The following is a 71,203-nucleotide window of genomic DNA, read 5'->3' as shown; positions in this document are numbered from 1 at the left end:
GCCATGCACACAGGGTGGCGAACGGCCATCATCCAACCCTGCCAGGGCCTCAGTGGGAGGGTGGCTTGGAGCTCTCATGAAGATTACAGGCTAGACCCTCTGGGACAGGTCTTCCCTGTCACTCAGGCTCACTAGGGGTTGAAATAAACTTGGCACCCAGTAACAATACCAACAACAAACCAGGTTTACTCACGCATCTTGGTTCAACAGAGCTGGGAGGAGCAATCATGAAGCATTACGGAGGGGTGATTACAGGACCAAGGACTGGCATCACCACACTGACAGAAGTCACTGGTTTTCTGTTATTTACTTTTTATTTTTATGTGGGTGAAAGCTGCAGAGCAAACTTGTTTTCCATCGAGCAGTTCATGCACATTTTGTTTCACAAACATTGCCGTCCCCACCAAGTGGCAGCACTCTTCCCACTTCACCATGTGTTTCCTGTTGCCATTTAGCCTTCCCTCCTGTCTCTTCCTGCTTCTGCGCTTTACCCCGGGGTGTAGCTGTCCTTGTGATCCAGTATGGAGAATGGCCTGAGAAGTGTGTGTCTCCCACCCTGTGTTTCTGTTCACTTTTTAGGCCTGTGGTTTACCTGAGAGTTGAACCATGACAGTGAATTCAGTTGCAATGAGTAAGGGCCACCGGCATTCCTGCTGTCTGCCCGCCCAGTAAGCCTGTGGGTTGGTGTGGTTGTGAGTCTGATGCACGTTTTTCTCCCCCTCTTTCCAGGACCTTGTGCTGTGAGTCTTTCAGAGCCGTGGCTAAAGGTGGCGCGCCACCTCCCGTTCATCTACTCTCGGTCCTGGAGGCTGAGAGTCACAGCTGTGCTGGTCCTTTGGACTAATTAGCCCTTGAATCTTTGCTTTCAATCACTCTTATTTGCTTCAGACAGGGAGAGACCAATGCCGTAATGCCCTCATGCCCCTTTGTAATCAGCTAGCAACACTGATCTATTTCCTGTCTCCACACTCTTGCTGCTTTCAGGATGTCACAACCCTAAAGTCACATGTGGCTTTTTTAGCCCATTTTTTACATTGAGCACAGTGCCTTTGAGATTCATCCGTGCTCTGGGAATTGACAGTTCATTCTTTCTTATTGCTCCTGAGTCCTCTATGTGTGGCTGTGTGGCAATTTGTACATCTGTTCACCAGTTGCAGGACATTTGAGATTCTCTAGGCGGGGGTGATTGCGAATAAAGTAATTCTAAACATTCATATATAGATGTTCTTTGAGTGAAGGCATTCATTTCCCTTGGGTAAATATCTAAGGAATAAGAGTTCTAAGGTGTATGGAAACCCTACTGATACAGTGAATAAAGCATTCGACTGCTAATTGAAAGGTCAGTGGTTCAGGTCCACCAGGCACACTGTGGAGAAGGATAAGGCAGTCTGTTTCTGTAAAGATCTGCAGCCTTGAAAGCCATGAAAGGCAGTTGTATGCTGTCTTCTAGGGTCCCTGTGTACAGTAACTGAGTCCATGGCAGGAAGCAGTTTGGTTTGGGCTACTGGGTTTCTGTTTTTCTTTATCAGAAACTACTGAAGGTTTTCCAAAAATGCCATTTTTAGTTGCACAGCTATGTATGAGAGTTCCAGTTGCTCCATAGGCTTGCGAACATTTGGTGCGATATCATTGCTTTGCTCTTCGCCATTCTGACAGGTGTGGAGCAGCATCAGCGAGGGTATTCGCTTTGTGGTTTTAGTAGTTGGCTTTTACTAAATCAGATCACCTCGTTATGGAACCTTTGCATTGCACTTTAATGGTGCCAAACGCAACTGTGATAGTCAGACATTTAAGTGTTAATGTTCCATTTAATAGATCGTTATTAAATGAAGAAAGAATCGCTTTTTCTGTGGTAAAGAAACCTGCAGAATGGGACTAGTGTTGTTTCTCAGAGCCTCTGAGCATCGCTGCTCCTTCCTCTCCTCCCCCAGCTTCCGTTTCTGAGATTCTCTGCTGTAAACTTGTTTTCTTCTGTGATCTCAGGACCTGCAGGTAGTTCCTCTTTTGTTGACCCTTACTGACAGCCAGAAGTGGGTTGCCCAAGAACAAGGTTTGCCGGAGTTTATTGTTGTTGTTGTTGGGTACCATCGAGTAGGCTGTGACTCCTAGCAACTCTGAACAGCAGAGCTGAGCCCTGGCCTGTTTGGCATCATCCTCACAATTTCTGATGTGCTCCAGGCTACTGTTACCCTCACTGTGCCCATCTGGCTGAGGGTCTTGCTATCTTTCTCTAGCTCTCCACCGTTCCCGGCCTGATGTACCTCTCCAAGGACTGCCCCCTCCTTCTGACATGCCCAAAGAGCATGAGATGAAGTTCCACCATCCTTGTGTCTAAGGCGCAACCCTGGTTGCACTTCCAAGACAGACTTCCTGGTTCTCTTGACAGTCCATGGGTTACTCAGTGCTATTCTCCAACACCACAACTCATAGGCATCAATTCTTGTTATCCTGATTGTCCAACATCCTCATGTAGAGAAGGTCATTGAAAAGACCATGGCTTGGATCAGGTGCACCATAGTCTTTGAACTGATATCCTTGCTCTTTTGCATTTTGGAGAGGTTCTTGACGGCAGATATCCCCAGTGCAACACGTCCTTTTAGGCTATTGGTATTAAGTGTGTTTCCAAGTAAAATGAAATCGTTGACAACTTCAATCTCTCCTTCTATCATGATGTTGCCTGTTGTCCAGGGGTGAGGATTTCCATTTTCTTGAAGGCTGTAGTCTTTGACGTTGTGCCACAAGTGTTTCACGTCCTCTTCACTTTCAGTCCACGAGCAAGGTTGTGTCATCTGTATAATGCAGGTTGTTGATGAGTCTCTCTCTCCAGTCCTGATGCTATATTCTTCATACAGTCCAGCTTCTGGAATGCTTTGCTCAGCACACAAACTGAGTACGTCTGGTGAAAGGATACAGCCCTGACACAGGGCTGTCTTGATGTTAGATCATGCCGTATTCCCTTGTTCTATTTGGACAAAAGCTTCTCGGTCTATGTGTGGGTTTCACCTGAGGACAATTAAGTGTTCTGGGATCCCATTCTTCTCAATGTTATTCATAATTTGTTAGGATCCACACAGAAACCTTTGCATAGTTAATAAAACATAACCACCTTTCTGGTACTGGATGCTCTTAGCTGAAACCTATACTTGTGTTTACTAATCTGTAGTCAAGAGTCTTATGTGTATTTCACCCTAAACAGCTTCAAGTGGGTTCTGGAAGCCGAGATCATTAAATAAACACACACAAACCCATGCTTACTGGATACTCCATCCCTGTCAGAGATTGTAAATTTGCAGAGGCTCTGATTCTGCAGGAAGGTGCAGTGGGCTTGGGAGAGAAGAGAGATACCAGGCATAGCTGGAAGCAGAATCATACGTGGTGAAAATGGGAGGTTAATCACTCCAGATTAGTCCGTAAACACACCCTGCTTGGTGGGTAATCCTCCCCTGCTGCTAGCCTGCCAATGCATTCTCCTCGAGGCCTGAACCTGCCTCCTTTGCTCTGCTGTGGAGGTAGGCAGCCTTGCAGCAGCTTGTTTGGAAGTGTCTACCTTTTGTTAACTCCGATTTGTTGGAAAGAATGTGGAGACCAGAAAAAGGCAAACACAATGCTGAGTGGCCCTGTGCCCAGAGTGGCAAACTCACAGCATTAGGCGTGGCTTTCCTGCCCAGAACCAAGAGCTATGGTGTGGCAGGTACGAATGTGTTTATACTCTCAGAACTTTAACTGATATTTGTACTAGGGAGGGAAACTTTGGAATGTTCTAGAAAGATCAGAGTTGTTATAGCCAGAGTCATGGATGGAACAAATACTACTTCCAAACTGCAGAGCTGCCCAAATCTCTACATTCTTGTGCATTTCTTAAAACCTCACTCCCATCCAGTCGTTCCAGCTCCTAGGAGCCCTCTGTGAGACTTTGAGGCCAAAAATGCCAGCGGAGGCTGTAAACTGCCCATCTTACTCCTGAGGAGCCCGTGGGGGCTTGAACACCACTCAGATCTCTGCGGCCCACCCGGCCAACCCCAAGAACAGGTTGAGGAAGAAAGACAGTGCCATTGTTAAAAACACACACTCTGGAGGCTGTGGTCAAATTCCCAGTTGTGCCTCTTACTGCCTGGGCACGTTTTCTGTGTTCGGATTCCTCCTCTGACAGTTCCTCATGGAATAACAAAAAGGTTGGCGGTTCAGGCCCACAGGTCTCTCCTAAGGAGAAAGGTGCAGTCTGCTTCTATAGAGATTGGGAGCCGCGTGAGGCCGCTGGACTCTGCCCTGTGAGGTCTCTGAGAACTGGAATCTCCTTTGAGGCAGTGGGGATGTTTGTAGTTTTTGCCCCCATCTCCCTCCTAAACTTGCAGCTCTTTACTTTACCATACAGGTGGCAGCCTACATTGTAAAAACTCGGTTATTCTCCTAGGACTGATCTTAAGAAAAGCAGCCTCTTTCGAGTCTTGGGTTGGCTGAGCACCTGCTGTGTGATCAGGCACACGGTGCCATCACTACTGCCCTGTGTGTCACGTGGGACCCACTCAGCTCGCCGCCCAGCGGGTTTCAGGAGGCAGTGAACGGTGTGGGGCGAGGCTGCCCATCCCTGTCGCTGAGCAGCTGGTGAACTCCCATTGCCTTTGGGCTGACAGCACACGTCCCCTTACCTCTAGGTCACCAGAGCTGCTGTCACTGGCTAGGAAGGTGCCAGGGGTGTGCACAGCTCCGGTGACAGTGCCAGAGGGAGTGGCACCCGAATGAATGTCTGTATAATGGTGTGCCGTCTCTCTGCAGAAACAAATAATTGGTTAGGAGCTGCGCTACTAACCCAAAGGCAGATGGTTCGAATCCACCAGCGGCTCTGTGGGACAAAGGTGGACAGGCTCCTTCCTTGTGACACGTTATTGTTGTTAAGTGTCGTGGGGTCGTAGACGACTCATAGTGACCCTATGAATGAAAGACCTGAACACTTGTATAACTTTCATAATTTTTCCAGGTTCATAGAGTTTCCAGAGGCAAGCTATTTCGGAAGTGGATGCCACTCCTGCTTCCAAGCTTGTTTTAATCAGGGAGCTTTACCAAACACTGTCCACCAGGGGTAACCATTATCACATTTGACACATCAGTGTCACAGTGTTCTGCTTCACAGCAACCACGAGTTACCTCTGTACAGCAATGCACAGACCAGTGCTGTATGATTAGGTGTTATATACATGACAGCGATCTGAACACAGATGAGGGGCACTGGAGAGTGGACTGAGGGAGGGAGGAAAAATGTGCAACAATGAGTGAAAACCCAACGTGTTGTAAACTTTTTTTTAGACTACAATAAAATACACATGTAAAGATATATTACTGATGCTATCATTTCTTACCTCAGTATTCTAAATTTTCTTATAAAAGTGTGAAAGATTTGATTATAAGCTGTAACTTGTTCTTATGTGCAATGTGAGTGGCTTCGAAGGAGCACTCCGGTTGCAAATAACTTCAAGACGGATTTCTTTGTTCTTCTGACAGTCTGTGATGTATGCAGGACTCTTCATCAGCATTATGACTCATAGGCACCAATTCTTCTTTGTTCGTCCTTAGTCCAACTTTCAGATGCCTACAAAGCGGTTGAAAAGACCATGGTTTGGATGAGGTGCACCTTAGTCTCTAAAGTGGCATCCTTACTCCTTAGTGCGTTAAAGACGTCCTTCACCGCACATTTCCTCAATGCAGCACATGTTTTGATTTCTCTTGGAGGAAGTGCAGTTAGGGTGCTCTGTAGGGGCGAGGTGGTGGAAGTTCACATCATATGCTTTGGGCATGTTGTCAGGCGGGGTAGTCCTTGGAAAGAGATATCATGCTGGAAAAGGTTGATGAGTCACGGACAGAGAGGCAGCCCCTCAGTGAGGTGGACTGGCAGTGTCTGTCTCCGTGGGCCTGAGCAGGGCACACTGCTGGGTGAAGTTTCCATCTGCTGTTCATATGGTAGCTGTGAGTCCTAGGCAACTTGATGAAACCTATAGCAAACAGCAGGCGTTTGGGGTCACTTTTCTCCCTCCAACAGCTATGGAAAGTCCTTGCCCCTCCCCCCCTTCTCGTCTGTTGACCTGCAGCACACATTTCCCACCTAGGTGTAGTTTCAACGTAAGGGGAGGTCTATCTCCCTTTTACTGTCTGTCAAGCTTAATCTTCAAAACCCCATCTTTCTTTAAGACCTGCTTGGTCTGTCACCCTGTATTTAAAAATCACTGTTTTCTAAAGATGCTATATTTAAACAACAACAAGTCCGCCTTCCTCCTGTTAAATCAGCCCGAGGCTCTCTTCTCTTGTTTTTCAGGACAACTAATTCTGTTCTGAGAGCACCACAGAAGTGGATTTATTGTATTTACTATTTCTTGCTCCTTTTTTGTTTGTTTGTTTTAATTTGTTGTATGCCATCAAATCAGATCCAATCGGCACAGGAGGAGGTTGCCCCTTCTCCAGTGGAGTCTGGCGGAGTCAAACTCTTATTCCTTTTTTATTTCACGAGCAAATTCATTTCCCACAGACATCCAGGCCTCGGTCTCATTAACAGCCTACCAAGTTGTGGAGTTCCCCTTAGCTTCCTGTACCGCAGTTCACAGTGAAGCCCATCTTCTTAGTGTGTAATAAGGGGACTGCTCTTTTCTTTAAGCAGCCCTGGTGGTGCGATTATCAAAGCATCCAGCTGCTAACCAAAAAGTGGGCAGTCTGAACCCGGCAGGTGCTCTGAGAGGCCGTCCGCCTCCCTGAGATTTTCAGTCTTGGGGGCCCTTTGGGACAGATGTGCTTGGCCTGCGAGGCTGCATCAGTCACACACCGCTCCACAGCACTGCCCTGGGTTCTTCACCTCTGTTATAATTAAGAAATATCATGCTCTAAGTTAGGGCGCTCTGATGGCCTGTCTGCAGGGAGCTGTGCTGCTGTCCCCAAGGGTATGCCTCTCCGGCGGTTCAAATCCACCAGTGGCTCCTTGAGTGAAAGCGAGACCGTTCCCTCCGGCATGATCACAGCCTCAGAAACTCGCTGGAGGGTGAGCCATGTGTCCATTCCAGCATCATGGCCTGGAGAAGCGAAGATACAGGCAAGGCTAGAGGGCTTGGGTGGAATAGTTAACACACTAGGCTGCTGACCCAAAGGCTGCCAGTTTGAATCCACCCAGAGGTGTCTGAGGTGCAAGGCCTGGTGTCCTGCTTCTGAAAAATCATCCGCTGGACACCCCACTGGAGCACAGTCCTATTCTGATACACACAGGGTGCCCAGGGTCAGACTCAATCTGATGGAAACTGGTGTATGGATGATGCCAGAGCGTGGGCACCTCAAATCCAAGGCCATCATCAAAGCTTCTGCAACTAACCAGAGTGACGTCAGCCCTGCTGGTGAAATATCAAGTGGCCTCCAGAGATCAGCCCTCCCCAGGGCTTAGACTAACCCAGTGAGGACAGATGGGGAAGCCCGCCTCCCTTCCCCGTGTGTTCACTGGGTAAAAAGCTCAGGATCATATATGCCCAGGAGCTCTGTGGATCCTGCAGAAGTTACCTGATTAAAGTTCCAGCTAGAGGAGATACTTCCTAAGAAGCAACAAATATTCTGCCCTCCAGAACTTCACCACGTGTAAGTGAAAATTGCCTGCTGTAGGGGAAGCCCTCCCAGGCCCTTCTCCTAATCACCTCATCCCTGTCCCACGGCCTGCTGAGGCCAGAACTGTGCTCACAGTCAGGTCAAGGCCTACCCCGGAGGGCCTTGGACTCGCGCCCCTGCCAGGGAAATCTTGCTGAGCAACTGTAGCTGTCACAAACCACTCAAGTCAAAAACCCAACTCGACCCACAGTTACCTTGAAGCCTAGAGCCCTGGCTGCACCAGAAACTCAATCACCTCTTGCTATTTTAGTTCCCAAATGTCAGTCTTTGGCCTGTGCCTGAAGGTCATCTCAACAGAAAATTTCAGGGTTGGAGACATGGGGTAGGAATTCATTCTACCCTTCTCAGCCTTTCCAAATTTCAAACCCACTTGGAAGCAGATATGTACATCGGGCAGCAAGTGTTTGCTTTTAAAGCACCTTTATTCATAAAGCAGATTACTCTACAGGCAGCCCCCTTCAGGTTAAATTTATTTCCCCTTAGTCAGGGGTGGAGGGGCGGGCTGCCCTGGGCAGGGACGGGGCCTGGGCCTTGTTGTTAGGGTCCACCTTGGCGTCTGTTATGACAGGAGAGCCTGCCGGGCCTGTTACGTCGCCACCATCTCTGCTGTGCTGGGCCTGTTGCTGCAGTAACCGTGTGTCGAGCCTCCTTGTAATGAGCTTCCTCTCCTTCACTCATCCTCGACTTTTCAAAGCCTCAAGTCCTTCTCCCAGGGCTGCCTTCTGCTGATAACATGCCAGTATGTGTGCCTCTGAGAAGAAGCACTTTGGATTCACCAATCCAGGTTTGTTTGATCGTTCGGCATCTGGGGCCCAGTGTATTCAGTGTTCTTTGCCAATACCAATTCAAGCGTGTCAATCCTTCCCCCTTCCTTATGGACCCCAGCAAAAGAGAAAAGACTGAGTGGCATCCTCAGTGTGGCCCCCAGACTCACCAGTCAGACAGACAAACCACTCATCTCAGGTAGGAGGGAACAAGGCATGAGATCACTCCGCTTTATCCCGAGGGGCAGAGGATCCACTTCCTTTGAACAGATGCCTTTGGTTTGGGGACTTCCGTCCAATCATTGTGGCCATGGCACCTGGATCTTATGATGTGCTTGTCTGGATTTGTAACATTGCAAGATAAAGCCAGTTTCAGGCGGAGCTGGATTCAGGGGTTCGGTCTCTCACCAAGCCCTCTCTCGTCACTCTATAGGCTCTGTTGCCTCTGCCTCAGCTTCATTCTCCTTCACTGACTTTTCCCCAGGTAGCTGCCTGCGTCCTACTCGCTCAGTGACACTAATGAGAATTTCTCCTTAATATTCCCTGCCTCTCCAAAGTGCCAAAGAGCGAAGATGTCAGTGTGAAGACTGAGGGGTGCCTGATCCAAGCCATGGTCCTCTCAGCTACTTTTCATGCTTCTGAACGTTGGACAGTGATTAAGGCTGACAGAAGAACTGATGCCTCTGAGCTGTGGTGTTGGAGAAGAGTACCGACTATCCCATGGACGGGCCAGGAGAACAAGCAAGTCTGTTTTAGAGGAAGGGCAGGCAAGGTGTTCTTTAGAGGCAAGGATGAGGAAACACCCCTCGCAGGCTTTGTGCTTTGCTGTCATGCTTGGAAAGGTGGAGAGCCACTGAAAGGAGGAAGACCTTCAACAAGAAGGATTCTTGACACAGTGGCTATCAATAATGACCTTGAGCCTACCAGAGATGGTGAGCACGGAACAGGACAGGTCAGGTTCAGATTGCTTGTTCAAGGGTGGCTGTGAATCATAGGCAGCTTGATGGTGCCCACCACCACCACCACCACCACCACCACTGCTTTCAGCGGGGAGCTTCGGTGGTGCTGCACTTAAGGCCGTCAGCTGCTATCCAAGAGGTGAGCAGTTCAAACCCAGGAGACCGCTGAAGGCAGTCAGCTTCTGTAAAGCATTGGAACTAACTCCCTCAGAAACCCCAAGGTGAGGGCGAGTTCTGCTCTGTTCTGCGCACAGACATACACACACCTTTATAGTCACTCCTCAGTCCCCTCCCTGTCGCTCCCCTGCCAACCACCCGTCCACTTACTGCCTCTGTGGATTTGCCAGCTGCAGGTATTTCCCATAAATGAAGCCTTTGGTGACTAGCCTCTCACCTGATATGTTTTCCAGGTTCCATGTGGTCTGGCCCTGAGCACTTCTTCCCTTCGTATGCTGTATGCGTCTAGCCCCTAACCCATTCTCCCCATCCCTCATCCAAACCCCGAGAGGGACTGCACTGGATGACCCTGCTTCCCCTCACACACTGCACCGTCGAGCTTCCGCTTGTGATGGGGTGGTCAGGCTTCCTCCTCACTCCCGCTGTCTGTCCACTCAGCGCTCTCACAAATGTCCCATTTCCTCAGGGGTTCACTCACCTCAGTGAGCTCCACGTCTCCTGCCCAGAACCTCCTTTATTTGAGCTGATGGTGACTGTGTTCTCTTCTAGAACCTAACAGGGCTCTGGTGGTGTAGTATGTTACACGTTGGATAGCAAGGTCATCGGTTCGAAGCCACCAGCTTTTCTGTGGACGATAGATGGGTGGCTTCCTTTGGAAAAGATTTACGACCTCGGAAGCCGACGGCAGTGGGGTTTTTAGGGATTTTTAAATTAGATGGAGCTGCGAAATGAAGATGTGACAGCCTGTTCCTAAAAAGATTACAGCCTTGGAAAGTCCGGCAGCCCTGTTTTGTGCTGTAGGGTGGCTGTGAGCAGAAGTCCCCTTGGTGGTAAATCTGGATTCTGTTTGTCCAGATAGTGGCTGCTGCGAAGGCACTGCCTGGTTTGTGTGGGTGTTTGTGTGTGTCCTTAACCTAGTTCCTCGCCAAATATTTGTTTATTTGCATGAAGCTTGTGTTCCTAAAAGAACAGTGGTTTTATTTACCCCCTGGGCACACCTAGGGAGTATTTTTGGTGTCCCAAGGGGGGAGGTGGGTTCCATGACATCTAGTGGGTAGAAGGCGAGAATTATAACCCGTTATGTCCACCACAGTCCCCCACAGCCAAAACTTACTCCACTCAAAACATCAGTGGGGAAACCCTGTCATAAGCTAGTCAGTGACCCTTTGGAATCGGCTGGCCGGGAAGAATCAGGGGCAATCAATGTCCTGTCTGGCAGGATAGTTTCTCTGGAGAATTCATGTTTTTGTTGATTTCCCCCCCTTTTCTTTTTTTAGGAGTTGGGGGTGACACCTCTGCCAAGCTCTTTGCTAACGTCCCTGAGGTGCCCAAGGAGCACAGGGTGGTAGTATTTTTACCTCTGATTCTCCTCTGAGAGTGACAAGTGACCGCCCAGGAATCCGTGAAGTGCTAGGAATGTTGACTGTGTTAAGGAAGAAAAGCTCGGTCTGTTAAAGGCTAGCGACTTGGAGGGGATTCAGGGGGGTTGGGTGGGCAGGGAAGGTGGCTTTCAGAGTTCCCCCCCACCTGGCTTCCCCACTAGGTGACACTCTTTGGAGGTGGCCTCAGAGTAAATGATCCAGGGCAACCTGAGGACCCGTCTCTTCTTTCCAAAAGGGCACGAGAGCTTTGAGACGATGCTGTTCACCCTGTGCTCCACCGAGCAACTGCTTTCAGGAGGTGTTTTGCTGGAATCGTGAGGCACCGACCATATCGTTCAATGTGAGAGTCGCAGCCTCCTCTGAGCAGAGGGAGCCCTGGTGGCCCAGCGGTTAAAACACCTGGCTGCCAACCACAATGTCAGTGATTCAAGTTCACCAGCCGCCTCCAGGGAGAGAGGTACAACAACCCGCTCTCTGACCAAAGATCCACAGCCCTGGATGCTCCCACTGGGAAGGTCTGCTCCGCCCCTGGGGTCAATCAGAGTTGGAGCTGATTCCTGGCCACTGACTTCAGTTTTTTCTGAGATTATGAGCTGTAGAGTCGCAGTTTCTGTTCCTACTCACCCATCCAACCGGTTCTTGCGTTTGACACGGAAGTTAGATAGATAATGTATACCCTTATGCTGAAAGGTTGGCAGTCTGGAGGAGTCGGATGAGACAAGGAATAGGGGTTGACGTGCTGTCTTAAAAAAGTCTGTCCTTGGGGTAGAATTACCTGACAGCCTGGCTTGGTTTGGTGGTGGTGTGTGTACTTGAAGGAATGACCTTTCACACAGTTGGCACACATTTAAATGCCAGGGCAGAGGGCTCCTCAAGGCTCCAGGCTTCTGGCTGCTCCCCAGTTCTTGTGGGCTGCGAGAGACCGCAAGTGGTAACTGCATTATCTGTATTCAGTTATGATTTAGAACCTTCTCAATGGCAACTTTGTACTGTGTAGGGGCCCTGGTAGTACAGTGGGTTGAGTGGTGGGCGGCCAACTCAAAGGGCCAGCTAGCTGCTCCGGTCTGCTGCTGTGAAGATTTCTCATTTTGGCAGTTCTAGTGGGCACTTCTCTCTGTCCTGGAGTATCTTCATGGGTGGGAACTCACTCAGGGGCAGGGAGTTTGGTTTTCTGTTACATTTGACATACCTACGACTCAACAGCACTTAACAACAACAACACCAACAACGAGAGAGCTGAGTTGGCCTAGTGGACAGAAAGTGATGCTACTAAGCCAAAGGTGGGTGACTTTAATCCGTGGCCCTCAGGCCTGGTTTTGGTTGTTTTTGGTCAATCATTCTTCTAGGTGACGTAGCACTGGTGTATCCACTTGCTGTACAGAGGTAACTGTTGCTGTGATGCTAAACTCTGTAACACTGATGTGTCAAATGCGATAATGGTCGCCCATCGTGTACAGTATTTGGTGGAGCTCTCCGATTAAAACAAGCTTGGAAGCAGGAGTGGTATCCACTTCCAAAATAGCTTGCCTCCGGAAACTCTATGAACTTGGAGAAAGGATGAAAGTTATACAAGTGTTCAGGTCTTTCGTTCATAGGGTCACTATGAGTCGTCTATGACTCGACATCACCTAACAATAACAACAACAACAACATATTTGACAAAAATGCATTCACTCTGTGAAACGACTTACTGAGTCCACTTCTAATGAGAACACATGAGGCGTGGAATACAGAGAGTACCTGGTCCACCACGAGCTTCGAGCATGCTTGCTGAGGACAACAATCAGGTAAATGGACTTTGAGTAAATGGCTGCACGACTTTGAAGAATCATTTAAAGAATGAGACAGGAATCCCTAAAATACCCCCTCACCGGTCCAGTGCTTGAGTCCGTGTGACTCCAGCGTCCCTGTGGGATGGAGAACTGCCCCATAGGGTTTCCACGTCTGCACATCTTTGTGGGAACACATTGCACAGCCTTCTCCAGTAGAGCACCCAGCCTGAGCTGAGCTGCCTGGTGCCGCCAGAGTGCCTAAAGTCAGTAGAGTCCTGCCAGAAGCAAATGAAAACAGGACCAATGCTTCGTGGTGACTCATAGTCATGTTTCAATAAAAGCAGGAATTATTCTAAATTGCATTATTTGCTCCAAATTTCAGTTTTGCACACACCATTCATTCAGTTATTATTTGACAAACATACACGTGGTTTGAATTCCCCAACTGCTCCGCAAGAGAAGGACGGGTGATCTCCTGCCACGTGATTTACTGCCTCTGAAAACATGCTGGAGTGTCGACTATGGGTTGGTTCTCTCTCGTAGGCACACACAAGGTATCTCATGAATTAGCCCTTCCTTTGTTCAATAGACCTTCACAGTCAACCTCCCTACCTGTGTCAGGCATTGCATTTTAGTAATAAATGACAAACAGACCTGGCCCTTTGAGAATTTAGAATCTAGTGCAATACTCATTCATTCACTTCAGTGTTTATCTTTTTCATAGGTTTGGGAGTACAGCAATGGAGAATACAAATGAGGACCCAACGATAATGGAATTATGTTTCAGCAGCCTGTTAGGAGCAGAGCAAGAGCAAATTCCCTGAGGCCATCAGCTCTGAGTTTGGGTTCATTGAGGAATGTAGGAAGGGGACATGGTACCAAAGAGGGGGGAATGACACTAAATGAGGTCTGAACTCAGAAGGCATAATAAACAGCTGGAATGTTGGCGTTCATTGCCACCCACTGCCTTCAAGTCAAATCTGGCTCCTAGTGCCTGAAGAGGATGCAGCAGGCCTGCCCCAGAGTTTCCAAGACTGTGTCTTTCCTGAATACAGTGTGGGTGGTGGGTTTACACCACTGACCTTTCTTTCACATAGCAGCTCAATATTTAAGCATTGTGCCACTAGGTTCCTTTACACCTACAGTCATATACATATATATATATGCATATGTGAGATAATTCCCCCATAAGATTATATACTTCTCATTTCATTTAGATAATAGCTTCAGAAGAAAGCTATTCATAATAATAGAAATAATCTGGGGAAAGCCACCTGATGTCTTTGTTAGCCTGAGATGAGAGCTGAAAAAGAAAACACTATCTTTTTTGCCATACCAGTGACTGCCCCTTTGACTAGAAATGGCAGCTGAGGAAGAAGGGAGGGGATCTCATCTTTGTAAATCTGGCCCCTCATGACCTCTTGGACTGGCTGGCCAGTCTAGTGGCAAGGATCTACACTGCGGTCCCAGAGGTGTGAGGTTCAAATTCACCAGATCCTTTGCTGGAGAAGAAGGAACAATTTCCTCCTGTACCAGTCAGTACACCCACAACAAATAATAAAATAAAATAAAAACAAAGATTGGAGAGAAAGAAATTTGGGGCCTATAACTCCTCTCCCCACACACCCCAATAGGGCAGAATCATCTTGCAAACGCTTTTGGGTGGTATGTTTGCAGGACAGTGTGGCTACCTCCATCACTTTCCTGAAGGATGATGAAACAATATAACTTATGGAGATATCACCAGATTGAAGAACCTACTTCAGCTTCTCAATCTACATGACCCATTGCTGTTCAGGATTCCAACTCACAGGGACCCTATGGATGGGGTAGAACCACCCTAACGGGTTTCCAAGGCTGTGAATCTTAATGGTCTCTTCTTTCTGTCATCTCAGTTTCAGGATTAGCAGTCGGGTGCTGAATGAACCACCAGACCTTTTGTACCTGATGTTCTGCACCACCTGACCTCCTTTTTTCTGTACATATACTGCTAGTGCTGTGTTTAAATAATAAATGTGGAATTATTTAAAACGACATCCTTCTGCATACCCATGTTTATTGCTGCTTTGTTCACAATAGCAAAGGGTTGAAACAACTCAAGTGCCCCTCACAAAAGAATGGATAGAGAACTGTGGTATAGTCACACAATGGAATACTATGCTGCATTGAAAAACAAAGAACTCATGAAATATTATTAAAAATGGGTGACCCTGGAGGACATTATGCTGAGTGAAGTATCTCATCACAAAAGGACAAATACTGCATGTTGCCACTGTTGTCAAACAGGACTGACATCAGGGTTGGGGGGAACCTAAGGAAAGAGGGGATAAATAATGTATACTGCATTGAAAGGGGTGAGGGAGAGAACTGTTTAAAAGGGACATATGATTAGGTATTATTTTCATGACAAGATTCTAGAAAAAGAAATGCATAGTAAAGTGGGCTGTGGACTTGGGGGCGGATCGTATAACAATGAAAGAATTTTTTTTTTATTTTCAAAGAGAAAAGCGAATTGTGGGAAGGAGTGGGCGGGGAGGAAACTGCAATAATGAATGAGTGGGCAGGGAGGAAAACGTGCAACAATGAATGAATGGGGGGGGAAATGGGAAAGGATATGCTGTAAAAAAATTGTTGCATTAAAAAAATATTTTAAAAGAACACTGCAATCCCAGAGGTGCGCTGTTCAAGTCCACCAGATGCTCAACTGGAGAATGAGCGACAATCTCCTCCTGTACCAGTCAGATCTGACTTGACAGTACACAGACAAAAATAATAAAATAAAAATAAAATAAAATTAAAAACAAACAAGCAAAAACTCAACACGATATCCATTACAAGAAACAGTTAAAACCAAGGGGGAGCCATCAAACAGCCCACCTGTTCTTCTCAGTAATGGAACCCAGGTCTCTACGGGAAATTTTCCTATAGCTCTGGGTCCCAGGAAGGGAATACAAAAGCGACTCCAACGCGCGGACTACAACTCCCAGAGAGCAGTGCGCGCCCGCACTCTGCGCACGCGCGGCCCCAGTCACGGCATAGGGCGGTGAGCCCGGGGGCGGGGCCGGGGGCGGGGCCCGGAACACGCTAGTGGGGCGGAAGATGGCGGCGGCGGCTGCGGCTGCAGTCGGGACTCCGGAGTGGCAGAGGCGGCGGGTCTGCAGGCTCTGACCTCGCTCTGGCTCCGGTGCGCGCGGCGGAACGTGTGCGAGGCCCCGCGCGGCGGGTAGGGGCTGCGGCGGCGACAGCGCGCCGCCCTGAAGAGCACGCGGGCGGCGGCGGCGCGGCTGCGGCAGAGGAGAGAGCCGGCTCCGGGCCTCCGCGTCCTCCTGCGCTCCCGGCCCCCCGCCTGCTCGGGGCGGCGGCGATGTTCTCGGTCCTGTCGTACGGGCGGCTGGTGGCCCGCGCCGTGCTCGGCGGCCTCTCGCAGACCGACCCGCGGGCCGGCGGCGGCGGCGGCGGCGACTACGGGCTGGTGACGGCCGGCTGCGGCTTCGGCAAGGACTTCCGTAAGGGCCTCCTCAAGAAGGGCGCGTGCTACGGGGACGACGCGTGCTTCGTGGCCCGCCACCGCTCGGCCGACGTGCTCGGTGAGTGATGTCCGCGCGGACCCGGGCCGGGACAGCCTGCGCGCGGGGGGCGATGTCGGCGAGGACGGGCTGGGGGGGAAACTGAGGCACGAGGGGACCCGCGCCCGGACAGCCTGCGCGCGGGGGGCGATGTCCGCGGGGGAAACTGAGGCACGAGGGGACCCGGGCCCGGACAGCTTGCGCGCGGGGGGCGATGTCCGCGGGGACGGGCTGGGGGGGAAACTGAGGCACGAGGGGACCCGGGCCGGGACAGCCTGCGCGCGGGGGCGATGTCCGCGGGGGAAACTGAGGCACGAGGAGACCCGGGCCCGGACAGCCTGCGCGCGGGGACTGGGGGGTAAACGGAGGCATTGCGCGCGCGCGGGGTGGGGGCCGCCGCGGGGCTCCGGGCACGAGCCACGTGCTCATCAAGGTCACACTGGCCGAGAATGACCAGTCGGCCTGGTCCCCGAGCCCCGCCCGCGGGGACACCTGCGGCCTCCTGGGCTGGCTGCTCGGGCCTCGCGGCTCCCGTGTCCTCGCGGCCTCTGCCACCCGGTTGGGCTCCTGCCACCTGGTCACGGGCGCCCGGGCGCGCATTCCTCCGCCGCCCCGGTCCTGGCCGCCGCCTCCCTATCCGATCAGGTCCACCTGCGCTCCCTTGGGGTGCAGAGGTCGCCTCGACCCTACGTGGGCCGGTTCAGAGGTGCTGCAGGCCACAGGTGCTGGGCGCTGTCAGGCCATCGGGGTGGGACACTGGGGCCCCTGAGAAACGAGCGTGGTCCCTGCCGGCTGTGTGCCCACGTGGGCGCGCACCCGAGGACCCCAGGACAGCAGGGGTTTCCAAGCTGTCATCTCCGTGTCTGAGTCTCCTGTTAACAACAGTAAAAGCGCCTCCTTCAAAATTGAAGGGCATGCTGACATTGAACTTGACTTTGATGGCACTTTGGTTTCACTTCCCAGGTGAGACTGACTTGTCAGGGACTCCTGTGCCCAGCACGACTTGGCCTGGGAACAGAAAATCCTGTAACTTTTTTCTGGGGAGGGGTTTTATGACAGTCATTATTTTTTAATTAGGTCTCAGAACAACTAGCTAATTTCCTTGCTGGGGCCACGTGTAGTGTTTGTGAACATGCTGTGGGAAAGGTTGTTCTCAGTTAATTTATGATTGACCCTATTACTTGGGTTGGAAAAAGTCCTTTAGTGTTTAGTCAATACTATTGTAAGTTAGCTTTTAAGAGAAGCAGCAGCCCTTTAGAAGGTCAGGGGCTTTTGACTGAAAATTGTATGTATTTGGTCTGAACTCTTGTGTCTTTTTCAGAGGACTGTCAGTAGCTAGCTTTTCCATTCCATGTAGAAGGGTCGCGCACTGAGCTTATAACCTGCGCTGCTTTTTCCTTTTTTTTTTTTTTTTTTTAAAGTTACTTATTTGTGCTGCCTTTTGGAGTAGCCATCATGCTGCAGGCCAGGGAGGGGTACCAGATTACTAATGTGCAGTAAGTGTGCATTCTGCCGACATCTTTGTAAGATTTGTGACTTGATTGATGATTTTGAAGGACATTTAGTGTCAAAATCCAGTACTGAAACAATTTTAACCATATAGAAAGCTTGCTCCTAAAAAAAAAAAAGAAAGCAAGCTTGCTCCTTAGTGGAACGGGATATGTGTGAGGGAATTTTATCAAATTCATTGTGGAAAAACAAACAAACAAACCCATAATAGTTTGAGTTTCTTGCATCCTGGCAGAAACTCACCTGGTTTGATGTTCAGCCTTGCCACTGGCAGGTTAGGTCGGTGAGCTGTTGTCTTGAGCAAGAACCTCTCTGGTCTCGGTCTCACTCAGCTCCTGAGTTGGTTCCTCTGTCAAGTGTCCAAGGCTGTAAATCATAAAGGGGAAAGTGCCTATTTCTCTTCTAGGAGGTGGTGGGTGAATTTGAACCTTGGGAGACATGGCCTTTGGGTTAGCAGCACTCTGGACTATGCCACCAGAGCTCTTTTTGTGCTGGTTATCCCTATCACCTGGAGAATCAAGAGTGGGGACCACCTGATTATCAAGGGCTGCCCATCAGAGCTCATTTTTTGTTTTCAAAAGCACTTTTTGTTATGTGGCATCTACAGTGACAGGCAGTATTTGAAATCGTATTCACATAAGGCAAATAAGGTTTCATGTTTCGCATGTAGTGTTAAACCCGTGGGTCTGGTTCACAGTCTTTTGATAATCTGAAAACATTTTCTCCAGAAAAAGGCACACAGAGGTATTCTGACTAGACTTACAGGGACCTCGGTGACCCATGAAGTCCACTAGTGAACCACATAGAAGCCCATGCATGGACACTAGCTGAAGGACACAGCACTGGCCCTAACTGAAAGGAATACCACCGGGCAGTACCTGACATCTGGTTGCTTGTGGAGCCAGGACCAGTCTTGACCCATATTTGACCAAGAGCCATTTTTAAGATTTTTAACATTATTAGTGTTTGTTATGTGTATGTGTGTATGTAGAGTTGATACTTCAAAGCCAGATTTCTGTGAACTGCTTTTTGTCTCGAGGTTAAACTGGAGAGCAGGTTGTCTAGGCCTTTCTGTTGTGGAGGACTCTTCTGGAGCCACCTGAAACAGCTTGATGAGCTGGCCTTGTTTGATTCTTGCCTGCCGTGTGGCAGTTCATGTGATGGTGACTGGTATTTCATTGACACTGTCCTGTCGTAAGCTGGTCTGATTATCTCACTGACACAGGCGAGTCTCCCTGTTTGCTGCCCTAGAAGTCAGGGTTATAAAGTGACTTGTGTTGAATAATAAAGTGACTTGAGCCTCTGTGCTGTGGGTCTTCTGCCGCTTATTCCATTTCCTTGGTTTTACCACCGTGTTGATTCCCAGTATTTGCACCTCCGATTAGTCACCTGGTCATCTAGGCTCTTGACTGGGGTGAGAGCCGCCACTTTCTTTTTGGAAGAGAAAATGGTTTTGTTTCTTTAATTTGGAATTGATCTGCCCTATTAGTCATGCAGTGACTAACTGTACTTAAAGCTTTGTTTTTGAGGAGTCCCCATTGGATTTCTAGTAGGAAAAACCAACTGTGGCGGGTGTGGTTCGGCAATAGGAACTACTTGTCTCCCTTGCAGAATTCACAGTGGGGCTTGATTTTTATTGCCTCTAACAGGAGTAAACCAGCACCAGCAGAGACTGACTTCCTGGGGCTAATCCTGGGCTCTCTTATTTCTCTTTATGGCTTGCTGTCCAAACCAGAAAGCCCATTGCTATCTGGTTGACTCCAGGTGATAGTGACCCTGCAGGCCAGAGTAGAACTGTCCTCATGGAGCTTTAAGCTGTGGACCCTGACAGAAGTGAACTGCCATGTCTTTACCACTGTGCCACCAGGGCTCCTGTCTGACTTCTCAGGGACACAGCAGTGTGGGCACTGCCCAGGGTACAGTGGAGGAGCCTCCCACAGCTCCGAACCACAGAAAGATGGTTAAGTGTTAAGACTGAGACGTCTGGAACTCAGTTCTTTTATTTGCTGATGAGAAAACGCCTCCAAAGGGTCATCCGCCTTCCCCAGGTTCCTGCACTAACAAACCAAAATGAGCTGAGTCTCCAGCGCGGTAGGGTAACTGGCTTTCTTGCTGGTATATGTGAATGCCAGATCCTCCTGTCTTCTCATGCTTTCCCTCTTTGGAGGTAGGGCACACGCACGTGTGTGTGTGTGTTGCTTTGTGCTTACGACTGTTTTATTCTTGCTGTGACTCATACTTGAAGTAAGTGAGGCAGTCGCTCCTGCATACTCAGCCACAAAGAGCTCATCGGGGAGCTCTGGTGGCCTAGTGGCAAGAAGCTGCACTGCAATCCCAGAGGATCATGGTTCGAATCCACCAGATGCTCTGCCGGAGAAGGAGGCGCAATCTCCTCCTGTACCAGTCAGATCTGATTTGACGGTACACGCACACAAAATAATAATAAAGGAAAAAAAAAGAGCTCATCATGTCTTTTTAAAATGACATTATGGTCTTTGCCATGTAAGTGATGACTTTGGACACTGTTGTAAAGTACTTCTTATAAAACTGTTGGGTGTTTATTTTAAGCCTGATTTAACTTGAAACCCCAAAAAGAAATGAACAGAGTTTCCGATTTTAGCCTCTGGACCTGGCTTCAATTGTGGTCAGGGTTTTGGAGTGCTTTGTGAGTAATGCCAATGTTAAAACATCATCTTAAACTGTAGGGACTCGTGGGCGCAACATAAAAATATAGATTTTCGTTAGAAGGTAAATGAATTAGGTAGTATGTGGTGGTGCTGCACAGAGCTGCTGGGTGGTACGAATGTAGACTTCACTGCTGATCAGAAGAGCTACCTCAAAGGGAAGGACTTGGGCTCTGCTTCCACACCAGCCACCAATATGTCTGTGGCGCGCATGCCACTCTGACAAGCTCACAGGAGTGGGCATCCACAGGGCGATAGGGGGCCTTATCTGAAAGGGAGATGTGCTTGGGGAGAGTGTATGTGCTAATTTCAGCCTCTGCATAAGTCCCTCAGTTAGATTTCAGGCTGTTCACAAAACCAGTCTCATCATTATATCGTCATATTTCTTTTTTCTGAAAGGAAACATTCCAGCTTGACTTGCCTTGATGTCAGCACACCTGATCTCCCTCAGTGATGTTTTAAAAATTGGTATCTTTAGTCCGCATACCTTTTAAAGGTTACAGTTGAATATTTAGTGTATTTGCAAGGTTGTACAACCATGATCACTGTCTAATTCCAGAACATTTTCACTGTTCCAAAAATAAACCTCCTACCTCTTAGCAGACAGTCCCTGCCTCCATATTCCGCGTCCCTAGTGACCACTATTCTACTTACTATCCTTCTGAATTTTTCCACTGTGGACATTTCCTAGAAATAGGATACATTATATATATTTATTCACAGTTATAGTATTATACAGTGCGTGGCTGTCCGTGTTTGGCTTTTTTGATGGAGCATCATTTTCAGGGTTCATGTTGTAGCATGCATCAGAACTTCATCCTCTCTGGGGCTGAATAAGAGGCCATTGTGTGGGTATAGCTTTTGTTTATCTGCTCATCAGTTGATGGGCACTGGGCTGGTCCCACCTTGAGGCTGTTAGGAATCACACTTCTGTGAACTTCTTTCAAGGGCTGAATAATAGGCCATTGTGTGGTCTATCAGGTTTTGTTTATCTGCTCTTCAGTTGATGGGCATTGGACAGATCCACCTTGAAGCTGTTAGGAATCACACTTCTGTGAACTGCCATGGACAAGCTTGTATGTGAGCATATTTTTTAGTTTTGGAAGTTGCTGTACCTGGGAGTAGATGCTCTGGCTCAAATGGCCAGAGTGCTCTTAGAGACAAGGATGTGAGAGTTTGTCATGTTGTCTGGAGGGAGCCAGGCCTTGAAAAAACCCTGAGTCTGGAAAGGTAGTCATCAGGTCAGTGAAGGAGAGGGACTCTCAATGAGGTGGACTGACAGTGAGGGTAGCAGTGGGCATTGAGATGGGCTGGGATTGGTACAGTTACTTACTGTTGCTGATTGCTCCCAGGTCGAGCATGACTCACAGTGACCCTGTGCATAGAAGGCCTGAGCCTTTTCCTAACTATTGTCATTTATAGTTCATAGTTTCCAGAGGCATGTGGTTTAGGAAGTGGACGCCACTCCTGCTTCCAACTTACTGTTGTACATAGGGCCACTATGACTTGAAGTCAGCTCAGGGCATCTAACAAAAACACAGTTAATCTGGGTTTAATTTTTTGAAGAATTTAGTTGGGTGTTTGTGTTTGTTTTTTTAATACCATTTTACTATTATATGGGGAGAATTTGTTTAGTGGCAAGAATCATTTGTAAATTCTGAGCTCAATTGTTAGTTCATGCATGTTGCTAGGAGAGGGACATGATGCTGAAAAGGGTGGAGTGTCGCGAAGGAGAGTGAAGGCCTTCAGCAGGTACCTGCTGCAGTGGGCTCTAGTGTCAGGAAGTGTGAGGCTGGTACAGGATAGAACAGGGTGTTCTGATGTTTCACAATAATCTATATGCCATTGAGATGAAATTGTAGGGTGTTAAAGAAGTCTAACACTTGTGGGTTTAGTAAAAGAGATGTTTACAACTAATAAGCTCTGGTGTCCTGGTGGTGAGGAGTTGTGCTGCTGGCCCAAAGTCACCAGGTTCAACTCTGCCAAGCTGCTCTGAGGGAGAAACAGTCCCTTTCCTTGAGATTTGTTGCCTCTGAAAACCTATTGGAGGGTCAGCATGGGTCAGTTCTGACTCAACAGAACACGACAGCAGCTAATGAGAGGGCAGTGTGTAGGAAGCTATGGAGAAGTTGCTGTCTGACTTTCGGTTGGGTTTGTGAGGTGGCTCTTGACTCACAGCAGCCCTCTTGGGACAGACATGCCTCTTCCCTCCCAGCGCCCTGCTTAGAACCACAGCTTTGTTCTGCTGTCAGAAGAGACAGCAGGGATGCAAAGAGAAAGTTTGCTGCTTGTTTTTGAACACCTGGCCCTCAATGTTTCTCATTTTGCTATCATAGGTGTGTGTACTTTTTATTATCTTAAAGTTATTTCCTCACTTTTTGTGTTTTGAGATGCCTTTTCCTTTGTTCAGTCTTTAGAGAGGAGGGTCCAGGTGAGTTGTAAATGTTGAAAACTTACAGTTTCTCAGTTTATTAATAATCACTTTTAAAAGATTCTGAATGAATCCTTTCTGTGGAGCAAATACTTGAATTTTTTTTTAGCCTTTGAGATGCATGAAGAAAGGTTTCATGTTTATTCAGTCACGTCTTCTTTTTTTTAATAATTGAATTTTTAAAAGCACAACTGTTTATTTTCTTTTAGAAGATAATATTTTTGCAAAATGGTTTTAAATTGTAACAGAAAGTAGAACACAGGGCCGGAAGGTAGAACACAAGGCTAGCTGGAGTGGTTTTTGGTGGGGCGGAGGGAGTTTAAGGAGGAGGGTGTTCCTGAACTTTAGCACAGCTTTATGAAATCAGACAGTACATAACCTGAGTGGCTGCAGCAGTGTCCAAGTGGAGTTTGTACTAGTGCTTGACTCAGAAAGTGCTGTGTCAGGTCAAATGTTTGACCTACAGCCATGTTCTTCAAGTATGTCAAGGTCAAGCAAAATGTCAAGTTTATCTAATATGATCTGTTAAAGAAGCCTTGCAGGGAGCTAGTGTGTTAGCTGTAGGGGAATTTTACTTCCATGAAATTAGATGTTTAGATAGCTTTAGGTTCAAAATTTCAGGAAAATGTTGGGAAAATAAATTAGTAGTACTTTATTCACATTTTAGTCTTTGCCTTTCAAGAAGGTACAGTCAGTTAGAAAATAGACATGGTTTATGGGTTTGCCTTTTCAAAATTAGTTAACTTTTGGTCTGTTTTTTGTTTTTGTTTTTTTTTAATGAAGTGTTATCCTAGATCCAGATTTTTGTTGTTGGTAATAAAATATATTGCTGTCTTTGGAAAATGCGTAATGTATTTTTTTTTTAATGTAAGGTAAATCTTTTTTTATCTCTCTGAGCTCTAAAATGGTTTCACATTAAAACAGTTTTAAAAATTATATCTATAAATCAAGAGTTCAGGGAAAACTGTCCCACTGCAGAGGGCACTGGGCTCAGCACCCAGCTGACTTCATGTTCATTTAAATTGAATTGACAGTAGCAAGACTCTCATCTTTTCATTTAGCTTTAAAAATGACAAAATAAAAAGGGAGATGCTTAATGCTTTTGAATAAGATCATACTAAATAAGACTTCACGGAGAATTTGTGGGAGAGAGACAGATAAATACCTTTAAAGAGTGAATATATTTTATTTTCCCTAAGCATTTATTTAATAGCAAACACAAAATAAGATCTTACAAATACTTCATATGTTTTTGTTGTTGTTGTGTGCTGTCGAGCTGGAACTGACCAATAGCTGACCCTGCGCAGACTTTCAGAGGTACTAAATCTTAGAGGATTTAATAAATCACATGGGATTAATAAATCGCTCATCCTCCCAGGAGCAGCTGGTAGATTTGAACTGCATGCCTTTGGGATTGCAGTGCAGCTTCTTACCATTAGGCTACCAGAGCTCCCTTGTACTGCAGATAGTACTTTGGATTTTACAAAAAATGGACTGTCAAAAAAACCAAGAAATCTGTCTTGAAAGAAGTACCTCCAGAGTGCTCCTTAGAAAGGAGCTTTGTATGTCGTGCTTTGGACATGTTACAGGAGAGATCAGTCCCTGGAGGAAGATAGCATGCTTGGAAGAGTAGGAAAAACTTCCTTCTGTCAAGTCAGAACCGACCCCAGCTGACCTGCCATTGAGTTTCTGAGGTTGGAAATCCTAGGAGCTTGTCCGTCATTTTCCCGCAGGGCAGCAGGTGGATTGGAACTGCACAGAGACATGGCTTTTGTGTCACAGTGCAACTCAGAGCTGGTGTGATAGTGCCGTGGTGGTGGGTGTGTATTGTCGAGTCAGAACAGACCTCCAGCCTACCCTCCAGTGGGTTTTCAGGGCCAGGAATCGCACTGAGGAGATTGCCCAGCATTGTCCCAGATAGCACCTGACATATGTTTAATTCTTTTACTTTAGAAATCGCAATTCTTATTTCCACTTAACCTATGTCATATTTCTTCATCTATAAAGTTGATTTATCAGTAAGGTCTGTATGGCTGATAGGGTTGGAATTTGAACCTGGGTCTCCTAATTGGTATCCAGTGCTTTTATAGAAATGGTCTTGTTTAGTGTGATGTAAGACTGATTTGTACTTATAAAAGTAACATATGTTCAGAAATACACAGTATAGAACATCCTTACCCCATAACTCAGCTACAGTATATCAGTGTGATTTTCTTTCCCCCCCTTTGTTTTTGTATGTATACAGTTGCGTGTATACCTATTATAAGCAGTCGCCAACTTGTGATATATTCGAATTACAGTTAGCATCTATCGCTGGGGGACAGTTAGTAATACGGACTACATAGAGTATGGCAACATATAGTTTGCGTATGTTATCATTCTCATGCCAGTTTCTCAAGGCAAAGACCAAATTTATAGAGGCTAGAAATTAAAAGACAAAAATTCTGAGTTAGTCAGAACTGATGTACAGCAGAATTGTCAGACTGGAACCCTTGTCCCAAGTTAAGGACTGTACTAAATGAAACTGAGTTAATGTAGATTCTGCTCTGTAACGTTTTATTTCATGTAATTGAACATGTATCCATATTAGTAAGCATAAAGGCATCATCATCTACTGCATGGACAGTCCAGCACTTTTTTAGCCAGTCCTCTACTGTAAAGTACTTAGATTGTTTCCGGTATTCCATTATAAATAACAACTAGCATTGGAAGAATCTGGTCTGAAAACCAGTGCATTCAAATTTTGTAAATAAACTAGTATAATAATAATTAAAAAAAATAACTAACTTCAATTTCTCTTTATATCTGAGTGCTTCCTTAGAATAAATTCCTTGAAGAGCAGTTGCCAAGTCAGTGGTTATGAACAATTGCTAGAACTCTGCTATACAATCACCACCATGCTCTCAGGAAACATCATAACTGCTTTATGCTTTTCCAGTTCCTTTAAGATTGCTCTTGTCAGTAAGTTCATTATTGATATGGAATCTGTCTGGGTTCGTAGCAGTTGCTTTTGATGTGAATAAATTTGTAGCTGGTGAATAGTTCAAGAATTGATTGCACTGTTGGTATGAATCCCAAGGACTACAAAATGAACGCAAAGCCTTTGCCAGAGGCTACAAAGACTGCTTTCTGTTGAAGGGTCCAGTACTGATTCCACTCATGCTAATTCCAGGACAGTTTTGCACAGATTTTTCCTTTTGACTCATTCATAGAAGCTTAGAAAGATCTTTCTCTTTCTGGACTAGGAAGACAGGTACATCATCAGATAAGCTGACTTCAGATTGCCTTGAACTGCCGTTTGAGGTAGATGGAGAAGGTTTGCTGTGCTGAGGGAGGCGAACAAAACATGCTTCAGTTTTTGCAGTAGTGGCTGTGTAGGAGTTAAAGATAACGGGTTTGAGCTAGTTCCATGAGAGCTCGAAAACGGCTCGGGGCCTCCAAGTTTACTGCTAGTTGGTAATGTGGTTACCAGTGTGTCTGTAGGCTGAGAAAGTGGCAGCGGGATGGTGAAGGCATGTGCTGTTTTTAAAAGTCCAGTTCATTTGGTTGTTCACCAGCAGCTCTGGACTTTTCATGATTTTCCTTCTCACTGTACACTGAGTTCTGTGCACAGTTTTTGCATAGGAAGGAGGTTAATATAGACATCCCTTTTTACATCTGTATACATCTCTTTTTTATTTCTGTGGCTATCTCTTTCTTTCTTAGAATTTCAGACTCTTGGTCTGAACTTTAGTACAACTTTGTTGTTGTTAGGTGCCATCTATTCGGGCATCACTCACAGTGACCCTGGGAACAGCCGACCTGAGTGAGCCCTGGCCTGTGCCATCCTCATCTCTGACACATTAGAGCCCAGTGCTGAAGTCACCATGTCGGTCCATCTCATTGAGGTCTTCCTCAGAGAAAAACTTTTCAACATTTTAGTTAAAAGGTTAAAACCAAGTACAAAGGACATCATTACTAAAGCATCTTCTAAAATTTACATGTGTGTGTGCAACAATAAAAGACTCTTTTTGTTTTTTAATAAAAGATTCTTGTTAAAGAGAAAAGCAAACTGAGGGCTGTAAGGGAGGACAGTGTGCAACAACACATAAATGGAAATCCAAGTTTTCTGTAAACTTTCATTAAAAATTTTTAAAAGGTACATGTGTCAGTGTGATAAGGAAACAGGGATAAATGAGGACCCTTGTAATAGAGTCTGCTTGAAAATCAACTTCTACAGGAACTCTAAATATTGTATATGACTTGTGAAATACAGCCACATGGTCTTTCTAGGTTCTGAAGCAGTCCACTGTTTCTCACAGTATGGTTTAGAATCCCAGATTCCTGACTCTGCCAGAGGACCTAACTTGCCCTCCTCCTTATTTTACAGATGAGAAAACTAAAGCTTAGAGCTGCTGTTTGCGTAGCGTCTTGTAGTCAGCGGTGATGGCAGGGAGACTGGGGTAGCTCTGTGCAGACTTCCCTTCCTCCATCTCATTGTGTGTGAGAGGCCAGAGGAGAGGTGAGGCGAGTGTGAGAGCTATCAGGACGGTCACCCGAACTGTTTCTTGGCCACCTGCTGTTGAGAGGCCCTGACCAGGATGAAATAGTGACCTCCTTGGTCCAGGCAAGGCAGACGTGCACAGGAGCAGGACGCAGAACACACGCAGGTGCTGAGAGACACAGCTGGGCCTCAGGAGAGGGCTCTCTCATTAGCTAGAAGCAAGTGGGGAAAGGATGATAACAAATCTCCATATCCAAGGCACAGACGGAGAGTCCCCGAAGTACAACTGATTTGTGGCTAGATGGCTTTGCACTGTGGCGGAGAAGGTGGTGGTGTGGACCGGGTGAAGCTCATGCTTGACATGGTAAGGAGTTGGAGGTTTGGTTTGGGGAGTGAGCTATACTAGATGTTTTTGCTTTGCTTGGTTTGGCTGTTTTTGAAGAGGGAGCACGTTTTAGGTGGTTGAGAAATCTAAAGCCCATCTTTCACCTTAGTTTCTTGGCTACTCAGCACCTCTCCCAATAGATGGCCGGTCTTAGGAATGAATCAGGTATCCTTCTGGAAGATCTGTTTACGTGTACCAGAATAGGTGCATATATGCAGAGAAGATAGTTAACAAGAGGAGTAACACGAACATAGGAAAACTGGTCAGAAGCTCAGATGGGAGAGTAGGAGGCAAACGACCAGTGAGAAAGCCGCTGAAATAGCCTGGAAGCCACAGGGCTTTGTATAGGCTTTAGACATACTGCAGAATGGAATCAACTGGACAAGAGAGAGAGAGAGAGAGAGAGAGCGAGCCATTGAAGTTTTGTACCAATGGAAGGTTCCTTAAGGAAGATTCTACATCTGTAGCCTATAAGATTGGGTTGCCATTAGGAAATGCAGGAACAGGGTCCAGTTTGGGTAGGAAAAATGGAAGATTGATCGGTGTCAGAGACATTTGCTAGGCAGGATCATACTGGGCTGCTTGCACCCAGCAGGTCTAACGTGTCCTTGGCCATGATTTTCACACCATGCGTGGCTGGCTCCCCTGTGCAGTTTCCCACGGCTCCAGAAGGCCCAGGCTCACTGCAGGCTCCGGAGTCAGAGGATGCGGCCTGGCTGCCACCAGGAAGCTCGAGATGCCCCAGAGACCAAGCACTGTTGTGCTGGACCTCATGACACAGTGTGAAGGGAAGATTCTAGTAGAGGCACTGGGGTTCTTGCTGTAACTAAGAAAATTGTTGGGCCTATTTCTGTATTTCTAATTATTATTGTAAGAGCCTTTTAGAGAGAACATGAGTCTGAACCCTAGCACATAGTGGGACAACTAGAGAAACAAAACCCACTGCAGTCAATTCTGTTCTAACCGAGTAGAGCTGCTTTGTAGAGTTTCCAAGCCTGTAAACCTTTATGGAAGCAGATTTACATCTCCAAGAGATGGTCAGTTTAAAGCTCTGGCCTTGCGGTTTGCTGCTGTGCACATTAGCGACTGACTGTGTCACCTTTCACTCCTCCAGTGAGCTCTTCAGTAGGCTTAAATAAGGTCATTCCAGTCACTTCTGGGGAACAGAGTAGTTCCTGGAAAGGGAAGAACTTTGTCCTTTGCGTATTTTGGGAGAGAAATATGTATATATTCCTTAGTATTTGTAAACACTTCGTTAAGTATTAATGGTATATTGAATTGAATGATAGTGGATTTTATGGAAAAGCTGAATGGACACTCAGCTTTTGTCCATTATTGATAAGTAGAAATTGTCCTTTGGTCATGACCACAGGCTAGTGTTTGTAGAGCTTACATTCTACCACACTGAGCAAAGACTTCTTTTTCCTGATTGTTAGAAGCAAGACCAGTCCAGTTGCTTCTCTTTGGTTGTCTTCAAGATAGACATCAAAACCTCACCAAAAGTACTGCATTTGGTTGATCTCAGCTCTAGTGACCCTCTGCCAGTAAACCTTTACACGGGAGAGTGACTGATGGATTTGAACTGCTGATCTTTTGGTTAGCAGCCCAACATGTCATCCTTTGTGCCACTGGGTTCCTTAAAGATAGACACAGCTCTTACATACTGACCTGTGAACACTGTGGCAGGCACTTTGGAAAAAAATAGCCCTCCTTCAGTGGACCCCTCATAGTAGAGGCTGTGTCATTCCTCATTAGATTTGAATCCCTGAACTGAAGCTCAGAGAGCTTCCAAGGACCCTCCCATACGTTTCCTTCTAGTCCAGGACCTGGAGTTGGCCCAGCTATGATTTTGAAACCTTGCCATCCTGCCTTTCAGCTTAAATGTGAATTTAAAACTTGTTTTATGAAGGCCATTTTGGCCGGGTCAGAACACTGCTACGAGCTGTACTCTGTGTAACAGCCCTTCCATTGGTACAGATGTCAGTGTGCCCCAAGGGACTGCAGGAGCCTCAAGCAGACCTGCCCCTTGTAGGGGACCTCCTGCTGTGTGTTGTTGAAGTGGTTGATGGGGAGTGCTTCCAGGCATGTGTGTAATAGGATTGACCTGAAGGTCAGGTTTCTGGACTGTTAGACGCTGATCTGCCTTTTGTGACTTGTACTTTATGCTTGGAAAGGTGGAGGGTCTGAAAAGAAAGGAAGAGGAAGACCCTTGAGAGACAGATTGAATGACTCGTGACTCGTGCTGTGGGTTCCAGTGAGTGTCAGAGTTGAGGCATAAGACAGGATAGAATTCAGGTCTGTTGTTCATAGCGCCATGTGAGCTGCGCTCAGCTTGATGGCACCTAACAATAACAACTTTATCCAGAGAAAGAAAAACTCCAAACCAGCTGTGAGGCAATACCCTAGCCTCCTCCCCACAATCCATTTTTTCCTCTTTCAAGGCTCCTTTCAGACCCTGTCTTCGCCAGCAATCCTTTCTTGATACTTTGAGCTAGATGTAATGATCACCTTACTTTGGGGTTTTTTCTGCGGGAGAAGGATGGGCACTCTCCTATGCGATTTACTGTCTCTGAAAACCTGCTGGAAGGTCAGCTGTGAGTCAGTTGGATGATACACACCACCACCACCATCACCGTTTCTCTTAAACATTTCTAAGCCCCTCCTCAGCTAGCATCGCTACCATTTGGTTTTAAGCTCCCACAAGCAGGAAACTTTTTCTGTTTAAATCTCTTTAGCGTCCCCTCAAGGATCTCTAGTGGTGCAGTGGTTAAGTGCTGGCAGCGGCTAACCCAAGACTGGCAGTTACAACCCAAGAGAGAGAGGTGCAACAGTCTGCTTTAAATATTTGTTGTTGCTGCTGCGTGCCATCAAGTTGAGTACAACTCAGAGCCTATGAACAGAACAGCAGGCCTGAACCCTGCACTCTTCTGTGCCATCCCCATCTTTTCTTAATCAGTGGAGCCCATTACTACAGTCACCTTGTCAATCCATCTTGTGGGTCTTCCTCTCCTTCACCTTCCCTCCATCTTTCCAAGAACAGGCTCTCCTAATAACATGCCCGAAGTATGTGAGACACAGTTGTACCATCTTTGCCTCCCAGGAGCTCTCTGGCTGCACCTTCTCTAAGATATCTCTGTTCTTTTGGCAGTCCATGGGTTGTTCAGTATTCAACACCACAGCTCAAAGACACCAGTTCTCCTTCTGTCATCCTTAGTCATTGTTCAGTGTACAGTATTTAATTTTTAAATGTTTACAGCTTTGGAAAACATAGGGACAAGTGTATGCTGGCCAGTAGGCTGACTGAATAGATGTGGTTTGAGGCTAGTGTTCTTTTATCCACATATCTTGCTTATATACCAGCCCTCGCTCGCTCACATGGGTGGGTCCCAAAGAACAAAAGATGATGTGAAATTGCTATTACTGGTATTAGGGGAAAGTCTAGGGGCACGCCTGTCTAGCCTTTGCCATTGTTTTACCACTCGGAGAGAGTTAACAGAAAAATACAATAAAAATATAATTGGTATTCACAAAGTAAGGAATCGTTCCACTTAGTAGACACTTGTCTGTGTTCGTAAAAGAGAGCTTGTGGCAGGACTACTTGTGATTCTTATTCTCCCAGAGGGTGGTATTTGAGTCAGAACCACCTCTTAACTTTTATGGGAGGATAAAGCAGGAGGGAACTGGCATTACCTCAAGCATATGGAGTTTATTGCTTTTCGGAATACTAGAGGCATCAGAATGGCCTGTGCTTGATTTACCATTGAGCTCTCCTACAGACCATCCCTACCACAAGTAGACTATCTCCGAACCCGTAGAAATAGGATTGTTTACCTTTATTCCAGGAAGCATGACAGTCTGTGTGCCCTATGTGTTCTGAAGTTCTGATTGTCCGATACCAAAAATCCTGTTGCAGGGCCTGCTCGGTGCCGTATGCATGAGGTGTGCTCCCCACAGGACACAGCTGAGGAGCAGAAAATTGTGTGGAAGTGTTGACGGCACAAGCACAGAGTTGGAAAGCTAGATAGATTTGCTAAAATGAAGGAGGTTTTGAATAATAATAATACAATAATATTATTAATGATAAAATAATAATAAAATCAAATGACTTGTTCTGTTAAAAAAATACAAGTCTTAATTGTCATGAATATGAAATTAGTTTTTTTAAAAACCTAAAGACCAAAGTTTTAGGTCTGATTCTGTAAATTATCAGCAAACTTTTTGCTCAGCCTCCAGGCCTACTGCAAATAGGCTTACATCCGGGCTAATTGCAGTTTCCTTCTTATTTAAATGTTAGCTTATTTGGCATCATAGAGCATGTCTTAATACCTCAAAATTTACAGAAACTTCTACTTTATTTTTTAAAATTTAAGTATTTATAAATCATTTGTTCTTCTTTTAATCATTCAGAAACATAACACTGATTACAACTGCTTAAATGCTTTAGCACAATATCTAAACAAACTCTTACTGAATATTGTCTTTCTCTTCATCCAACTGATCTATTTATTAATTTTTATTCCACTCTTTTCTCCCATCTCAACCCGTCAAGATTGATTTTGTCTCTAAACCTTAGCTTTTTTATTAGTGGTTTTATGCTATAATTGCCCTTTTGTGCCTAACTTAGTCACTCAGCATTTGAGTTACTGCCACATTCTTAATTGTTTTTAGTGAGGTGTGTGAGGCAAGGGTGGTGAAACTTCACATATTCTGGGCATGTTTTTAGGAGAGACCAGTCCTTGGAAAAAGACATCATGTTGGGAAGGGGGGGCGGTCAGAGGAAGACCCGCAACAAGGCAGATTGACACAGCGACTGTAACCCTGGCCTCAACCCTGGGCTCACACATACAGGAGGGTGCGGGATAGAGCCAGCCAGGTTCAGATCTCTTCACAGGGTCACAGTGAGACTGTTCCACGGCACTTACCAATAACACTCCATTGTGTTAATACATCGTAATTCGTTAGCCATTGGTCAGTTGAAAATTTGACTTAAACAACAAAACAAAGCAGGGGGGGGGAAAATGAAAACTTTCGTCGAATCAGTTCCAACTCATAGTGACCTTGTAGAACAGATTAGTTGTTGTTGTAGTTATGTGCCATCGAGTCGCTTGCGACTCATAGTGACCGTATGTACAACAGCCCTAAACTCCGCACTGCCTCAGACACACCCATCCCGATTACCCCAGTCACTGAATCAGTCCACCTCGTAGAGGGCCTTCCCCTCCTGCGCCGTCCCTCTACCCTCCCAAGCGTGATGTCCCTCTCCAAGGACGGGTCTCTCCTCACAAGATGTCCAGTGTATGTCAGACGAAGCCCCAGAATCCTTGCCTCCAAGGAGCAGCCTGGTTTAACCCTCTCTAGGATGAATCTGTTTGTTTTCTTGGCAGTTCATGGTACATTCAATACTCTTCTCCAGCACCACAGCTCAAAGGCATCAATTCTCCTTCTAGCCTCCCTAGTCATTGTCCAACTCTCTGATGCTTAACAAGTGATTGCAAAGACCATAGCCTGTATCAGGCTCACCTTAGTCTTCAGAGAGACACCATTGCTCTTCAGTACTTTGGAGAGGTCCCTAACAGCAGACTTTCCCATATAATACGTCTTTTAATTTCCTGGGTGCTGGTGCCAAGAGTGTGGAACCAAGCAGACTAAAGCTGTGAACAATCTCAATCTCTTCACCATCCATCCTGATGCTGCCAATTGGTCCAGTGGTGAGAATCTTTGTCTTCTTGACATTGAGCCTCAATCCATACTGAAGGCTGCAGTCCTTGACTCTCTGCAGCAAGCATTTCAGGTCCTTCTCCGTTTCAGCAAGCAGGATTGTGTCATCTGCATAATGCGGATTGTTGATAGATCTTCCACCAATCCTGACGCCATACTTCTCATAGAGCCCAGCCTCTTGGATAATCTGTTCTGCATATACAATATCTCTAGTACCACGACCCCTTCTAAACCCAGCCTGGGTTTTTGGATAATCTTCAGTAGAATCTTGCTTGCATGTGAAATCAATGGTATTGTTCTGTAGTTTCCACACCCTGTTGGGTCACCCTTCTTTGGAATGGGAACAAATTAGATTAGAACAGATTAGAACTGCCCTAAGCTGTACCTTTTTCCTAGAACAGTCTGTTTTATCTTTCTTCTGCAGGATGTCTGGTGGGTTTGAACTGCTGGCCTTTCCATTCATAAGTCATATGCCAGCAGAGTTCCTAGGGCTTTAGTCAACTCAGCAAACTCACCTCATTGCTGTGGAGTTGGTACCGGCCGTTAGCGGACCCACCAGCGGCTGTTCAGAGCTGTGGATTGCATGTGAGGAGATTGATTGCACATCTTTCCCCCTTGGAGCAGCTGGTAGATTTGATCTCCTGCCTTTAGGCTGACAGCACAACTCTCCCTGGCCACTAGGCTACGGGAGCTCCCTCATCCCTTGATTCTGTGACGCATTTAATGCCCTGCCTATCTGTACTGTTCACCTAGCATTGAAGGTGATCTCAGAGGATTGTGGGGTGCTTTCTTTTACCCAGAAAGCATGAACCACATTTAACCTTGGGAAGGCTACCTGTAAAGGTCACAAAGCAGTGAGTTGACTTCAGCAGTGACTTACCCTTCAACTCTGCGGTTTTTGTGGTCAGAAGGCCAGTGAGTCATACTCAGTGGAAATGCTGCACGACTGCGGTTGGGTTTTAAATCCTAATTCCAGTATTTGTCACTGCTTTTTCCAAGCACATCAGCCTTCCAGAATTGTCTGACGGTTCTCTGTAGGTGATGAAGTGTGCTGAACAATAGGTGTGTGGGTGTGCACCAGTGTAAGTGCTTTGAGTAATTACAGGTAATTTTGTATTTACTAAGCCAGAATTGTTCGGCATTCCAGAGTGTGTGATGGCCATTTGTCTCAGCCTGACTCCTCTTTACGCTTTACTGTCTCTCCCAGGCAGCTGTTTCTTGAGTAGCATTTAAGTCGTGCTTGTAGGTCTCACATTGTCTCAAGTTGTATTACAGGCTTAAACTGCCTGCCTTTTGGGCTTTCAGCTTCATTGCCTTAGCTTTTGAGTCTGCTGAGAGATTTTTCCCTGTGTTCCTGACGTAGACTGGGTCTCTGGAGGTCAGAAGGTGCAGACTTCATTGTGATTAAGGCAAGTGGTTGCTGTGGGAGTCTTCCTGCCAAGGGAATAGGGCGCATTGCTTGCTTGTTAGAGCAGGAGGTGCTTCACCCCCAGAGAACTGAGAGGACCTTGAGTCAAAGCAGATTGCACTTTTCTGAGTAATTTCTATCAAGAGTATTTTCCCAGTAATTCTGCTTCTTGTTCCCTTTGGGATAATTATTCACAGATCCAACATTTCACAGTCCTGAATCACTGGGGAGTGTTTATAAATGCCCAAATAGTTGAGGTATTTTTTAAGAAATGTTCATATAAATCCATTCCTTCTGATAGAAAAATGAGTTTATACTTAGATCTATTTTTTTTCCTCTCTCTAACTTACTGTGTGTTATCTCCAGACAAAATAAGGTTAGCATGAGATTGTAGCATTTGAAGAAAAGTTTTAGAATCCAAAAAGAAAAGTGATGTAGGGCTGCAATTAGAGGGACTTTTGTTAATGAGATCTGTAAAGCCATACATTCTTGTCCCTGGTATCCTGATACTTACTCAGCACCTGTGGTCCAGCTAGATTCTGCCTCAGTTTCTCCTCTGAAGTTTCAGTGCACTGTCAAGTACCTACCCTGCTAGATCGGAGATGTGTTCCACTGATGAGGGGGGAATCCCCATAGAATTGTCTGGCTTCCTTAGAGAGTGAAGCTCAATTTGAAATAGCTGGAGAGCTTCAGGAAAATGCAGAGAATACACCTCCTTCCCTTGGGTACTTCTTTTTTTAAAAAAAAAAAAATTTATTATTTGTATGTGTGTGTGTGCCAGTGCCATCAAATCAGATCTGACTGGTACAGGAGGAGATTGTCCCTCCTTCCCCGGCAGAGCATCTGGTGGACTTGAACCGCACACCTCTCGGATTGCAGTGCAGTTTCTTGCCACTAGGCCACCAGAGCTCCCCTGGGTACTTCTTAATGTTTGAAATTCTGTCAGCATCTATTTTTAATCCATTTTTTAAAATTAAATAAAGTTACCTTTTTTTTCTGAATTGTTTCTTCTGTCATAGTTGAAAAGTGTGAGTGTGACTTTCTTCAGGACAGTGTTCGCTTCACCAGGAATGTTTTCCTGCCAGGAAGAAGGTGATGGAAGCGTGCTGGGAGGGCGAGTTTAGGAATGGGACATCGTGAGTGAAGGCTGCTAGTGCTGGAGAGATTCATCCTGATGCTGGCCTAGTTCAGAAATCTCAGAGGCGAGCCTTTTGCAGTTCCCTAAGTCATCACGTCTAGGTGGAGAGAGGGGTTCTTCACGTCCGCAGTTTGAGCTCAGACCCAAGCCCATGCATGGCTGTGAAGTCTGTTCCGACTCAGGGTGGGTGATCCTACAGAACGCAGTGGCCGTAGCATTTCCAGCCCCTAGGAGAGGACACCGCCCCCTCGTTCTCCATGGAGCAGCTGCAGGTCCACACTGCGGCCTTTCAGTGAGCACCTCAGCGCTCTACCCACAGCAGCACGAGGACTCCCGGAGCTTGCTCATTAAAGAAACCTTTTCCCCTTTAACCCTATGCCAAGGACGAAGCTAATCAGTAGAGTATTGAAATTAATAGAAAGCTAAGTGATTATTTTGATGTTTGGCAAGATTTTATTTTCATGGTTTGTATGTACGGTGAAGACAAAACGAAAAAAATACACTTAAAAATGGGGGAAACCGAGGATATTTTTATCTTCTTTCTTCCTAACTCTTAATTTTAGAAAATCCGTCTGTGGAAAAGAATTACTGTGTAAGGATTTTTCTAGTGGATAATATTTTATAACATTTACGTTTCCACTTAGTGGTTGCCACAACTTTTCTGTGCTTTGGTGGCACAGTGGGCAAGTGAGGTCCGTGGTTTGAATCCATCATCAGCTCCACAGGAGGGAGGTGCTCCTGTCAAAAGACACACAGCCCGGGACCCCTGTGAGGAGTCCTCTGCCCGGCTGGATTGTGTGGGTGGGAATGTGACAGGCACCGCATTCTCATTCTCCTCTCGCTCGCGCTCTGCCTGCCCCTCAGCTGTTCAGACGTGGACCCATTACTTTAATCTAATAATGGTTTTAATTGGATTTTGGGTCAAAGGAAACACTTAAGCTAGATATGTGCTGACAGAATGTTTTTAATGGAAACATAAGATGATTATATTGAATTAAAGGAAAGAGCTTGTATATTCACTGTTTACCTTTGTGTTCAGGGTCTTTCCAAATATCTAACTCATTTCTAGTCTTTCAGCTTTACTTCTGCTGACCTCTGCAGAGATGATATTATTCTACCAAACTGGATTACTTGGCTGTTTTGAAAATGTAATCCTTTATCATATGAAGATTGTCATTTGATCCCGTGATTAAGACAGAATTTGTAAGGGAGCTATTTGGCCAGGAATTCTCATTTCTGAGTTATGGTCTTGTCTTCATTCTTTATATTTCTTACTCTTTGCTCTCCCTTAGCATCACAGAGACCTGCCCTGACTTGTCTTTCCAAGGTGCAGGCAGAGAAGCTCCGTGAAGTTGCTGCCCTGCTGGCACTGGAAACTCCACTTATGCGACTCCCACCTCTTGGCCTCATCTCGCTCCTGAAGCCTGGAAACTTGGGTGTTTTTTTTCACTCATCCTCTTGATGTTTCTGTGATTGTCTAGTCTGCTTTGTCATTACCTGTAACTATTGCAGCTCATGCTTGACCTTTGACCTTTCCCACCCATCCTCTACACTGCTACCAGGTTGTCATGTTGTCATTGTCGTTATTGTTATGTGCCGCTGAGTCCCCTGCGACTCATAGACCCTATCTACAACAGCCTAAACCGTGCTCTCTCCTGTGCCAATCTCACCGTTTCAGACACTGAATCAGTCCACCTCATAGAGGGTGTTCCTCTCCTGAGCTGTCCCTCCACCCTCCCAAACATGATGTCCTTTTCCAAGGACTGGTCCCTCATTGCAACATGTCCAAAGTATGTCAGATGAAGCTTCAAATCCTTGCCTCCAAGGAGCAGCCTGGTTTGGTTTAACCCTCTCTAGAACGAACCTGTTCATTTTCTTAGCAGTCCATAGGTATATTCAGTACTCCTGTCCAACACCACCACAGCTCAAAGGCATCAATTCTCCGTAGGTTTTGTAAAATGTATATTAGATTATAATACTTTTGCGCATGACTGAAACTTGCTCTTGAAAATCAGATAGCTAGTACTAAAGGAAGGAGTCAACATAGTCCAACAACAAAAGAACAGATGATTTTGTAAAAGAACTTTTAACAAAATTTCTAAGACTGGTAAAGGAGACAAGCTATTTTAATGAAATATGCAAAGACTGGAAGGTAGAACACCAAAAGGAAGAACATGCTTGACATTTCTCAGACTGAAAGAACTGGAAAAAAAAATTCAGCTTACAGTAACAACACTACATTGAGAGATTGTATGGGTGACAAAAATGGAACAATGCAGACAGCACTAAAAGAAGATAAATAGATATACAGTCACTATATCAAAAGAACTGGTCCTTGTTCAACCATTTCAAAAGGTAGCATGGTGGAAGATGTGAAGCTACATTAAAGGCATTAGCAAAATAAGAAAGGTTCTAGGGATTGCTGGAATACCAGTTGAGATTGGTCAGCAGAGGCAACACTGGGAGCTCTCACTCTTTGCTAAAACCTGGTCAGCCAATCATTCCAGTGAAAGGAGATCCAGTGGAATGTGAAAATTAATAAGGAAGACTGAAAAACTGGTGCCTTTGAATTATGGTATTAGTGAGAATATTGACTATATATGATGGGTTTCTGGAAGCACAAACATACTTTATCTTGGAAAAAAGAATTAGAATACTCCTTTATCTCCTTATCTCACATACTTTGGCCATGTTATCAGGAGGGGCTATACTCCCTGGAAAAGGCATCATGCCTAGTAAAATAGAGTTTGGAGAAGGGGCAGACCCCTCAGTGCGATGGGTTGAGCGGTGATAACTGCTGCACTCAGGAAGCAGTGATTGGCCTTCTGGCAGGGTTTTGTCCTGTTGTACACAGGGTCTCTGAGTTATAACTGAGCCAGGAGCTGCAGCAGCAGCAGCCTCTAGCCAGAAGCCTTGCTGGCATTTCATTTAAAGCAGTGCTGTTCAATAGAAACAGAATGCAAACTACCGTAAGTAAGTTTTTTAAGTGGTCTAGTTATTAGGGGGCTCTGGTGGTGTACTCCATAGTGAGATGCACTGATAACCCAGTCTTCACATCTCCAGTAGTTTTAATCTACCAGCCTTTGGGTTGGCCTGAAGACTGCCCTTTTGGGAAGGAAAGGTCTTGGATGTAAAATCTGAAGTTTTAGACAGGCATTCTGGGTGCTCAACAGCTCTGTCCCCTGCCTTGGCTTTTTCCATCTCTCATGCACACACCCAACCCCAACTCCACCTTATTGTCTGCCATTACCCTTCCCTGCTGGGGACACTGTCTTTGAGGTCTTCCAGGTCCCAAACTGAATGCCATTTCTTCAGAGAAGGCTTTCTCCATTCTCCTTGTAGCATCATAGGTGGGAGCACTTTGCCCTCTCCCTTTGTGGGTTCTCTAGCTCCCCAGTAGATAGTGAGCATTTTGAAGGCAGGCACTGGGTTCCTCTCCACCGTTTTCTAACCCAGTGTACTTCTGAGTCTCTGTTTACTCTTAAGAATTTTCTTGTCCTTTGTCCTGTGATGTTATCTTTGGAATCTTAGGCAGTCTTCCCCCTTTAACATTGTTTTCTTTACCACTAAAATGTATACTGAGTGGACTTTCCCCCCCTATTTATTTACATGGATTTTTCTTTGAAGTTTCTGCTTGTGCAGTAGAGGACATACTCATTTCCTTGTAGAAAAACTAGCTAATACGAGTACAGCTGGGTTTCAAATGTGCAGGAGGTAGAGTTATTCTGGTTTCAACCTGATTCTAATCCCAGACGACTACTTCACATTATATAACATGTTCCTTGTCATTGCAAGTGTACACTAACGCTTTCTTTCCACAACCAATTGAAAATCTATATGCTTTTTGAATCGTCTTTTCTCCCCCTCCTAAGGAGATTTGGCCAGTGGAGTTTTGCCCGCGATTCTTTTTCCATTAAAAAGCAGACAGGTGCCGGAAAGGTTGTGGTCTATTCTGGGAGAGATCTGATTAATGTTACAGGGCGCAGCAGGTCAGACTCTAACTTGCTGACAGATTATTTAGTGAGTGCCAGCATCTACTCTCCACCTTATCTTAGATTTTAATGGTTCTCTGTGAAGGGCATTTGTAGATGAAACTAATTTCTATTTCAAGTTAATTGTGGCTGTTGGATCAGAGACTGGTTAAGAATAAATTCTTTCTTCAAGCATGTAGTCTTTTGAAAAGAATGATTCATCAGAGGGTATTTCGAACACTCTTTAATTGTATTGTATGTTTTAACATAAATTGTTGCATTTAAATTCATGGTGAAAAGAATTCCTCAAAAGAAGTCCCTGATAAATGATCTTAAATCCTCTTAATAGTTTTCCAAATCTCATTAACTGCTTGGAGAAAAACAGTCTAAAAAAGTCTATTTATTCCCCTACCACCTCTTTTTTTAAAATTTTGATCATGGACATTTTCAAAGATCTGACAGAGTGGAGATGAGTATGTGAGTCCCCCGGCTTTCATGGTCACTCTTGTTTCAGCTGTTCTGCCAGCACTCCCACCCTGAATTTTGAAGCTGGTTTAGTTAACTAACGTGGAAATGTGCGCATTAGCTGGTCATCTGGCGTCAGGGAGGTCGCTGCCCCAGGGGTGATGTTATTGGTGGCCCCTTTAATGTCTCCCAGGTCTGTTTCCTCCCTTTTTCAGGATGTGTGCCCTTTCTGTCTGGCACAAGTGCCATCATCAGGAACACAAAGCCCCTGTGTTCATTTTATAGAAAGCCAGTTTTTTCAGGGAGAAACACACATGTATCCTGCTTTGGTACCAGATGCAGTCCTAAAGACTTTATGTGAAAATTTGGTGATAAAATAGAGTGGTCTTGCTCCCACCCCTTATTCCCAAACCAGCTAGTTACTATTGCCTTTTTATTCACTATCCTGCCGAAAAGGTCACTGAAAACCTTCATAATGTACATACCCAACATTGTCGTTCTCACAATGTGTTTGAATTTAGTGGATAGAAACAGATTGAAATATTGGAGAGGTATTAGAAATTACTTGGTGTTTGCAAAGGGTTCTAAACTTCACTTTTGTTTTTTAATCATTTCCCCATCTTTATTGTAAAGTATATTAAAATATTTTAGCACAATCCTTCATGAAGATGAAAATCTTGCTAAAATTGAATTCTTGTCTAGTCAGAAATACCACTTAAAATGTGTCTTCATCAGTCTAAGAAAGAACAAGCCCAAGTGTTTAATGTGTTTAATCAACAGATAATGTAGTAAACTGAAGGAATTTTCTTCTGAATTTTAGGCCATAAATGTATACTGAAAAACAAAAAATACCAAGCTTCTTGATCCTAGTGGATGGTGACTCAAGTAAAGAGTTTCCGTCCTTTCATCTGTTCTGACTCTCATCGTCTTACAGGACTCAGTAGAACCTCCCCATAGGTTTCTAAGACGTTATGGGGACACACTGCCTCAGTTTCCCCTTGAGGTATGTCTGGGGGTTTCATTTAGCTGCCCAACACTTAAACCACTGGACTACCAGGGCTCCTCCATACAACTCAGATGTGGTAAAATTGTTAGGTGGAGACAGAGTTCCTGGGGAGTTGCTAAGATTGTCCTTTAATAGATCTGTTTTTGGTTTGTTTTTAAGGAGTTGCAGATGGTGTTGGAGGATGGAGAGACTACGGCGTTGACCCATCTCAGTTCTCAGGGACTTTAATGCGGACATGTGAACGTTTGGTGAAAGAAGGACGGTTTGTTCCGAGTAACCCCATTGGAATCCTCACAACCAGCTACTGTGAGCTGCTGCAAAATAAAGTCCCCTTGCTTGGTAAGTCCATCCCCTCGGTGGCCCCTCGAGGACATGCGTGTGTATGTGAGGAGCTGGAGCTGGCTCGGAGTGGAGAAAACCGCTCCCCGGCGTGCGTGCGTGCGTGCGTGCGTGTGTGTGTGTGTGTGTGTGTGTGTGTGTGGTTAAGAGTGGAGAAAACCGCTCCCCGCTGGCTGGCTTTTTCCCAAGGCTCAACCTCCCAAACAGCTTGATAGAGAAGCTGTCGAGCAGCCAGAACACTTGCTCCCGCCGGGGTGGGGAATGTACACAGGTACAGCCACTGGGATGGAAATGAGGTACCACCAAATGACCGTTCACGTGGCTGCCGCAGGGGGTGCGGCCCTCGGCTGAGGACACTCGCTGTGTAGGTACGAGCAGATGCACAGAAATGTTCCCTGCAATGCTGTTACTAGTACAGAAAACTCAGACCCACCTGAAAAGGCATCAGTAGGAAATGCACTGTGGAAACAAACTGCCTGCAGTGCTCTAGAGTGTATCGTTGAGGTGGGTGGGATTGAAGGGAGCCATGGAGTCGACCTTATGAAGAACAGACCTCACCCTGTCCTGTCCTCACCATCTCTGACACACTCAAGTCCATTGCTGCGGTCACCGTGTCAGTCCTCCTGGGGAGGGTCTTCCTCTCCTTCCATCCTCCCCCTTCCAAGCACGGTGTCCTTCTCTAAGGATTCGCCTCTCCTAGCTACATGCCCAAAGTGTGTGAGCCAACGCTTGGCCATCCTTGCCCTGCAGGAGCACCCTGGTACACCTTGTCCAGGACACAGCTGCTTGTTCTTTTGGCTCCATGGGACCTTCAGTGTTGTCCTCAGCAGAGTGAGAAGTCAGTGCCTTTGAGATGTGATGTTGGAGGAGAGTACTGAGGGGCTGGGAGGAGAGGAAATTGCTGGATACCACTTAGCAGTGTAAATCCATGTATTTCAAGCTCAGAAACATAAAATGTTTGAAATTGCATTGTTTAGGAATTCTAAAAATAGGATAAAAGAATGAACTGAAAGGAATCTAGGATTCAGGACGGCGGTTATCTTCCGAGGGAGGAGGGAAGAGGATAACTAAAAATGAAGTCCGCTGTCGTTGAGCCGATTCTGATTCAGCGCCTTGTAAGACAGCGGGAGAACTGCCTCGGAGCGTTTCTGGAGCTGTAAATCGTTTTGGAAGCAGAGTGCTACGGCTCTCTCCGATGGAGTGCTTGGTGGATTCTGAACTACATTCCTTTTGCTTAGTCTCCCACTCCGTAATTGATAGCACCACCAGAGCTTCTAGGCAAGAGGGTCGGCATTGGCTTCTTAACATTTGACTGGTGACCCTTGAGAAGGAGTTCCAGGTGGGAGGTCACCCACTCTGTGTGCAAATGGGCTCCCATACTCCTGGTTAGATGGCAGTGGCATGGCATGAAACAGATCTCTGTTCATCTGGTCTAGAAAAGTTAGAATCAAGTGTCAGTGGGCATCCTTTGGCAAAGCTGCTGCATTTGCTAAATTATTCCCTGGGAACTTACCCAACAGCTCACCCAGCCTTCTAAGCAGGCTCTCAGAAAGGGAGTCATTAAGTTTCTGCTAATTGCCAACATCTTTCCTGTTATGAGAAGACCTCCCTCCCTGGCACCATTGCAGTGCAAATCAGCCTCTGTTTGTAAGCTGAGCTCTCCACATTATAGAATCTTGTCCTTAATTTCCAGTCCTTAGAAACAAAGGGTCTCTTTTCATCATGCAGCCGCCTTCTGTCTTCTCTGGGCGGTGATGAACCAGCTTGTTTGACTTCTGCCTGAGGAGCGATCTTGGCTCGTGGTTTCAGTATACGACTTTGTCTCACTCACTCTCATATTTAGCACAGTTAAATGTGCTAGATTCTGTTTGTGGTACCTCTCTGTCAACAGGCTATATGACTGGGGAAACCACCTCTGATCTCTTGCTCCATATATTAAAAGATGAGTGTGCGCTGAGAAACAGGTATGGGGCTGGGGGCTCCTGCATGTTGCCAGGAGGGCTCTGCCCCTCAGTCCGCAGTACGTTTACTTTGACTTGGCATAATCAGCACAGGTGTCTACAAGTGTCCTGATTTCATACTTGAAAAGACCTTGTGTTTTTTCATACCATTTCTCCCACTCCCATTTCTTTTCCTCTTCACCTTCATTTAACAAGGAGATCATAAGAAAATCAATTTTAGGACATGTTAGACGTTTCTTCCATTGACCATTAGGAATCCTTTTTTCTCTAGAAGATCCCCTGAGATGATCCCTTGTTACCACCTTTGATGTGTGTGCCCTCCTCCCTCCCCATCTGCACAGCTTTGGCTGTTTCTAGCTAAAACCAGCCATATTTATTTTGGCAGGTATAGGCTGCTGATTTCCCTGACCTTTAGTTGAGGTCCTCATACATGATGCTAGCTTTGTAAGGTTAGACTCAGCATCTGTCTGTCCGGTGGAGCTGGAGAGCTGAAGGCCCATGCAGCTAGCTGCCTGGGTGCTCTGAACCTCCAGCGTTGTCCGCCTCTGAGAGGGGTACAGCCCTGACCATTCTTCTAGCTCTTTGTTGCTAGAAAAGATTTTCCTTTTTTTTGCAGGTTCCCACCTTGTACTAATCCAGCTTTTACACATTCATGTGCATATGGGGTTTTTTTAGTCTAACAATTCCTAGCAAGCCTGTGAAGCCATTCTGATATGAAGGACCAGCCTGGCAGCTATCCCCATTTTTTGCTTGAGTCTAGGTTGGCCCCATGGGCCAGTGCTGATGACTGCTGCTTTGGGATCCCTTCTGGGAGTGTAGGTCAGTATAGCCGAGGAATTTGAGCAGTTGGTCCTAATAAGGCCATCCCTTTATCTGCTGTCTAGTTCACAGAGCCCAGGGCTGCGGGATACAAGGATTTCCATGGTAGCATGCGGGAGTCGCCTGGTCCCTGCTGTGGCGCTCACCAGCTCTGTCATTCCTGGCCCTTTTCTCCTTCATTTTCTCGGCCTGTGTTCCCCTCCACACATGTAAGCCGAGCTCTTGAGCCTGTGCACTCCTCAGTAATGGGAGGGGGCTAAGAAGCAGGCTTGTGCCCTCCAGGTAAGGCGAGCTGGCACTTGCTCACTGGTACTGTGGTCCCGGCTGCAGGGGTAGCCCAGTGGCTGCCTCAGTTGTCAACAGACGGCCCTCGTGTAGCAGTCTGCAAGGCTGTACTGTTTGTCACCTCTTTCTCAAGAGCGTGTCATGCTGCCTGTGCTGAGATCTTTTGCACGGTGAACCTTAATGATAAATGGTTGACGTTTTTGTGCAGTTAGGAAGCGGAGGTAACTGGTGATGTCACCTGTACTGTAGTGATGGGAGCGCATTATCTGGCAGTACTGCCGGCTAGTTACAGGGCCCGTTTGGTTCTTTTCTTTGACATTTAATGTGTCGAATGTGACTTAGCATTAAGTCATACATTTTCATTAAGGAAAAATTAATAGCAATAAATTAAATGACTCATAATCTCACTAAGGGGGCTTTTTCTATTTTAGAGGCTAGCCTCCAGATTTCCATGTATACATACGTAGCGTTACCGTGTCTGTGAAACCTGTGAAACCCGGAAGTCACGCATGCCTTGCTTTCTGGGTCTTCCCCGTCTGTTCCTTTGATGGGTAGACGCTTCTGTTGCCCTGTCAGGAACTGTGGAGGTTTGCGCTCTCTGACAGTTTCGCACGCACTGCTCTGGCCTCTGCAGGTTTGCTGCCTTGGCTCTTCATTGTGTGCTCTGAGCAGCTCTGTGACGTGGACAAGACTGTCTGTCCCTGTCACGTATTGTCACACAGGGCTGGGACTCCACACTGAGGTTTAACACAGCTGGCTTCTAACCTGATTTCTCTGGTGTTCACTAGCACCTTGAACAGTTTGTACTTTACTCTTTTTAATTTTTACGGTAAGCTTTACTACTCTCTTTGTTTTACACTTCTTCAGATTTTTTTTATCTTGTTTTTAAGGCAACATTCATTTCATATTAAGTTTACACACTTTTCATTTCACTTTTCCTTTTCAGATATATTTCTCCGACATAATTTTAATGGCTGTTAAATAGCTTACATTTCCTATGCATTATAAAGAATTGACACACTTGAACTCATAACAGGACTATGAAGGAGTCACCCTTGTTTCTCTAGATGGAGAGGCAGGTGCAGAGGTTGGTCAATGTCATAGGTCCCATGGCTGCTGGGTGACCACCGAGCTTGGCTGGCCTTCCATGACACGGATATGCTGTGCTTTGTCACTTTAGAGGTTACAGGGGTTTGTCAGGGCCTTTCAGAAACCCTGGTGATGCTGTGATTACAGCGCTGGCTGCTAACCGGCCACACTTCCGGAGACAGAGGGGGCAGCCCGCTCCCATGAGGAATGTCAGCCCTGAAAACCCTGTGGGCAGTTCTCTGTGTCCTGTAGGGTCACTGAGTGGGAATCGAGTATTTCTGTGGCCTCTCAGAAGGGGGGCTTCATTCCCCTGGCCCCTCACGGTGTGAGTGCAGCTGATCTGGGGGCCTCCTGCACTCCTGCCTCACATCCTCTCGGCCTCTGTTACGGTGGACAGTGAAAGTGGTCACTCCTTGGTAGCTGCCTATTTTTACTCTTGACTTTTTTGGGCCGGTTGAGTGCTATATGTCCTTACTAAGCGCGATCTGTGCTCATGTTATCAGACGCTGCATCTGGGAAAGGTCGTGTGGGCTAGTTGGAGCAGAGGTGCACAGGCACTGTGTGCTGACCACGTGGGTTATGGCTGTCCCCTGAACAGCAGGAAAGGGAGCAGGTGGATGTCCCCGCCACCTGGGACTCCAGGTCTTTTGAGTCATTTGTTCATCTCCAGCACAAGTTTTTCATGACCCTGCCAGATGGGAACCTGGCTTAAAAGTGTAGCTCTGTACCCTGTCTTGAATGGTAATGAAATCATAGAGAAGGCTTCCTGCCAGGGACTAATAAGAAATGCCAGGAGAAGGAGACATTCCCGTGCTGGCATTTCCATGTTAAAATGGACTGTCAGCCGCCTGCAGAGCTCTTGAGAGCTGGCGTAGATAGTCGCTGTGCTTCAGCGGCACTCCTCTAGAGCTTTCTTCCTCTGCATGTACAAGAGTCCAGTCATCAGAGGCCTCTGTGTGGTGTGTGACGCGTACACCTCTTTCTTGCCCCACCATGCTGGCCCTGACCAGATTAGTCCTCACATTGCAGGCTTTATGGCCCTTTTAGGCAGAGGAGATGCACAGAACGGTGTGTTGCTTTTTGGTTCTGTGCTGGCATTGTGTACACGAAGGGAGCTGTGGAAGAGAAAATGGATGGAAATGGTTTGTGTTTCTAGGTAGCAGCACCGCCTGCATCGTGATCCTGGACAGAACCAGCCACCGCTTACACACAGCAAACCTGGGTGATTCGGGCTTCCTGGTGGTCCGCGGCGGCGAAGTCGTGCACCGCTCGGACGAGCAGCAGCACTACTTCAACACTCCCTTCCAGCTGTCCATCGCGCCCCCCGAAGCCGAAGGCGTTGTCCTGAGCGACAGGTAAGGTCGTGTCCACAGTACGGCAGACCCCTCAGATGAGAAAGGAAGACACCCTGGCAGTGTGCGCATCAGGAGAACCGTTCAGGCTCACACGTGGAAAGATGCTGTGCTTGAACTTGCTATTTGAACCAAATCAAATTCTGATAAGCACCGAGCAGTTTGACAGGACTGACAGTCCGGGCCCCGGGAAGAGCAGTTCTTCACGCCGCTGCACGTGGTGTCTGGAGAGCCGGGCTGCTGTGCTCGCCGTGCTCACCGGTGCCTGTACGAGACTGCATACGTTGTGAGGGATGAGGCAGCCCAGATGTCTGCCTTGTTAGGCCCCGCAGTTCCCGGTTCTCAGGGCATCCTGTTACCTGCGTCGGCTGGGGCTTGCAAAACCTATCACGGCAGAGCCAATGTGCAGGAAAGGGATCAGATGTGGGTCTGTTTTAGCCTTCTGTGGGGATGCTATTAAGCTGTTTTTTCACTACTAATACCTTCTCACAGCTCATTTTTCAGATGAACAAGAACTTTACCAAACATTTGGTACTTTTTTTGGTTCACTTTTAGTTTGGTTTTTGTTCCTTTTTATCGTTATTTGTTGAAAGCTTACTGAGCAAATTAGGTTTCCATATAGTAGTTTGTATACATCTGATTCACAACAGACTGCAGTCTCCACAGTGTGACCGCTCTCTTCCCACTGGCCTCAGTGTTTCCTGTTCCCACTTGTCCTTTCCTATCCCTGTTTGCCTTCTGAGCTTTAACTCTGGGCAAGTGGCTGCCCTCTGATTCTCTATGATTGGTTATTCTAGAAAGTATGTACCTCCCTGTGCATCTTATGGGCCTATCTATTGTTCGGCTGAAAGTTGAGACAGGAGAGGCTCAGGGAGTTAAAAGGTTGACAAAGGTCGTATGCGTAGCGCCCAGTCTCTTAATTCGACCAGTAAGCCTGATCTTTCTCACAATTGTCTTGCACATTTTTCTGCGCTGTAGCCAGGACCTCCCGGTGTGACCGTCCAGCACGGTGGTGGTGGTGGTTGTGGTGGTGGCCGCTGGGCACGCTCTGTCCCTTCTCTCTCAGGTTGTGCTGCCAGAGTGCACAGACACGTTAGTCCTTTGCATTCACTTTTTCCACTAGTCTTTGATTTTCTTCACTCTTCCTTGCTTTGACTGGGCAGAGACCAGTTAGCTGCGTCTTAGATGGAGTTGGTTTTATTTTTGTTGTCGTTGAATATGCATAGTTTTTACAGCTTCCTCTTGTTGTTGAGAATATACATAGTTTTTACAGCTTCCTCTTTTCCAATGTGAGTGCAGAGTGCCATGAACAGCCTTGCAGGACCTGGCACAGGCATTGTGGCTAGTTTCTGAGTGTTTGTTAACAGGACACTGGGCCTTTCGTGGAAAATGCACACATTCTTGCAGGTGCCTACTCTCTCTCCGTATAGGTTTCTATGAATCCAGATCTTAAGTCCAAACTGTACTGAAGTCTTATCGCCATTTCATAAATGACATTGAGCCTGTTAACAGAAAGCCTGTCTCTGACTCCAGCAGAGAAGGAACACTTCTAGATGCAGCCAGATGACCATATTTGGAAGAATATCTGACTATAGGTCCTTCGTGGGCTGGCTGGACTGCATATTCATTTCGTCCTGATGAGAGTCAGGACCCCAGGGCTCAGGTGGTTCATAACTCAGCGGGTGGTCACGGGGAACAGCACTGTGCGGTCCTGAGTGCCGCCCACCACGGCATGGGCCGCCCAGGAGCCATGGTTTCCCCTGGCACCCAGAGGCGGCTCCCTAGCATGTGATTTCAGCTCGGGTTTCAGTGCAGTCGGAAGTTTCCAGCAGCCCAGTGTTCAATCAAAATGGGCAGGGCTGCAGCTGGCGGGACACCAGGCTCACGGGTGGGAGGCCGGGGGGAGAGGACGGACCGTCCAGTAGTGGCCAGCCTCTCGCAGGCAAGGTAGCAAAGGACGCTCCTGGGCAAAAGGAGACCTCAGCACAGAACGGGCCTGCAGAGCCAGCCTGCTCGGTAATCTCTCTATCCGAGGAGCTTCCAGAGACCCAGCAAATGCCATGTGGCTGCCTTGTTCCTCTCTGTTCCTCAGAAAGAGTTGACCTGTTTTCCAGTCTTTTTTTCCTCCCCTGTTCTGTGTATCTCCTCAGTTATTACAGCTCCTTTTCTCTGTAAAGGAGTGACGTTGACCTTGACTTGTAGCTTTTCCTGTAGAGGCTGTTTTCCCAGCCTGTGCACTGTTTGGCCGTGTAGCTGCCCCTCACTCTTCCTCTCTGGGATCCAACACAGGACTGTTGTACGTGTCACTGCTTTCTTCCCCCCAGACATTTTTCACCATAGTTTATGGAAATCCCTATCATGTGTAGGGGGTTTGTCGTCATTGTATAACGTGTTTTGGGTCTTTTTTTGTTTTTAACAAATATTAAGTCATACTGCTCATTTGTGTCATTTTGGGGGTTTTTATCAAGTTGTGGGAGCTTTGGTTTTGACTCCCCTACTGCCCCCTCCCAATCAGGTCATTTTCTGAATTTTTCTGGGCTCTTTTCTCATTTGGGCTGGCTGGAGGGTTCTCAGCTAGGTCTTCAGTACCTCCCCTTCCTGCCACCTGCCTCACAACGGAGGAGAGGACCAGCCTGGATCCCCTGGGGCCCTCCCTTCTGTGCAGGTGGCCTTCTCTCCACACCTGTGTTCTTGTGTCCTAGGCACCCACAAGGGAAACACACAGACCTCCCGTCTTGTCTGTGACAAAGCTCTGTAATTGGAGTCGGCTTTCCCTGATCTCTCTGCGTGCTGCCCTGGGACTCGGTGCACACCCCAACTATCAGGAAACTCCAGAGCCTGTGGCCAGCCTGCTAGGAAACTGGTGCTGGAGCGGGAGGAAGAGAGGACAGAGTGTGTTTCTGAACAATTAGGAGATGCAGGCCCTTTTCCACTTTGATTGTAGAGGCTTGTCAGCATCTGACTCAGAAACGTCCCCCGCTGAACCACTCATCATCACACTCATTGTTTCTTGGGAGCATCTATTATGAGTATCCAGTGAAGTTATTCAACGTTAGGAATCTTAGCCTCAAAGTGACTGCGTTGTACTCTGCGCTCCGTTCTCTGTCCTCAGCCCCTCCAACGGAAGGGGCCTTCTCCATACTGCTCGTTTGTGTCATTTTGAGGGTTTTTGTCAAGTTGAGGGTGCTTTGGTTTTGAGTCCCCTATGGCCCCCTCCCACTCAGGTCACTGTCTGCAGCCCCTGGTGTCGTGCAGAGTGACTGTAGCACGGGTTCAAGTGCATCTCAGAGGGTTTTCTTATCTGTTCCTGCTCTGTCCTTGCCACAGCCCAGAAGCAGCTGATAGCACATCTTTTGATGTCCAGCTGGGAGACATTATCCTGACAGCAACAGATGGACTCTTTGACAACATGCCTGATTACATGATCCTTCAGGAGCTCAAAAAGTTAAAGGTAATTGACTCAAAAGATTAGCCTTGGAGAGAGTGGGCTCCCAAGGTTGCTACGTGTGAGTGATCGAATTGCATCGTCCCATTTGTATAGTTTCGGAAAGGACTTTAGGAGAATTGCAGTAGTTCTGCTCTTCTAAGCATTTGTGAATGGAATTAAAATAGGGAACATTAGGAATGAAAGTGAGGGTTCTCATACAAGGGGGTCATTAGGGGTGGTATGGTGAGAAAAGTCCAGAAGGGGACATTTTTATCTGGAGTGTGTTTATACTTGGATGCGGTTGGCTCCTGGTCTCCCTCCCTATAACAAAGCCAGCAGGTGCTGATGCTGGGAGGACAGGCAGTCATACCAGAGCCGACCAGGGGCAGCACATCTGCCGCACACAGGCCGCAAGGACACGGAAGCCACAGGCTTTGTAAAACTGAGGTGTCTGGGGAAAAGGACTCTTTCCTCTTCAGTGTGCTTACCATGGACCCTTATAATTTGTGGCAAGTTTATCAACCATTCTGGGCAATACTTTTCTTTCCTGTTAAAAAAAAAAAAACAAAGGAAACCCAGACCCCTGCAGTCAAGTCGATTCCAGCTCCGAGCTGCTCTGTAGAGCAGGTGGCACCGTCCTTTGGGGTTTCCAGTGTGGAATCTTCACAGAAGCAGACTGGCCTCTTTTTCTCCCTTGGGACAGATGATCTGAACTCTAGAGCTTTTGGTTAGCAGCCAGTGCTTTAACGATTGCACCACTGGCTTACCTCTCCCTGTAAAATGGGCCCTGCTTCATCTTGCTTGACAGGTAGCCATGAGGATTAGCTACGACAGTGCACCTCATGCTCCCAGCAGCCTGCCTGGTGTGAGGCCCGTGCATGTGTTAACAGACCACACAGCATGGCTGTCTCGTGGAGTGTCCCCTGGAGTGGGGAACACAGCAGAGAAATAAATGCACGATGTGGTGCTGGGTCAGTAAGAGGAGGTGAAGACGGAGGAGGTCAAAGTGTAGAGAATAGAGGGGCTGTCATTGGAGGAGGCGGAAAGCAAAGACCCGTTTCATTGATACCGAAACAACGTGGAATCCTAGAATGTTTGAACCAAAGTGGAGCTCATTTTCCGTCCCCGCTTTACAGATGCCAGCACAGCTGAGGTCTGACTCAGGAGCCGTCATGCTTGTGATGTGCAGGAGGGCAGCTCGCAGCTCCTGCTCAGAGACCAAAACTGTGCTTGGCAGGGGCCAGATTCCCAAACGGCGACGTATTTTAGACCACTCTTCAAATGCCGTCAGGTCTGCTCTGTTTTAGCAAGACCACCTTAAGAATTTAAAATGGGGAGTGGAGGAAGTTAAAACTGACAGTTCTGACCTTCACGGTTGACCCTGTGCAGGCATGTGGTCAGAGCAGATGTTCTTAAACCAGCACACAGACCTGATGGGAGTCATGGTTAGAGGAATGTGATGTTTGCATGCAGCACCTCTGGGTGTTATGGTCACAATAACCCCTCCTCCCCTTTGTCTCAGAATTCCAATTACGAGAGTATACAGCAGACGGCGAGGAGTATTGCTGAGCAAGCTCACGAGCTGGCCTATGACCCAAACTATATGTCACCTTTTGCACAATTTGCATGCGACAACGGGCTTAATGTGAGAGGTAAGCATTCGGGAAAGTCCTGGGGACTAATTGGGGACAGAGTGAAATGGGAGCATCTGGGCAGTAGGGTGTGAGGTGAGCCTCCCAGCGCCAGCCTGTGATTCTGAGCAAGGTCAGCAGGCCTTGACCTTGGAGGCCCCAGAGCAAAGGCAGATCATCGCCCTCCCACAGAGGTTGTCCTCCACAGGGGAACCTGATTGGCTGCACAGGCAGGCGGGACCTGGAGCCTGAATGGCTTCCAAGCTCCTCCTGCGGGGCCTGGGCATTCCTCACCCTGTCACATTCTCCCCTTCACGTGTCTGACACCTCGCCTCTCCTCCCTTCTTTGGTGGGGCTCCTTGGCTGCAGGTTGCCTGCCAGATCGCTGCAGTGGACGCAAACTTAAACTGCCCTTGGCTGCAGGGCCCTCCAGTCCACTGGGTTGTCCGTGACAGGAGCAGGCCAGAGCGCAGGCTGAGGGCTGGGACAGCGTGTGGAGGGAGCATGCACACTGACGGGAAGCAGCGTCTTGCTCTAGTACTATTATGACATGGAAAGCATTTCTTCGCCCTGCAGAGCTATTAAAATAGAAAGCCGCACATACCATAGCTGTTTGCAAATTAGAATACAAGCCTGCTGCTGGTTTCAAAACATTGGGTCTGTTTGCCCAAATTAGGATTGAATAGAGACATGTTCACTTTCTCAGTGGGCAAATTTATCTTAACTAGATACTATCTTCACCGTGATTGATTTAAACAGTATAGTAGTGGCCATATTAACACAGCTCTGGTGGAAAAGAAACAACAGTGCTTTTAAAAATTTCCTTTAAATTACATGTATTATTGTGTGATTTTGGTTTACTTCTCAGATTTTGTGCATGTATGGAGAGGGTTAAACCAAGCTACTCCTTGGAGGCAAGGATTCTGGGGCTTCGTCTGACATACTTTGGACATGTTGCAAGGAGGGATGGAGAGGTCCTTGGTGAGGGACATCATGCTTGGGAGGGTGGAGGGACAGTGCAGGAGAGGAAGACCCTCTATGAGATGGATTGATTCAGTGACTGGGGTAATCGGGATGGGTGTGTCAGAGGCAATGCGATTGGCATAGGGTAGAGCAGGGTTTAGGGCTGTTATACATAGGGTCGCTATGAGTCGCAAATGACTCGATGGCACATAACAACAATAACAACATGTTTGTTTTTAATGATTCTCTTTTGCTGCTCGAGTGTTGTGGTGGTTATGTGCTGCCAGATCGCCTGCGACTCACAGTGACCCAAGTACACCAGCTCTGACCCCTGCCCTGTCCTGAGCCAGGCTCGCTGACTCTGATACACCCACACCCATTGCCCCAGACACAGTATCAATCCATCTCATCCGGGGTCTTCCTCTCCTGCACCTATCCCTCCACACTTCCAAACATGATGTCCTTCTCCAAGGACCATTTTCTCCAGGCCATATGCCCAGAGTATTTGAGATGGAGCTTCAGAATCCTAGCCTCCAAGGACAAACTGGGTTTCACCCTCTGCGAGAAAGACCTGTTTGTTTTCTTGATGGTCCACGGTATGTTCAAGACTTTTCTCCAGCACCACAACTCAAAGGCATCATCTGTTTTTCTTGTCATCCTTAGTCATTGTCCAGCTCTCTGATACATAGCAAGTAATGCGAAGACCAATGACTGGATTAGGTGCACTTTAGTCTCTATAGACGCACATCGTTGCTTCTCCGTACTTTGTTGAGGTCCCTGATAGCAGATTTTCCAAGTACAGTTTGTCTTGTTCATAAGCTTGGGTGTACTGGCACATAAACTGCCTAGAGTGCAGCTTTGTCTCCTACTACTATATTTCTATTCGGATAACACATGTGCGTGGGTTTTCCTCTTGTGTATGTGTGCACTTTGGTTTCCATGCAGATAGACTTCTCCTTTTACACGTTACTTCTTTTTCCTCTTAGGTGGAAAGCCAGATGACATCACCGTCCTTCTGTCGATCGTGGCCGAGTACACAGACTGACTCGTCCCACTTCAGCACCTGCCTGCCTTTTCTCCGTCCTGGACTCTCCCCTGCCGCGCGGACCCTGCAGGCAGGACCATGTTTCTTTGCCACTGATCTCAATGGCCAGTGATGTGAGCGTTTGCCTGTCCTTTTGAGACCCAGTTGAGAACCACTACTGTCATTTCCTAGCTCGTGTCTGCCAGCCACAACTGAAGAGAACTTGGAGGTGAAGAGTGGCCTTCATCTCTCCTTGTCCTTTCCTGTGAGGGGAGGAAGAATTTCCACGTCACAATGGCCGTTATCCTTTGCAAGCTGTCAGAGTTTGTTGGCAATGAGTAATGTGGGGTATGGTGAATTCAAAATTACATTGCATAAAAGGGATTTTTAAAAATCTGGCAAACTACTAATGAAATGCAAATAAAATTTTGTATTTATAAAAACAAAAAAAAAACCAAAAAAAATCTGGCAAACTACATGTTCTGCTCCATCTACTAGAAACGTTCATAATTCGTTACATTCATAATCCAAGTTACACTTGGATTCCACAGGCATTGTCTTTGTTACGATAATTGAGTGTGGCTGTTTGTACTATAAACTCCTCCTTTTTTAGGAGTTTGTAATTCTGCTCTAAAATATTGCCCTGTGTTACGACGTCTTGATGCCAGGAGATTTTCTGGTAAATGGAAGGAAAATTTCTTTGGTTTGTGGATGCCCCTTTGTTGTGCTGTTGAGGCACTGGCCTGGTGTGGATTGGTCCCGATGCCTGACCGACAGGAGAGGGAGGGAGAGTCCTTAGTACATTTTTTTCTGTGGAAATATGACCTATGGTTATTCAGACTCCTCCCAGCTGCCCGCTGTGATGCCTGCCTTCACGGGAGCTCAGAGCCCAATGGTTGGGGTCCACAGCCGGGACTGTGTAAGTGGTCGGCTTCTGGTGGTCACGCTACCCACAGTCTTACTCCTGGACCTTTCATTAGTCACCTTGCTTTCCTAGTGCATGCACTGAACTCCATGCACCCCGTGGGAAAGAGCACCGCGCACAGCGGCAACAGCACACACACCCACAAGGAAGACTAGGGATGAGCTGATCCTTGCAGTTGCCCTAAACAGCCATTTAGTGGTTTCTGAGTCAAGCTTAATAATGTTTACAGTTTCCGAATAGCCATTCTGCCATGTATAGTGTCCTTCTAAAACTCCCCCACATTCAGTTTCCCCATAATCTGCCAGCGCAAACTTCTTTTTAAGGTTTATGTACAAGTTGACTGCTGTAAAGATATATATATATATATATTTTTGGGTCAGTTTTTTTTCTTCATTAACTTGGTGGTAGAAAAAGATATATACTTAGAAATCCTTAAATTAAAGCCATGTTTTATATATAAGTCAGGTAACATTGGTGTATAGATGAGAGTGCAGTTAAACCTGGTAAGAATCTACTTGAGGAGATCAGAGAACGTCCTTTTCTCTGAAGGAGATACTTACTTCCTGGTTTATTGCATTGAAACTTATGTTTGAGGTTACCTCACTGTTTTAAAAGATTTTCATTTTGTGAATTTGTACTGTATATTTGAGTAACTGTCAAGCTTTTGTTTTATTTAAAATTGTTTAACATGTACCATGTACATGTCATTTACTGTATTTCAATGCATCATGCTTGTAACAGGCATTTCATTTATAATAAGAATGAGTTATTCATTTGTAAGCCGTTCAATAATTTATCTACTATTCCTAAATTGGCGTAATGTTAGATATTTTGAATCACCTTGAATTACATGTCAGAATGCCTTAACTGCCCTAACTTGACAAAGCTGAATTCTTCACTGAAGGAGGTGGGGGGTGGCATGGGTAGGCTAGAGGGAGACACGGTTTAAATGAGGAGAAATTGTGCAATGAGAGGAGAAGACATGGGAGCATGAGTGGCAAGTGGCGGGATATTTATTTTGCACAAATTGTTTGCAGTCGCCAAGTACAAGAAAGGTGCATCCAGAAGGGTATTGTTGGGAGGAACAGACTTGTACTTGGGCTGCCAACCTCAGTTCTTTAGCTTGAGGTTTTGAATTCTGGTCAGAGGTATAGAACCTTATGATCTGGATCTATTTTTGCATTAATTTTCCAATGCCTACACTTAGTTCCTGGGAAGAACAGTGCTGGTCAAGTTGGTTTCTCTCTGCTCTCTTTAAACTCATCAAACACAGTCCTTAGAGAGCCAGCTTGGTGATTTCACACAACTCATTTAACCAGCTAGCTTCCTTTTCTGAGGAAGCGTTTGTTGGAAACTGACAGTGTGTTCCAGTGATGTTAAAAACTGTGGGATAAGAATTGAGTATCACAGAATTGACTTTGGACCTGGCCTTTAGGTTAGTGACATCAAATTTTTTTTCTTCTCCAGCCTGTCCGTTTTGTGTTAAGCACTTAGTTTTGTCACTGCCAGGGGCTCAGTTGGTGTGCTGCTTCTGAGCACATTCATCCCCTGTCAGAGGTCAGAGGCTGTACCGGACCCCACTAGATTCCAGGTCTCAGGACCCCAGCCTCGGGGGCTGGGTCTGTGCTATAATACTTGGTGGGTCCGATTCTGATCCTGAGGTGTGTGTTGTTGTATTTTAAATCGAGCAGTGTGATCACACACACACATTTGCCTCATGTAATCGACTTTTATAACAAAAGAGAAAATTTGGATTTCTAATTTACATATGGCAAATTATTTATCCCTCTCTGGATGCACCAAAGACCAGTAAAGTTTATAGCTTTTCCATCTATATTTATAAAGCAATACTGTATTATAAAAATCAATATTTTTATCACATGCTTGAAATTTTTATTTTGTTCTGTTTTAAAATGTGCACTCTAAACATATCAGAACCTTATTTCTTCCTATGAACTTAAGCTGCCTGCGCACAAAACAGTTTTTTTACTGACTGGAGATGCAGTAGAGTCCATAGGCTCTTGCAAATGGAAATAAGAAATGAAGGGAAAATTTGAACTTCTTTGTCTTGAATTACTCTGCTGACTCAGTGTGATCGATGGGTACTGAGTCACAGGCGAATCCATTCCAGGTGTGCATGTCTGGAGGTTGGGCTGTGTCTCGAGTAGATGCTAGATTGCAAGCTTTGCCTGCTGGGAGAGTTTCCTGCTGGCCACGGCTGTTCTGGGGAGACAAGAGCCCAGAGGCGGAAGTGGCTTCAGGACCCCCAGCTCACCACACCAGGGCAGGGATTGTGGGAGGTCCTTGGGTCAGTGTTGAGCCTGGAGGTTAAAATAAGCCCTGCGAGAAATGTAAACGTCTGTGGTCGTGTGAGGTTCGTGGCAGTTACCGTAGACAAGACTATCTCTGGGAGAAGCTACACCATCCAGTTTCCCTGGAAACTATACCACATTTTTCATCAAACACATTTTACATTATCAAAAAATCAAAAATTTGCTTTTAAGACAAAAAAAATTATGAACAAAAAGCATTGGGACTCTATTTGTAAAAAGAGAGAAAATACATCCTAATCCTTTGCAGACTTGAACATCTATTAAAAAGTGTCCATGTCAAAATTTTAACTCTTATCAAGTAGTTTGTGTCAAAGATGGCTAAATAATGAAGCAAATTTGAATCTGTATATACTAATGGGCTGCAGTTTTTTTTTTCTGTTGAGACTATCATGATTTGTCTTACCCAGAGGCAATTACCTGAATCGGATGTTTGAAACATAACTTATGCAGGAATAGTTCTGTAAATACATTTAAATAAACTGTAAAGATATTTAATAAATATAGTATTTATACTAATCTGTGTCTTTCTTTTCATTTGAATGGTGGCTAAAAGCAGACTCTTCACCAACCACGACACAGCCCTTGGTCTGCTCATCCTGGTAGCAACCGCCCTTTGGTACCTAGTGGAGTTTTTCAAGTTGAACATTTACGAAGAACATTGGTTTTTCATTCAACCACTTACTCACATTTTATCTCCAACATTAATAGTAATACACTCTGATGGGTGTAACTCTGGTTTTTCATTCAACCACTTACTCACATTTTATCGCCAACATTAATAGTAATACACTCTGATGGGTGTAACTCCTGTTTCTGGTAACCCTCCTGTCCTAGCCCTGCTTACCTGGAGTGCTCTCTTTGGGAAATGGGGCTCGTTTTGTGTGTGCTGGTTTAGTAGATGACCTTCCCCAGGTGCCAGCTGGCTCACAGCTAGCCTCCAGGGTTTCCAAGGCTGTCGGTCTGAGCAGCTGGTGGGTTCGACCTGCCTGCCGTTTGGTCAGCAGCCTGGCACCGACCATGCCACGAGGGCTTCACTTTAGCTGCTGCAAAGATCCATCAGCATGGGGCTTAGTCAGACGGCCTCCCTCCTTCCAGGTGGCGTAGTGAGCGCAGAAAACCTGGGGGCTGTTAAACTTCGCACTGTGTACCCAAAATCGAAAGTGTATGCCCTTGACTCTTCCAGACCCGCGCAGCGGCCAGACTCCTCGGCCTCCTCCGATGACCAGCCCCACCACTTCTGCAGCGTCTACAGTTCCTTCTGTGTATGAAAGTCCTTCCTGCTTTATCCGTCAATGTTAGCATCTCTGTGAATCATCAGTGTAACCAAGGACAGTCAGCTCACTGTGCAGAAGGATCAAGTCAGGATTACGTGGGCACTGCCTTTTTCCACGGGACGCGTGGTGAAAGCCCATTTTCTTTGACCGGGGACCATCCTGGTGTGAACTCGAGTTCTTCCTGGGTTATTGTGGGTAGCTGTGGCTCATTACCAGCTACACGAGCCAGATTCGTCCTGTTCTCCGTCAGGACTGTTTGCAGTTCTGAAAGCAAATGAATCCGCCTGGGCCACCTTTGTTTATGCATTTCTCACCACCACTAAAGCCCCACTGCTTGGGACTCTGGTTTCAGAAACTTAACAATAAGATGATACAGAAGGCTGGTTTGTTAGGTTCTAACTGGCTGTGAACAGGTTTGGAGGCGGGAAAGGCAATTCACACTCTAAGATGTTATGTAACAGCATCTTCCTGCCAGATTTTGAAGGTAAGAGGCAGAGAATAGGCATCTGTCTTCAACCTTATACCACTCTGAACCCAGGCTTTTCTTGCAGGTAGAGATTGCTGTCCTGTTAGGCAATATGGGTGAACGATTTTGGCATCATTTCCATTGAATTCTGTATCACCAGGGGAAAAAATGTATCTGAAAATCAATTTTAAAACTGAACTCCAGGGGGAGCTCTGGTGGCCTAGTGGCAAGAAGCTGCACTGCAATCCCAGAGGATCATGGTTCGAATCCACCAGATGCTCTGCTGGAGAAGGAGGCGCAATATCCTCCTGTACCAGTCAAATCTGATTTGATGGTACACGCACACAAAATAATAAAAAACCAAAACAAAACAAAAACAAACTTTAAAAAAAACCTGAACTACAGGGGAGCTCTGGTGGCCTAGAGGCAAGAAGCTGCACTGCAATCCCAATGGTGCATGGTTCGAATCCACCAGAGCTCTGCTGGAGGAGGAAAAAAAAAACAAAAACAACAGAAAAACCGAACTACAATTTTACAATATATAGGAAGGCTCCAAAGAGAAGGTGGTGGCTATATATTTTTATTTAACAAAAGATAAGTAACAGGCAAGAAACACCTATGGCATGCTATAACACAGAAGAGGAACAGAGCTGCTGGTTTCTCACAGCACCTCAGCTCACATTTCCAACCCAACAGAACCCGTCAGCTAAGGGACGGAACGCTGCGTGCAGCTGTCTTGGTGCTCTCCAAGTGTCTGCCTGCTGGTGAGGAGGCAGACACCCAACTGGCAGAGATGGGGGTTGCTCGCCTGTGAGCCCACCCTGAACTGAAGACACCCAGTGGGCTCGGGAGCCCCAAACAGCATGTGGATTGAAGGGAAATTACACCTACTTGACAAGTACTGTCTGAGACGATGCCATTTACAGGAGCAGAGACCTCTCCAAGCCCACACGCGCTGAGTGGGACCACTGGAGAGCCGGGCAGTGCCACAGCCATGACTGCAGGCTAGAATGGGGAGAAGCTGCCGTTGTTCTGGTCCTCAACTGTCCTTTGCCAGACTATTCAAAGGGTAGTTGGCAGGTTCTTGCAGATCAGAAGAAAGCGCTCCAAAGAACTAAGAAAACTGGGGAGAAAAAATACAAGTCCACTGCTTATCCCAGTGCCACCTTAACAATCTGAGATGTCAAAGCACGTGGCACATGGTGCCGCCCTGCCGGTCACAGTAGAACTGTGCCCCACGGGGTTAATGACCACTTTGTCACAGGACCATCACCAGGCCTTTCTCCCAGAGAGCTTCTGGGTGGCCCTGAACCTGTCCTCCAGTTAGCCGCTCAAAGTTAACTACACCACCCAGGGATTCCAAGTCAGTGCTCCATATGTGACCCGGATGACAGGGTGGGCTCTGGCTGTGTGCAGACTCCGAACACCCAGCCCTCCTTTACTGGCCCAGCACTAGGCCTGGCCTCGTGGACAGTCTTCAGTGCAGAAAACTTAGGAACAGCCATGCATGTGGGAGCAGGCCTCAAAGCCCTTAGGAATTGGGTAAGAACATAAACTACTATATAACTTTTACAGTCTACATTCGTTTTTCAAATTTCAGTGGCCTAAAGAGCTGTGTATAATTTCTTAATTAAATTTAAGTGAAAAGCCACTGGTGGTCATTGTGAAACACGGTAACATTCTAACAATTTCATTTTAAAGACTTCTTTCACCAAAATGGAATTTGGAATTTACTGACAGCACTGGAGAGATTTTTTATTTTATTTTATTGAATTTAATGGGAGTTTACTGAGACTTAGGGTTTCCAGTCATTCACTGTTGCACTTTTCTCCCTGCCTGCCCCCTCCCTCCCAATTCACTTTTCTCCTTGATGAGTAAAAGGAAAACTCTTTCACTGCTATGCATTCCCTCCCCCCAAGTCCACTGCACTGTGCAGCCTTCATTCTGGACTCCTGTCATGTGGAGAGATTTTTAAATCTTACCTTAAAAACCACTCCCATCAGGTCAATTCCCACTTAGAGTGGAAACTTACAGAACCACCGTCATGTTTGCGAGGCTGCGGGTCACAGGACTGGGCCCATCTTTCTCCTCCTGGGTTGGAATCCCTGTGCCCCACACCAGCTGTGCTCTAGGAACCCGACCGAGGAGGATCAAAGCTCGGCCTGCCCTCAGTGAGTGCCCAGTCTAACTAGACTGAAAAGGACAAAGTACGTGGAGTCGCATGACGTGTCAAGAGGCCACCAGTCCTTTGAGGCGGCCTTCAAGGTAGAAGTGAAGGGGTGCTGACTGCGCACTTCTGGAAGGGACCCTGGTGTCCCTAAAAAGCCCTACATGCACAATGGCTTTCTGAACCAACTTTCAGGAGTTTACCTTGGAAAGCACTTACAAAATTATAAAAATACATGTTGTGCAGCCCTATTTATACTTGAAGAATACTGGACAAAAATCCAATGCCTTAAATACAGAAAAGTGGGTTATTAACTATGGCACATTTGCACATGGAAAACTATGTAACTTAAAAAAGAAAACTTGATACGGATGGATTTCCAGTATGTTTTCTAAGAGCACTGCTGAGTGGACTGTGACTCACGCTGAGCGAGCCTCCGCCGGTTCTGAAGCTGAGATTGCCCACTTCCGGAGACCACCTCTAGAGCTGCCAACGGGTCCCGGCTGCTTCCCTCCTCAGCGGCCTGACAGGCTGCTTACTCCACACGAGGAAGTCAGCGACGGACCCCGACTCACAGCAAGCGCCCCTGAGCGATGGACGCCGTACGGAGCCCACCCATGCTCCATTCTCAGGCTCACTGTGGCAGTCACCGTGCCTACCCACCGCCTTGAGTGTCTGCCTTTGTCTGACCCTCTGTCTTTCTAAGTGTGGTGTCTTTCTCCAAAGACTGGCACCTCCTATGCCTAAAATGTGTGAGACAGAGTCTCACCATCTTTTCCTGGAAGGAGCACCCTGGTTGCCCCTCTGAAGATTTCTGTGTACTGTTGGCAGTGCGTGGCCTATTCAGTACACTGCCAGCACCACAATTCAAAGCTATCACTTCAGTCATACTGTCCAACTTTCAGAGGCATGGGAAGTAACTTAAAATAGCATGTTTTGGATCAGGTGTACCTTAGTCTTTAGCACGCTTGCCCATTAGCAGTTTAAGAGGCTTTGACAACAGATTTGCCCAACCGAGCAAAGGTCAACTGACTTGACTGCCACCACCATGGGTGTCGCCTGCTGCTCAGTTGTGAGGACTTTTGCTTCACTGATGTGGAGATGAAGTTTCTGATCTTCCTCAGTAAGCCTTCACTACCTACAGGCAGAAGCTGTGCTGCATCGACTGCAGCTGCTGAGGAGTCTGCGTCTCATTCTGATGCCACACTCCTCCTCGTGGCGTCTCACTTCTTACAGTATCTGTTCAGCACACATGCTCAGTGTGGTGACATAATACCACCTTATGATAGACCCTTGTTCGGTTTGAATGACTGCTTCCTGGTTTATGCACAGGGCTGGGATGAGCACAACTGAGTATTCTCAGTGTTCTCCAAGGTTGATTATGAGCCACAGCGGTGAATGCCTCTGCATAGTTAAGAGACAAACACCTTCCTAGTATTCTTTGCTCCCAGTGAAGATCCATCTGACATGGGTGCTACGCTTCATTCCCTCACTTCTGAATCCGCTTGAGTATCTGACATTTCCTGTTGATACAGTGCTCCCGCTGTTTGTGAATAATCTTCAGCAAGGTTTTTATCTGTATGTGGTATTAATGACATTGTTCAAGAATTTTAAAATTCTGATGGATCCTCTTTTAGGAATGAGCATAAATACGAATGTCTTCCAGTCTCATCAGTTACTCATAAACAGGTTCAACTTGAAGCTGAAGTTCCCGGGAACCAGAACATGACTCTAAGTTTAACCCACTCTGGGAATGTCCAAACCCTTGAATATTGGCTTTTCTAGCCAGTGTGTCAGCCCTCGCTGGGGACATGGTTCCAGCGACCTTAACTGCAGACACATCATCTTACAAATCATCAACAGACAGCTGTGGGAGCAATATACCAGAAGGCTTTCCACACTGTGAGAGATGGTGGTGGAGAGACAGTGAAGACACGGAGAGACGGTGGTAGAGAGAGTGTGAAGACACTGAGACAGAGGGGGAGAGTGTGAAGACACTGAGAGGGGGAGAGAGTGTGAAGACACTGAGGGACAGAGGAGGAGAGTGTGAAGACACTGAGACAGAGGGGGAGAGTGTGAAGACACTGAGAGGGGGAGAGAGTGTGAAGACACTGAGAGACGGTGGGGGAGAGTGTGAAGACACTGAGGGACAGAGGGGGAGCGTGAGGGAAGCTGAATATCAAATTTAATAATAGTAGACCAAATGCTGTATCGGGAAATGAGGGAAGCTTAATACAAGCTGAAGGTCACCTTGTGGCATTGGGCGTTCCCTAGGAGTCAACATTGTTCTTAGTCTGTGTCAACTGAATCCCTCCCTCTTGAGATTAGCATAAAGAGGAACTTGGCCTTATCTGTAAAAGACTTCACCATTATCCTTTGTTTTGTACTTCCTTGTGATTTTACTTTGTTTACCTTCCTTATGATTCTAAATAAATACTCAGAGAAGCATGGCTTGGGGCCTTCAGTCATGGGAACCGTTGACCCCGTTTTTCACACTCTCTGTTCCATGTCATTCCTGGTAGTCTGTCTCATTATTAATAATTATAAAATTATTATTAATAATAATTATAAAATAATTATTTCATTCTTTGGGACCCTCGGTCTGCAACAGGGAGTGTGAAGACACCGAGAGACGGTGGGGGAGAGAGTGTGAAGACACTGAGATGGTGGGGAGAGAGTGTGAGAAGACGGGCATTGCTGTGAAGAGGCTGTGGCAGGGTGTTCAATATTCTTTCTCCAGCACCACAATTCAAAGATATCAATTCTTCTTCTGTCATCCTTAGTCATTGTCCAGCTCTCTGATGCATAGCAAGCAACTGCAAAGACCATGGTCCACCTTCATTTCTAGACTGACATCACTGCTGTTCAATACTCTGGAGAGGTCCCCGAGAGGCCATTTTCCCCAATGCAATTTTTCTTTTGATTCCCTGACTGTTGGTGCTAAGAGTACTGATTAGGAAGCCAAACAAGCCGAAATTGTTAATAATCTCAATCTATTTTCCATCTATCATGAAGCTGCCAATTTGTCCAGTGGTGAGAATTTTTGTCTTCCTGATGTTGAGCTTCAATCCATTTTGGAGGCTACAGTCCTTGACCTTCTGCAGCAAGCGCTTCAGGCAGGGTTGTGTCATCTGCATAACGTAGGTTATTGATGAATCTTCCTCCCATTCTGATGCCACATTCTTCCTTATAAAGGCCAGCTTCCCGAATGATCTTTTCTGCATACAGCTTGAAAAGGTATGGAGACAGGACACATCCCTGACTCACTCCTTTCCTGATTTTGAACCATATAGTATTTTCCTGCTCTGTTCTGAGGACTATTCCTGGTCCAAGTAAATTTTTCACATAAGCACAATCAATGGATTCCAGTTCTCTTCAAGCTTACCCACAGTTTGTTGTGATCCACACAGTCAAATGCCTTTGCACAGTCAATGAAACAAAGACATTCCTCTGGTGCTCTCCAGTTTCAGCCATAAAGCGTCCTATTAAAAAGAACATCCCTGCCATTGAGTTGATTCCAGTTCCCAGCCTCCTCCATTGGGCTTCTTTATCAGAGGAGACTGCCCATCTTTAGAGCAACTGGAAGATTCAAACTGTCAACCTTTCTGTTAGCAGCTCTAATGGCTTAGTGGTAAGGAGTTGACAGTGGCAATCCAAATGTATGCAGTTCAAATCCACCAGTTGCTGCAGGGGAGAAACATGGGCAATCTCTTCCTGTGCAATTTGCAGCCTCCGAAAACCCACTGGAGGGCCAGCTATGGGTTGATTCTGATCCATGAGTACACAACAACATTACATACCATCACCAGTGTTCCTTAATCTACTGTCAAGTCCCAAATCTCGACTTGCTATGCCTTGTTAGAAACTGCTGGATAAGCACGTCAACTACTGTATAGTGACATTCAGAAGAGCTCTTGTGGTACGGTGGTTAGAACACTCAGGCACTAGCCAAAAAGTTGGTGGTGCAAACCTTCCACTGCTCTGTGGGCGCCCGTGGGAGCAGTTCTCCTCTGCCCTCTATGCTGAAAGTAACTTTACAGCACTTGGTTTTGGCAGTTTCTACAGTGATAATTCTAGAAATCAGACATTTCTCCCATTCTAAAGGGGCCTAACCCCTCCTCTATCAAAAAGTCATGTTTCATGACCTTGGAAATGTGGCAGAGAGGGGAAAGGCGGGGATGAGGAGCCCTGTCCTCCGAGCCTGAGCCACACAGCGTCTCTCTTACCTTCCTGAGGTGGAGGGGCCCTGGTGTGACCTCCATACTGCTCACACTGCTTTCTGAAAGGTGACTGACATCGCTGTCCACTCTTTTTTTTCGGGAGCTGCTGCTGTGCTCCAGTGCAGAGGTGCCAGGGGGAGACTCTGGGGGACGCAGCCTTTTGGGGGCTGCTTTTCTTGATGTGCACTCTGGGGCCTCGCTGGTCATGCTCTTAGCCACCTCTGAATTTGACAGGATGGAGTCTGACCTGAGGGATTAGCAGGAATGAAGGAATGAACTGGATGCTTCACAATACCTACTTGAATCTAGCAAGTGGGTCAGATGACAGCGGTGCCTGTTTCGGGTGAAGATACTGAACACGATGGGCCAGAAAAAGCGGAAATTCATGTCTATGATGATTGTTTAAAATGTTTCCCAAACAGAGTGACATTTTTCAGTAAAACAACCTAATGCTATGATAATGATTGTGTTCTGGTGACCGCCCTGCTGGAACAGTCAAATTGCTCTCTGGTGGCCTAATGGTACGAAGCAGCACTGCAGTCATAAAGGCATACGGTTCAAATCTACCATTTGCTCCACAGGAGAAAAACAGGCAGTGTCCTCCCAGACAACTGACCGCCTCTGAAAACCTGCTGGAGGATCCGCTTTGAGTAGCCTCCGATTGAATGGCACGCAAAACACCCCCGTGAGAAAACCCTGTGAAGTCGGTACAAAGTCAAGGTTTTCAAGCATAACCGGTGCTAATGGACGTGTTTCACAACACAGTAGTTTGCAGAGCGGAAACCAAGATACAAAAACTGCATTTGCTGTTACCACACTGTTCACAGGAGGGAAAAGGAGAAACCATGCAAAAGCAGATGAATGGATAAACTGACCTGGCCATTCAGCCACCGTCAAAATGAGAGTATTTTATTTAGCCTATAAAATAAAAGTACATATGCTGTATTCTCCCAGCTTTGTTTTAAAATAGAAATAAAAATCTGGGGGGGAAACAAAAAACCAAAAAAAAAAAAAGAAATTAAAAAAAAATCTGGGGGAAAGAAATTCTGTGAACTAAAACGCTCACAGTGCCTACCCCAGTCGCGTGGGGCAGGGCAGGGCGTCCCCCGGCACCTGCGGAGCCATCCTCTCTACAGGTCACACTGCCCAGGCTTTCTCCTGACAAGTAGATGGTGAGGTCAGACCACCCGTCCTCAGCAGCCAAATGCCTTAACCACGGCACCACCCGACCTTCTGCAATTATGGAGTGTTACTTCCTTCTTTTGCCCTTTTCTGTATTTTTCACATATCCCACCATAACTATGTATTACTTTTTTTGGTATTTTTTAAATAAAATTTTTATCTTATACTGGCTTATTTGTGTTTGCTGGAGCTTCCCAACTAAAAAAAGGCTGGAAGCAGGAGCGGCATCCACTTCCAAAATGGCTTGCCTCCAGAAACTCTATGTACGAAGAGTGTTCAGGCCTTTAATTCATAGGGTCGCTATGAGTCGTTTACGACTCGACGGCACCAAACAACAACAACTGGTTTATTTACAAAGTTCGTATACACTGTTTTTCACTGTGTACTTCTTTTGCAATGAAGCTATTCCCTCTCTAAAAAGCTAAATATAGAAAACAAAAGAAAGAAAAACTGCCTCCCTCTATGTCTGAGCAAGGCGGTGACACAGACTCTCCTGTGCTTTGTCCTTCCCACTAGGTCACTTTAAACCAAAAGGTGTGTTTGAAGATTTGCCTTGTGGTCAGGAAAGGTGAGCTTGGTGACCCTGTCTTGCTGGGTCTGGCTTGCTACAGCTTTGGCTGATTCAGTCAACTTCTTCATCTTCTAATGTTCTTTTCCTAATAGTTTCCTGACAATTACGTACTGAATTACTGAGTTCACAATGACTGATTTCAGCGTCCAACACGGCAGCAGTTTTCCCCGCACATTCCGGAAGCTCGGGCATGGCCTCACCTTTTCGGTCTTTGTGACAGGCACAGAGATCGTGGCGAAGAAGGCTGACTTGGCACGTCGACCAAGGTAGCCAAAATAAAGTTGGCTTCCAAGAGCATGTCATCAATGCTTAAAGCCACAGGCCTAGAAACGCAAGAGCAGAGCAAAATGACATTCACTTCCTGAAGGACAGGAAAACATTAAAGTTGACAGTCATTGTCGGGAAAGAAAAAGTCCTGCCATGTTTTTATAAATTGAGGAAGTCCTAAGAATTGGAAAGAATCTTAGAAATCATCACATCCAATTTCATAAAACACTTTTAACCTAATCTCACTGAACTTCTAAGTAAAAATATCATTTCATAGAGATTTAAACTTGTCATTTTCTAATTAGCTAATTTTGTTCAGCATAATGTCAAAGTATAAATGTTTCACTCTACAGACAAGTTTTTCTCAACCAGCTTAACAAATACTAAGTTATAACATTCTTTTTTAAGTTTGTAGTTCACAAAGACTTAAGCTCAGAGGTGTTATTTTCAAAATTATCCAGAGTAGTACTGTAAATATGTTACCAAACTAAACAACTCAGAAAAGTTTCCAAGGACCTACTTTCCAGGAAAATCAAAATAAATTGATATAGGAACATGTATAGCTTCTGAAAAGGTCAGTATTCCCTAAGAGAAGAAAACAGGAAAAATAACTTGGAATCTTTATACCGTACAACTGGAAATCTGAATTTCAATGTGACACAAATATTTGTGTTTACCTTCAGTTCTTTGAAGCAAAATGTTACCTCACTGTCAACTCCAATTTGGAAGAAGTCAAATTCATGTGAATCAACAAACATCTCACTGTGCACAGAATTAGTCCCATCTGTCCATCAGAGAGAAAGAGAAGCAAAATTAGTTCTGTCAAAATGTGTAATACTCTGTTGTTGTTTGCCGTTGTATCCCATAGGTGACCCTCATCCTTCTGCCATGGAGCAACTGGTGGATTTGAACTGTGTGCCTTTGGGACTGCAGCACAGCTTCCACCATCAGTGCTAAGTTCAAAGTAGCTACCAGTCCTCTGCCATTCCTTCACTGAGTGAGCCCCTGGAGGCTCGAGGACCGCTCTGTCCCGGCGATACAGCAGTGACTGTCTCAGTTCCCGGGTTCAGGCCTGAAGATGACAGCCTCCACCTCCTGTTTTGGGGAACCTATGTGTATGACGTTCACGTTAAATGGGAGGCGATGTATGTGTGGACACTGGGTGGGAGCCCAGCTGAGCCCCTCGCCAGCAGCCGTACCCCTGCCTCATGCTGTAAGTCTTCAGGGAGCCCTGCCCCAGACACACGTAAGGTGAGACCCTGAGTACTGACACGCCCACAGTGCCAGGAGACGGAGTCAGTGCTTGAGCTACCATGCCCTGGAGTTCTGTTACAAAGCAACCACCAGAGCACCATACAAGTGATTTTGTTCTATAGAAAAAGGATGAATTTAGTTTATATAATAACATGGTATTTAATTATATCCTATCTCATTTCCAAAAGGATTAAAAACATGATATAAACATTGTTGTTGTTGTTATGTGCCGTCGAGTCGCCTGCAACTCATAGCGACCCTATGTACAACAGCCCTAAACTCCGCTCTGTCCTGTGCCAATCGCACTGTCTCTGACACTCCCATCCCAATTATCCCAGTCACTGAATCAATCCACCTCATAGAGGGCCTTCCTCTCCTGCGCCGTCCCTCCACCCTCCTAAGCATGATGTCTCTCTCTAAGGACCGGTCTCTCCTCACAACATGTCCAAAGTATGTTAGACGGAGCCTCAGAATCCTTGCCTCCAAGGAGCCACCCGGTTTAACCCTTTCCAGGACAAACCTGTTTGTTTTCCTAGCAGTCCATGGTATTCTCAATACTCTTCTCCAGCACCACAGCTCAAAGGCATCAATTCTCCTTCGATCCTCCTTGGTCATTGTCCAACTCTCTGATGCATAACAGGTGATTGCGAAGACCATGGCCTGTATCAAACACACCTTAGTCTCCAGAGAGATACCACTGCTCTTCAGCCCTTTGGAGAGGTCCCTAACAGCAGACTTTCCCATGGCAATGCGCCTTTTAATTTCCTGGCTGCTGGTGCCAAGACTGTTGACTATGGAGCCAAGCAAACTAAAGCTGTGTACAATCTCAATCTCTTCACCATCCATCCTGATGCTGCCAACTGGTCCAGTGGTGAGAATCTTTGTCTTCTTGACATTGAGCCTCAATCCATATTGTAGGCTGCAGTCCTTGACCCTCTGCAGCAGGCACTTCAGGTCCTCTTCAGTTTCAGCAAGCAGGGTTGTGTCATCCGCATAATGCAGATTGTTGATAAATCGTCCACCAATCTTGACCCCACATTTCTCCTCATAGAGCCCAGCCTCCCGGATAATCTGTTCTGCATGTAGGTTGAAAAGGTATGGAGATAGGATGCATCCCTGGCGTACGCCCTTCCCAATTTTGAACCATGCAGTGTTCCCTTGCTCTGTTCTGATGATTGCCTCCTGGTCCAAGTACATTATTTCCTTAGAATATATTTTTCCAAAGTGGATCTATCAATGAATTATATAAACAATTCCACAGCTTTTTTATACGTATTTTTGTTCTTTAGTAGTATTGTCTGATGACAATCTTATGTGTCCAAGGATAGAACACTAATTAAATTTTAAACTTTATAATAGATTTTTTTAAATTCTTATTTATATTTTAGGGAGATCTGGTAGCCTTGTAGCAAGAAGCTGCACTACAAACTTGAAGGTTCACAGTCTGAGGCCACTAACTGCTCTGCAGGAGAAGAATGAGCTATCTCCTCCTGTGTGATTAACTGACTGAAAACCCACCCGAGAATTAGCTGTGGGTCATTTCTCACTCGAGGGTATACAACAACAATGACATATTTCTATTTTATTTATTGTGATTTGAGTCAAAGTTTACAAACACATTGGTTTGAAATTTACATAACATGGAATATGCTACATTTTAAAGTTCAACCATGAACACTAATATCAGTAGTCTTCATTATCTCAAAAAGCAAACCCAGACTTATCAGGAGTGGGTCCTACTTTGCACAGCCCTAAGCCCTGGGCATACTGACTGTGTTCTGTCTGGCTCTGCCTGCTGGGGGTGTTTCCTGCTAATGGAATCACACAGAGGGTGGCTATCTGACATCTTGGACTTAGCAGGCTTTAAAGCTGCAGGCAAGTTGTAGCATGTCAGCACTCACTCCTTCTTACTGATGAAGAATTAGGTATTGTATAGGTAGACCACAATCTGCTTGACCATTCATTCATTAGTTGGTGGGCATTCTGGTTCTTTCTACTTTGTTTCTCAGCAGCACAAACCATACGATTTTGTCTGTGAATATATGTCTTCACTGTCTCGAAGTTATTTCTAGGAGTAGAATTGCTAGGTCATATGAGGTCTTAGTTCTCTAGCACTGCTGTAACAGAAATACCACAAGTGGATAGATGGCTTTAAAAAGCAGATGTTTCTAGTTCTCCTCTCACTGCTTAGGAACTCAGACGGCATGCTG

The 71,203-nt window shown here is 46.3% G+C and overlaps 2 protein-coding genes across 2 annotated transcripts in view; one reads left to right on the top strand and one right to left on the bottom strand.

The window, feature by feature from the left end:
- Positions 1–16,044: 16,044 nt before the first annotated feature.
- PPTC7 (PTC7 protein phosphatase homolog (S. cerevisiae)) lies at positions 16,045–54,355 on the top strand. Its single transcript, XM_006894664.1, has 6 exons — positions 16,045–16,267; positions 41,604–41,783; positions 47,094–47,292; positions 50,617–50,740; positions 52,239–52,368; positions 54,297–54,355. The coding sequence occupies exons 1-6, from the start codon at positions 16,045–16,047 to the stop codon at positions 54,353–54,355; spliced, it is 915 nt and encodes a 304-aa protein (XP_006894726.1).
- A 5,982-nt stretch (positions 54,356–60,337) lies between these two features.
- Positions 60,338–71,203, bottom strand: part of RAD9B (RAD9 homolog B (S. pombe)) — a 31,609-nt gene continuing 20,743 nt past the window's right edge. Inside the window, 6 exon segments of the mRNA XM_006894718.1 lie at positions 60,338–60,374; positions 60,376–60,479; positions 65,726–65,966; positions 67,673–67,795; positions 68,260–68,324; positions 68,417–68,523. Coding sequence (XP_006894780.1) covers positions 60,338–60,374; positions 60,376–60,479; positions 65,726–65,966; positions 67,673–67,795; positions 68,260–68,324; positions 68,417–68,523 — 677 coding nt within the window.

This window comes from Elephantulus edwardii, unplaced genomic scaffold (genome assembly GCF_000299155.1).
Source record: "Elephantulus edwardii isolate Elephantulus edwardi_28Jun2011 unplaced genomic scaffold, EleEdw1.0 scaffold00148, whole genome shotgun sequence".
Classification (NCBI taxonomy): Eukaryota; Metazoa; Chordata; class Mammalia; order Macroscelidea; family Macroscelididae; genus Elephantulus; species Elephantulus edwardii.
Note: the sequence above shows the minus strand (reverse complement) of the source record. Positions and strands in the feature narration are given on the sequence as shown.

Excerpts from the sequence above, each read along its gene's own strand:
- PPTC7 (XM_006894664.1), top strand. The coding sequence starts at position 16,045 with ATGTTCTCGGTCCTGTCGTACGGGCGGCTGGTGGCCCGCGCCGTGCTC. Across the intron at positions 16,268-41,603 it reads CCGCTCGGCCGACGTGCTCG|GAGTTGCAGATGGTGTTGGA; the intron begins GTGAGTGATGTC and ends TTTGTTTTTAAG. Across the intron at positions 52,369-54,296 it reads CAACGGGCTTAATGTGAGAG|GTGGAAAGCCAGATGACATC; the intron begins GTAAGCATTCGG and ends TTTTCCTCTTAG.